At 60.4% G+C, this 69,396-nt stretch overlaps 1 protein-coding gene across 1 annotated transcript; it reads right to left on the bottom strand.

Moving 5' to 3' along the window:
- Positions 1-11,500: 11,500 nt before the first annotated feature.
- On the bottom strand, positions 11,501-65,788 carry PLXNA1 (plexin A1). Its single transcript, XM_016941857.4, has 32 exons — positions 65,577-65,788; positions 59,090-60,359; positions 57,311-57,493; positions 45,412-45,552; positions 44,171-44,271; positions 43,874-43,997; positions 43,639-43,792; positions 42,704-42,803; positions 40,969-41,083; positions 36,725-36,925; positions 34,767-34,863; positions 34,508-34,701; positions 34,254-34,405; positions 34,052-34,172; positions 33,563-33,699; positions 32,199-32,366; positions 31,846-31,939; positions 31,219-31,458; positions 30,991-31,134; positions 30,356-30,590; positions 28,540-28,682; positions 26,544-26,800; positions 26,067-26,133; positions 20,800-20,946; positions 20,546-20,705; positions 19,790-19,893; positions 19,350-19,446; positions 18,822-19,012; positions 18,474-18,643; positions 16,287-16,499; positions 16,050-16,200; positions 11,501-14,968 (listed from the first exon to the last, which is right to left on the bottom strand). The coding sequence occupies exons 2-32, from the start codon at positions 60,338-60,340 to the stop codon at positions 14,873-14,875; spliced, it is 5,748 nt and encodes a 1,915-aa protein (XP_016797346.2). The 5' UTR covers positions 60,341-60,359; positions 65,577-65,788; the 3' UTR covers positions 11,501-14,872.
- Between the last annotated feature and the right edge of the window lie 3,608 nt (positions 65,789-69,396).

Here is a 69,396-nt window from a genome sequence, read left to right as displayed (position 1 = left end):
ATACAATGGGTTGGTATTTAGAATACATATAGGACTATTATAATTCAATAATAAAGAGACAAATAATCAAATTTAAAAGTGGGAAAGGGACTTGAGTAGACATTTCTCCAAAGAAGATATACAAGTGGCCACAAAGAACATGAAATGATGCTCAAAATTCCTAGCCCTCGGGGAAATGCAAATCAAAGCCGCAGCAGGGTCCCCTCACACCTGCTAGGATGGCTAGAATAAAAAACCCATAAGAACAAATGCTGACAAGGAAGCAGAGAAACTGGGACCCTCATTGATTCCATACATGGTGGAATGTAAAATGGCGCAGATGCTTTGGAAAATAGACTGGCAGCTCCTTAGATGATTAAATATGGAGTGACCATGTGACCCAGAAATTCCACTCCTAGCTCTTTACAACAGAGAAATGAATGTTCACCCCAAAATTGTACCTGAATATTCACAGCAGCATTATTCAGTTTAGCAAAAAAGTGGAAATAGCCCAAATGCCTATCAATTGCCGAGTGGATAAACAGTATGTGGTGCACCCTACAGTGCAGTATTACTCAGCTATACAAAGGGAAATACTTACACATACCACAACCCAGGTGAACCTTGGAAACATGCTCAGTGAGAGAAGCCAGTCGGAAAGAACTACTAATTTATGATTCCACTTACATGAAACATCCAGAATGGGCAAATCTGCAGACACAGAATGCAGAACACTGGTTGTCAGGGGCTGGGGGATATGGAGGAAAGGGGACATACATGGTTTTTCTTTGGGGTAATGAAAATGTCCTGGAATTGAATAGCTGTGATGGTTGCACAACTCTGTGAAGATAGAAAAAGCCATTGAGTTACACACCTAAGTGGATGGAATTGGGTGTTATGTGAATTCTGAGTAAAACTGTTGAGAACAAAAAGCAAAGCATGGCCTGGCACGGCAGCTCACACCTGTAATCCCAGCACTTTGGGAGGCCAAGGCCAGCAGATCATCTGAGGTCGGGAGTTTGACACCAGTCAGAACCAGCATGGAGAAACCTTGTCTCTACTAAAAATACAAAATTAGCCGGGCGTGGTGGTGCATGCCTGTAATCTCAGTTTGTCCAGAATTGGTGGGTTCTTGGTCTCACTGACTTCAAGAATGAAGCCGCGGACCCTCGTGGTGAGTGTTACAGCTCTTAAAGTGGCACATCTGGAGCCTGTCCCTTCTGATGTTCAGATGTGTTTGGAGTTTCTTCCTTCTGGTGGGTTCGTGGTCTCGCTGGCTCAGGAGTGAAGCTGCAGACCTTTGCGGTGAGTGTTACAGCTCTTAAGGCAGCACGTCTGGAGTTGTTCGTTCCTCCCGGTGGCCTCGTGGTCTTGCTGGGCTCAGGAGTGAAGCTGCAGATCTTCACGGTGAGTGTTACAGCTCATAAAAACAGCGTGGACCCAAAGAGTGAGCAGTAGCAAGATTTATTGCAAAGAGCAAAAGAACAAAGCTTCCACAGTGTGGAAAGGGACCTGAACGGGTTACCAATGCTGGCTTGGGCAGCCTGCTTTTATTCTCTTATCTGGCCCCACCCACATCCTGCCGATTGGTAGAGCCGAGTGGCCTGTATTGTTAGGGCGCTGATTGGTGCGTTTACAATCCCTGAGCTAGATACAAAGGTTCTCCACCTCCCCATCAGATTAGTTAGATACAGAGTTTCGACACACAGGTTCTCCAAGGCCCCACCAGAGCAGCTAGATAGTGTCAATTGGTGCATTCACAAACCTTGAGCTAAACACAGGGTGCTGATTGGTGTGTTTACAAACCTTGAGCTAGATACAGAGTGCCGATTGGTGTATTTACAATCCTTGAGCTAGACATAAAGGTTCTCCACGTCCTCACCAGAGCAGCTAGATACAGAGTGTCGATTGGTGCACTCACAAACCTTGAGCTAAACACAGGGTGCTGATTGGTGTATTTACAATCCCTGAGCTAGACATAAAGGTTCTCCAAGGCCCCACCAGACTCAGGAGCCCAGCTGGCTTTACCTAGTGGATCCCGCCCCGGGGCTGCAGGTGGAGCTGCCTGCCAGTCCCGTGCCCTGCGCTCGCATTCCTCAGCCCTTGGGTGGTCGATGGGACTGGGCGCCGTGGAGCAGGGGGTGGTGCTCTTCAGGGAGGCTCGGGCCGCACAGGAGCCCATGGAGTGGGTGGGAGGCTCAGGCATGGCGGGCTGCAGGTCCCGAGCCCCGCCCCGCAGGAAGGCAGCTAAGGCGCGGCGAGAAATTGAGCACAGCGCCCGTGGGCTGGCACTGCTGGGGGACCCAGTACACTCTCCGCAGCCACTGGCCCGGGTGCTAAGTCCCTCATTGCCCAGGGCCAGCAGGGCTGGCCGGCTACTCCGAGTGCGGGGCCCGCCAAGCCCATGCCCACCCGGAACTCCAGCTGGCCCGCAAGCGCCGCACGCAGCCCCAGTTCCTGCTCGCGCCTCTCCCTCCACACCTCCCTGCAAGCTGAGGGAGTGGGCTCCAGCCTTGGCCAGCCCAGAAAGGGGCTCCCACAGTGCAGTGGTGGGCTGAAGGGCTCCTCAAGTGCCGCCAAAGTGGGAGCCCAGGCAGAGGAGGTGCCAAGGGCAAGCGAGGGCTCTGAGGACTGCCAGCACGCTGTCACCTCTCACCAGCTACTCTGGAGGCTGAGGCAGAAGAATCCCTTGAACCCAGGAGGCGGAGGTTGCAGTAAGCTGAGATCATACCACTGCACTCCAACCTGGGCGACAGAGCCAGACTCCGTCTCAAAAAATAATAATAATAATAATAAAGAAAAAAAAGAAAAAACAAAAAGGCAAAGCATTTCTTCTCTTCCTCAGTTCTAACCCCAAACTTGCATATGAGATCCATTATCTACTCAGAAAGCAAAGCCCCACTCTGCTTCACAGAAATCATTCTCTTTAGAAGCAGCTGACAACCCCCTCCCCACACAAAATTACAACGTATATTCTTTCATACCCAGAAAATGGGCCTAGCCCTGCCCTGTCCAATGGAAATACAACATGAACCAGGAGCTTAATTTTAAATTTTCTAGTGGCCATATTTTAGAAAGCAAAATAAATAGGTAAAATTAATACCATATTTTATTTAATCCAATATCTCCAAAACATTATAATTTCAAAATGTAACCCATTTAAAGTGTTTAATATTTTACATCTGATGTGTGTTTTGCACATACAGGACATCTCAATTCAGACGAAGCACATTTGAAGTGCTCAACAGCCACAGCAGAGAGCTGCCCTCTGTAAGTCCCAAGTGACAGACTGGCTTAGGCAAAGGGAGAAATGGGACTTGGCAAATGTAACTGAATGCCCCGACAGTTCTAGTCTTTAGACACCACGGATCCAGAAGTTTAAACTTTCTCTCTCTCTTTCCCTTCCCCTCTCTTCCTCTCTATCCACCCTCTCTCTCTGCCTCTGTCCTTTCCTCCCTCCCTCTCCCTCTCGTCCTTTCTCTCTCATTCTCTTCCCTTCCCTCTCCCTATCTCTCTCTCTCTCTCCCCTTTCCCCTTCCCTCCCTCTTCCTCTCTCTCCCTCCTTCCCTCCCTCTCTCCCTTTCTCTCCTTCCCTCCCTCCCTCTCTCCCTTTCTCTCCTTCCCTCCCTCCCTCTCTCCCTCTCTCCCTTTCTCTCCTTCCCTCCCTCCCTCTCTCCCTTTCTCTCCTTCCCTCCCTCCCTCTCTCCCTTTCTGTCCTTCCCTCCCTTTCCTTTCTCCTTCCCTTTCTCCCTCCCCATCGCTCTCTCCTCCTCTGCCTCTTTTTCTCCTTCTCTCTTCCCTTCGCTCCCTCCCTCTCTTCCCATCTCTCGGTTCTGAATTCCTCTGAATTATCTTCTCTCCTTGGCTCATGGAGTGGCCCCCAGCAGTTCTTGGTTTGCCAACTCCCCCCTATGTAAAGGAGGAATCTCTTTTTCAGGGGAAGAAAATGTCCCTATGGAGTGGCATGCTGAGCCCTGACCGGAGGAAGGGATCTTCTGATTGGCCAGTCGGGCCCCATGTGTCTGCTGGGGGTGTGACTTGCTCGCTGCTGGCAGGGCAGAAGGAGCAGCGTCCCCCACCCTCCACCTGCACCTGAGCCAGGACTCTCTAGGGCTGAGAATGTACACAGCTCTGCTCAGGCATTTTGTTAATGGAGCTTCTTAATTGTCTGTAACTTACCTAATTTTGCTCCCAAGCTTCTGTCCTACTGGGAAGCAGGAACAACATTCCAAACTTTGAAAATAGCTTAATCTAGTGCTATTTAAATGATCTCTCTTGTTTTCATAGTCTCTTGTGGGAAAATGGTAAGTTCTGGTCTCAGTTAAACTTCCTATCAGGATCTTTCTCCCTTTTCTTCCTTCTTCCCAAGATGACACTGGGGGCTAATGCAAAGCTCCCAGGTCTTCTTGGCAGTAGGGAAGGGGAGGTCAGCTCTGTGGGCCTGCTGTGGGAGTGCCTTAGCACACTCAGGGCCACCGTGTACAGCTGTGTGGGTTGTGCACTGCACAACTCCATGGGACGACATCAGCATAGACAAGAGTGTATTTGGTACTCCCTGGAGTTGTCTCTCCCCTCTGCTTCTCAGCCCTGAATGCCCCTGGCTTCTAGATGTGTGCTGGCTCTGCAGCCCTGCCCAGCAGCTTCCTCCTGACTCCAGGCCCTGCTGTTCTGGCAGGCTTCTCAGCACTTCTCTACCCCTTGAGGGGCCATAGGCAACTTCTGGGTCACTCACCCCTCCACAGGAGACAAGGGGTGCTGTCTCTTAGGGGAGAAAGCAGGTCTCTTCTTCACACCTGCCTTTCTCAGTCCCATCAGGAGAGCCGGGGCCTCCCTCACCGTGACTCTTGACCCTGCCAGATGTAGAGGGTTAACTGAGTTTCTTCCCATCAAAGCTTTGCTTTTGACAGATGAGGCAGCAGAAGGGTTGGGCGACCCCCATTCCCTCTGTCTCAATGGCCTGTGGCCAGGAAGAATGAGGGCTTCTTTGTCCCAGGTGGCATCCACCCTCCAGGAAACATGGGTTTAGAGGGCACGAAATCATCACACAGTTCCACCCCACCCTGCAGGGGAGGGCACTGGCCATTACAATTGTTCCTTCATTTTACAATGGATAAACCGAGGCTGAGAAAGAGACAGAGACTTGCTCCAAATCACAGGAGGCACAGGCCACAAGACAAGGATCCCTGGCCAGGCCTGCTCCTTCTGTTCTCATGGACTGATCATTTAAAAAGGAATTTGTGTCTTGAAAACTACTTTTTAAGGAATTTGTTTCACTAAGAGACAAGAGGACTTCTGGCTCTCTTTCTTGGACTTAAAACTGTTTTTGCACCCTCCCTCCAGCCTTTCAGGCTGGCAAATGCGCAAAGAATGACAGGAATGTCGCACACCTGCAGATGCCAAGTTGTCTGAGAAACCAGGCCCAGAGGAGGTGAGCCCCACTCAGAGCCCCACTGGGAGGGGTGGAAGCCACTGGGCAGGCTCAGCCACGTGGAACAAAGGAGAAAAAGTGCTGGGGAGGGCATGGCAGGGGAAAGCGAATGCACAGGGCAGGCTGGGCCCAGCTCCGCTCACACCAGGCAGCGTCTGGGTGGTTGGTGAGAGCCTCAGGTAGGACCCCCCACCGCAGGCAGCATCTGGGGGAAGGAAGGCTGATCTGCAGAGGGAAATGCGTCAGGGTTCTCAGTAGCTGCAGATAGACAGACAGGTGATCGTTCTGAGTTGGCCTGTGGTTTCATGGAGGGTAAGTCCCGGGGCCTCCAGGGCGAGCGTGAGTGGAGCCGGGAGGCTGGCCGGCTTGGGACTCAGGAAGAGTCCACGTTTCAGTTTGAGTCTGACCCGTGTCTCAGCCCAAAAGCTGTCAGGCGGAAGGAATTCTCTTCCTCTGAGGAGGGTCAAGCTTTTGTTCTCTCCAGGCCCTCACCTGATGTAGGAGGCGTACCTGCGCTGGGGAGGGTGGTCTGGTTCACTCAGTCTCCACCCAAACGCTCATCGCATCCAGAAACGACCTCACAAGCACTAGGACAAGGCCTGGCCACGTATCTGGGCACCCAAGGCCCAGGCAAGTTGACACATCCAGTCACCAACACAGGGCACCCCAAAGGGATGGGGCAGCGGGAAGCCATACTCACCCAGGCCAGAGGGGCAGGGGGACGAGGGGCTGTCACCGGCACAGGCCAGCACAAAGGAGGATGCCCACCCCAAGGGAGGGCCAGGGGAGCCGAGAACGGCTCCTCTCTCCCACCCAACCTCACTCCAGGCAGCCAGTGGAGGGGGCTGGGAAGTGGACTTTGCAAGGTCACATGTCCGCAGAGAGAGAAGGGTAGACCAGAGAAAGACCCCTGAGCCGGCAGGTAGAATGTAGCCCAGAGATCCGCGCACCAAGAACAGAGCCCCACCAGGGTCTTCAGCATCTCACTAGCACCTCGCCATTGATCAGAGGAAAGCCTTTACGTGAGCAACAGCTTTTTGCTAGAATTTAAGATTATTTTTACCTCTATTGTAGTTATTTGTACAGACCTCTTCTATTAGGAATGGTTCTGTCCCATTCACAGTAACCACTTAGTGCCATCAAGTTTTCCATTTGAATAATTTCTTCTGATCGAAAAATGAAGAGTGTTTTCAGAGAAAAAGTCCAGGTAGACGGAAGACCTGGGTGCATGGAGTGAGAGATACCAAGGCGAGGGCATGCCAAGGCTGTGCCCCGAACTCCTGATCAGCCTGACTTCACCAGGGCCTCCTGGCAGGTGTGGCAGGGAGCACTGCCTGCTGGGAGATTGAACCTGCAACCCAGCAAGCAGGGATGGAGCCACTTGTCAAACACCACCCAAGCCCGCCGTGTCCAAGTCTTCAGACACATAACCTGGCTCTGCAATTAAAACGGCTGGAAAACAGAAGGGGAGCGCGGGGGATCCAAAGAGGAGAGACAGAAAACCAAGCGTAACAGGGGAACTTGTCCAAATCCAAGCAACCCCTCTGTGAAAATTCAGGTTGGAGATAGTTAAGGACATTGGAATATGCAAACATTCATTTTGTTAGTGTGATAATGACACAGTGGTTATGTAAGGAGAAAATGTCTATCCATTAGAAAAAATACAAACAGTCTCATAAACAAAGGAAAGAGGTATTTGTCAAAGCTGGGCTTCAGGAACGTTCACCTGGGAGCAATGAGTTGTAAGATGGAAACTGGAACCTGAGATTCTGAGCAGAGGCACAGATTCGGAGAGAGTTGGGGACATCCCTGGGCAGGGGCACAGCCGACAGGACCCGTGCTGTCTGGGATTCTGAACGTCCTGAGCTCCTTCTCCGTCCTGGCCCTGCCTGGGGTGGAGGCCATGGTGCTGGTCCTGGGGTAGCCCTGCTGCCTGTGACTGCAGCCCAGCGAGGGACAGGCCTGCCATAGACAGCATGTAGCAGGTCACCCAGGCGGGGCTGCTTGGTGGGGCAGGAGCTTCTGCGGGGTTGGGAGGGTTCCATATGGAGGTGGCTTTGCCAAGATGGGGAGCCCGTGATGGGGCATGGCAGGGAGATGAGAGGCTCTGCCCTGGACATTGTGAGCAGCAGCCAGAGATGCCAGCGTCCCTAGGGCAGTGAGCAAGGAGAGGCCGGGGCTGCAGGGAGTCTGGGGCACCAGCATCGCTGCAGCTGATGATGCGTGTCTCCTGCTTGAGGACAGTCTGTGGCATTCGCGTCCACACAGTGAAACTCAAACTCTTTTTTAAAAACTTTATTATTGATTTTAAATGTGGGAAAACACACGTAACATAAAATATAACATCTTAACTATTTGTAAGTGCGCAGCTCAGCGGCACTAGGAGCATTCCCATTGCTCTGCAGCTATCACCACCATCCGTCTTAGAACGTTCATCTTCTCCACTGAAGCTCTGTCCCCGTCCAACTCTTAACTCCCATCTCTCCTCCTGCAGCCTCTGGCGCCCACCATTCTATCTTCATCTCTATGACTGTGACTACCTAGGGACCTCTAGGGACCTCACAAAAGTGGAATCATACAGTATTTGCCTTTTTGTGCTTGGCTTGTTTCAAGTTCACCCATGTCATTGCATGCGTGAGAATTTCCTTCCTTTCAAAGGCTGAATGGGATTCCATTGTTTGGATGCACCACTTTTTGTCCATTCACCTGTCAATGGATGCTTGGGGTGCCTCCACCTTCTGGCTCTGTGAATAGTGCTGCTGTGAACGTGGGTGTGGAAGTGTCTCTGAGGCACTGCTCTCCATTCTTTTGTGTGTTCACCCAGAGGCGGGGTTGCTGGGTCACATGGTGATTCTATACTTAACTTTTCAGGAGCTGCCACACCTCGTCCACAGGAACTGTATGATTTTCCTTCCCCACCAGCAGTGGGGAGACCCTCCCCTCCACCTGCGCACTTCTCCACAATCTGCAAAACCCTGCTGTTCAAATGGACTAATCCCTCCTCTGGCATGTGGCCTGGGTCTACCAATCAGAGTACCTCATCCTTTAGGCCAGAATGACTGGTTCAAATAGCAAATCAAGACATTGCCCCAAACATTGGCCAATGAAATCCCTACCTGGATGTGCGTGATGACCAAGCGTGTCCTGTTTTCACCAGGACTGCTCAGCTGGTAGACCTAGAGCCTCTGGTGGTCATCGCTGCCCCCCACTTGGGAAGAGCTGGCCTGAGAATGAAGCCCTTACAGAGGACAGAGAAGGAGGACAGACTTCTCATGACCTCCAGGAGCCCCTGGATCCAGCCATGCCTGAGGTAGATGCACCCTTGGACTTTTTGATTTCAAGAGCCTGCTAGTTCCCTTTCTTGCTTCAGCCAGCTTAAGTTTCTATCATTTCTAATGCAGGGGGGCACCCAGCAGGGAACATGTGCTCAGGTGCTTCTCAGGGTGGTTTTAGCCGGATGCAGCAACGATGGCTGGAACGTCCATCTCTCAAACAGACCCCACGCTGGGGAGAGTGCGTGAGTCTCCCAGCCATGGGGGCAGACTCAAGGGGCTGACGGCATCTACAAGGCGGCTACAGGGGAAATGCTCCTGAGAACATGCTTTCCTCAAAGTTCCCGAGGCCCCAGGGCATCGCTCACTGCCAGCTGCTCACGCCCCTCTGCTCTGTGTCCAGACTCTGGGCATCAGGCCCTGGTGTTGTCCTCAAGGAGTCTCCAGCATGGAGACCACTAGAGGAGTGCTGCAGCATGAAGTAGAGAGTCTGAGTTTGAATCCTGGTCCCACCATGGGTAACTGTGTGTCCTTGAGGGTAGTGACTTTACCTCTCTGCTCCCAGGTTCTCCCCTCTACAATGGGGCTGGTCCTGGTACTGACTTGCAGCCCGGCAGCCTTGTATGCTGCAGAAACCACTCCCCAGCATCCGTGTCCCATTCCCCAAAGGTCTGTGGTGCACCTGCCTATGTGCCCAGTGCAGGCTGGCTGGAGGCTCTGCTCTAGGACTAGAGGCTCAGCCTGGATATGACCCAAGTCACTTCCACCGACAACTCCATGACTGTTGTCCTCAGAAAGAACACATCTGCCCCCAAAGCTCCACCATCAGGGCTGATGGCTCTCCAGGAAGGCCCCAAAGGGGTGCCACGGGCCACGGGCCCTGGGGATACCTGCAGGAGCCTCTTGGTCTCCAGCCTCCTCTGGCCTCGTCCCACGACTGCCAGACGCGCGAATCAGAGCCCACCCTCCTCGCTCCCCAAGGCACAGCACCTCCTGCACCTCCCTGCACAGAGCTGACCTGGCCTCTTCCATTGCTCTGGACACAGGGAATGCTCTCTCCGATGTCACCTCAGCTGGCTCCTTGTTTCTCAAGCCTCGATTCCTCCATCCCTCCTCAGGCCTTCCCTGCCCACTTGGCCAGGTGGGCACCCTCCCATGCCACCAGTTTTCTTCAGGGCAAGACACCATCTATAGTCACTGTATCAGGTTTTAGCCTGGCCTGTTATTTTTTATTTCTGCTCAGAGCCTGTGTTTGTTCTTGAGCTGTGGCTGCTCTGGGATCCAGGTGGGAAGTCCGAAGTCACCTCTGGATCTGCTCTGGGTGGAGGGTGCCTCCATCCCACCCAGGCCCACAGGCTGGCCTCGCCCTTGCTCTGCAGCGAGCCCATCCAGGTGCCCTGCTCAGAGCCACCAGCATTAATAGCTGATGGTTTAATACCCTCAGGAGCCAGCGCACTCAAGCAGCAATCAGAAGGCCCCATCACCGCTGCTGTGTAATTGCGCCCGATCACTCGCACAGCGAGCGCTGATTGCGGCTCAGAGATGGCTCAGCTTCCAGGCTGATGGGCTGGAGCCCTTGGAGGCCTAATGAGGGTAATTGAGGATGGGCTGATTGTGCCGGAAAAAAGCTGAAGGGGACTGAGCCATGAGAACAGGCTGCGTCACACCCTAAACGGGACCACATTTGCTAAATTTGTTTCCGACACAATTTCGTGGTGATTACACTGATTTCTCTTGAGTTACTGAGCCTGGCACAGAGCTTGTGCTTGCAGCCCCACTGTCAAGATGCGCCTGTTTGAGAGTGGGAGGTATTGTTGATGACTTATGGGCCACTGTCAGCCCTGGGAACGAGTTCATGGAGAGGCTGGTGGGAGACAGGTGGGAGCTTGGGGGCGGTGGGGAGGGCCTGGGGTCCCAAGGGCCTATGTTTGGGCGGGCTGCTGCTTACCACCATGTGGCTGGGACACATTGTGCAACCTCTGTGTGCCTCAATTCCTCAGCTGCAGGTGCAGCTGCCCCTAACCTCCCAGGGTTGCCGGGAAGTCCCAGTGAGTTCACTTACAGGCAGTGCTCAGACGGTCCAGGTTGGGGTCTGCCTGGAGGCGCAGCTGCAGAGCAGGTGCCCAGGGCCCTTGGGGATGTGTCACACCTGACCCTGCACCCACCCTCTGCGGCAGGAGCAGCCACCCCTGTTGAGCCATGGATGAAATGAGCCCAGGGACGGGGCCACTGACCAAAGCCATGCACTGGCAGAAGCTGCATCCACACCTCCATCATTAGTATCTGTACACATTTTCATGAGATGAAGCAGCATAGCCTGTCTCTGCTGGAAAGACCAACATTTCTCAAACCCGGTTCCTTGGCTGCGAGTCTGGGAAACACAATTCCAGCCTTGGCTACTGAAGGCAGGGGGCCCAGGACTGCAGCCTCAGCTCCCCCAGGCTGTCGCTCATGGGCCCCTCGGGGTCAGAATCTGATTTTAGTTAACAAGGCACCCAGGAATTCCTGCCTCACGGCATGGGCTGGAAGCCACTGCTCTGAGCTAGGGGTCACGGGAGAATCGCCTGGGAAGCATCTAAAAGTGACCACCGCTCAGACCCCTGAAGCTCCAAGGCTCCAGTGGGGGTCAGGCATTGGTGTTTTAGTCTCCGCCAAGGGCTCCAATGTGTCACCTGGGCTGAGCGCACCCAACTCACAGAGCGTGGCCATCTGTCCTGGGTGTGGCTGAGTCTCCCAGGGAGATATGCTTCCGCGTTTGGGATGTGGCTGCACTCCTGCGGCCGCCCCTGCTTCCCAGCAAGGAAAACCTGGAGCCAAGAGCTTTTAGCAAAAATGTTTAATCTCTCCTTAATGTGTGTGTTTATTTACAAGTACTAAATCTGAAGAACAGTAAAATAGGAAATAGCCGTATATGTACACATCTGAGGGCCGGGCCCACAGTCAGCGGTGCTGCTTCTGCAAAGAGCCCGGCTGAGGGTGCCCGCCCGGACCGTCCGAGGGATCGCTCTTCTTCTGGGAGGGGGTTCTGCGGTGTTAAAGGACAGCTAATTGTGGGCTTTGTCTTAAAAATATCTCTCTCTCTAAATATATCTATTCTAGCTGTGTAGCACCAACGTGAGCCACTGAATCCAGACAGGGAGAAAGCCAGAGCGGAGGCTCTCGGCAAGGCCGAGCCGGGATGGCATGCCGCTCCGGGCTCTCTCCCGGACTCGACGCTGCAGGTCGTGGGGCCCCCAGCCCCTCAGGCCAAGGGGCCGGTGGTCCTGGGGCTGGGGAGCACAGGGGAAGCTCGAGGTATATCAAGAGGCCAGGCTCCCAGGCCGAGGCGTGAGCTTTTCCAGCACTCCTGAGCCAGGCGCGGGGAGAGGGAGGACACGGAGCAGGGTAGGAGGTGCTGCAGGAAGCAAGTGGCGGCAGCAGCACGCCAGGTGGGTGCCAGTTTCACAGCACATGTGCCACAGCCCTGGCTCCCTGAAGACACAGGGCCCATGGGAGCCGCTCACCGCTGCTGGGCACAGAACGGCCTCCAACTGCAGCTCCTACCAGGGCCTCCAGCCCCAGGCCAGAGCTCCCGGGTGCTGCACAGTTAGGAGCACAGTGGGAACCAGTGACAAGTAGGGACTGGGGCCTAACTCCAAGACCTGGCAGAGGGAGGTACGGAGTAGCTCGGAGACTGCTGTCCCAGTAGACAGCACAGGTAGTCGGCTTGATCCTTGCGCATGTAAACAGATACTGCTAAAGTGCTTGCGCATAGACACAGCCATGTGCTCTGTGGTGGCCACGCCCCAGCCACACGCCCATGTGGGAACTGCTTCATGAGGCCTGTGGTGCACCCCCTTCATCACCACTGCCGTCCCCACCACCCGCCCATGCTACTCACATGGACAAGGGCAGCCTGGCAGGGCAGAGCAGGGCACAAGGCCTAAGGAGAGTGGGGGTTGGAACTGGATTCTGAAGGTGATGCAGGAGCCCCTACCTAACCCGTGAGGAACTGGAAGAACCAGGGACTTCAACCTGAAGCCAGCATCCAGGGAAGACTTTGGGGGAAACTGAGGTTCCCACCCCACCATAGCCAGGAAGCATCGGAAGGGAGGTGGAGGCGCACCCAGGAACAGGAATCCCAGCCAATGCTAGGGTCTACTGAAAAAAACAGCCCAGCCACTGTAATATGGACTGGCCTCAGCTCTGGCCCCCAAGACTGCCCAGGGAGTAAGCCCACCCCCTCAGTGGGCTGGGGGCAGGGGCTGGCCCAGGCCTGAGCTGGGTGTGGCAGCAGCAGAAGGCCCCAGCCCTGGCACAGTGCCCACGGGGCCAAGGAGCTCCCTGAGTCAGCAGTCACTGACTCCACACCGACCCGCGTTCAGGAAAGAGGCGGGTCTCTGCGCCGTCATCTGGCTTACGCTGCTCAGGTGGGGCGGACTGCAAGACTGGCACACCCCATGGGGCCGAGTGCTCTCCTTGGGCCTGGCCGAGGACATGGGGCTGAGTCTGGCCACAGTTAGCTGTCCCTTAATGTCCATGGGATCTTCGGTACCATCAAAAAAGTGACCTTGAAAAGGGGATGGACCGCTTGTTTGCTTTTACAAGTGACTGATTAATTAAAAAACATAAAAAAGGGTCTAACAACCTCTAGTATTCAACACTTGCAGTTTTAAAAAGATCAACTCAGACTAAACGCTAGCACAATCATGCATGCCCCGTGGTGCCGCGGCACCCCAGAGGCTCTCAGGGTCGGCAGGAAGTTCTTTCCTTGTCATGTCAAACCAAAACAGCGGCCCGCAGGTCGGGGGGCACAGGCTTCAGGGCTGCTCCACTCCAGGGAGGCTCCGGCCACTTTCTCCACAACCATTTGGCATTGCTTTCCCACTGCCTTCATTTTCTTGTTCAAATCGTCTTTAAAATTCTTCTTCAGTTAACTGTACAGTACCCCACTGGGGCTGGAGCCTGAGGCTAGAGCCACATATATATATATGCATATATATACATGTACAGCTTTCTTTTAAGAATGCATTCTCTCTTGCTGAGGGCAAGGGTGGACACCGCTGGCCTCCAGTCCCTCTGGTCACTGCCCGTCACTCATGGCCCAGATAGATCCAGGCCACTGCGGGCCAGAGGAGCCCTGCCACAGACCTCAAGGCCCAAGCAGAGTGCAGCAGAATTTTTTCCCCTAAAAACAAAAACAGTCCCCAGATGTCCCACTGCTCTGGAGGGGCCAGGACACTGCTGAGATGCCACACTGGAAGCCGCTGGGGCAGGGACAGAGAGAGTGGAGAGAGAGGAGTGCTCAGGGGCCGCCCTCAGGGGCTCCAGGGCGGGGAGCTCAGCCTACCCTTGAAGACAGCTGCCAGGGCAGCCTGTGTAGGACGCGGAGGGGAATAAATAACGGGAACGTGCTCTCTGTGACCCGGGGCCCCTGGCCCAGTGGCTCCCAGAGGCACAGCCCTGAGGACGGAGAGGGGCTGCCCGGTCCGTCTGGAAGCCACCCAGGAGTCTGAGCAGCCTGGCCCACAGCCCCTCCATAGGAGGGAGCAGGGCCTCTCTGGGGCGAGGTGGATGTGGTGCTCCGGCCTCGGCCGCGCAGAGCACGCGGTGAATCTGAGGATGGCAGCGGTGCAGCGGGCATGGGTGCTGGAGGTGGGAGTCGGTGGCAACGGGCCCAGACCGACTTGAGCTCCTCTTGCCCGGCTACGGGCTTTTTGCCTCTTTCTCCAGCTGCCAACCGGGCCCTGGGACCCTCAGACTCTGCCGCCTGGGGGCAGCTTGGAAAGCCGGGAATGCTGACACCCCCAGCCTCTTGTCCTGGTCTCAAGGGGACAGCCCAAGCTGGCTACCCCTCCCCCTGGAGGGCCCTGGCCTCACCCCTCAGCCCCTCAGAGGTCAGCCCTTCTCCCATGAAGGCCACTGGGCAGCTCTTGCCAGGCAATGAAGGTCCTTGGCCAGCCTGAGCACCCAGTGCTGTCCCAGCCCCTGAGCAAGCAGCTGTGTGCGCAGCTGTGGTGTGGCAGGTACCATCACCTCCACATAGGAAGAGCCGGGACCCGACCGGGCGAGGCAGGGGAGGGAGGGCCGGGCAGTCGCTGCACTGCGGCGGCCCGAGCACCACCGGACACTCCACACGCATGCGGCGAGGGCTGTCCCGGTCCCTGCTCGGCCGTCCTCACGCTGCATCATGCTGGATGATCACAGCTGGGGCTCAGCTGCTCAGGGCCATCGTGTCCACCACCTGCTCCAGCTTGCTCCGCAGCCGCTGCCGCCGCGCCTGCTCGTCCTTCTCCAGGGCTGCCAGGATCTGCAGGGCCAGGAGAACTGTCAGCATGCCGGGCCACCAGCCTCCATGCACTCAGCAGGCCCAGGGCGGATGCCTCCAGAGTAGGTGCCAGAGGTTCAACCCCATCTATCCCTGGCCAAAGGACCTTGGTTGTGAGCCTGGACCCTCCAGGACCCCAATATGGAGAATGCTGCCCCTGTCATCATCCTACCCTCACCCCCTAAAACAGCAGGCTCTGATCCCTTGGCTGCCTGGCCATGCTGCTGACATGTCCCCACCCAGTCCTCACACCCTGGGGTTTCTGTGCCCCTTTAAAGCAGAGCTCCCCAGAGAGCCTCAGCTCCCCTTTCCCTGGTGAGCCCCAGGACCCCAGGCTTTTGTCCCCACTCCCTACCCTAATACATGCAGTCTCTGGCTGCTCCTCTGCTCCCCTGGGGCACCTGCCTGAGGACAGCCCTCTGCCTCCTGTCTGCCTCCTGTGGCACCCTGGGGAAGGTTCCTTGCCTCTGCTGCACCTGCCCTGGCCTCCCCAGGGTGGCTCTGGTTCACTCCCGGGGCCTTCTTAGCCCTCAGAGCCTTGGCACAGGCCGAGACTGTCCTGCCCTCTGGCCCCGTGCTCCCATCCTGTGCGGCCCAGGAGCCAGTTCTCCTTCCTGGATACCTCCTGGACCCCGTCCCCAGGTCCATGTACGTGGCCTCACTCCAAGTCAGCAGAAAAGATAGTGAAAGGAAAGCTCTGCCAAGAGCCTATGCCCAGCCCTGGAGATGCTGGCCCAGACTAGAAAACCCTGAAATGAGCCCCTCAGGGAAGTTGCTCACCACCCACACACCCTCTGCCTCAGGAAGAAGCTGCCATCCCATCTTCCCCACCCCTGACCCCACATGGCTGCACACAGTGACTCCACCACGGCCTTCTCTGCTCGGCCTGGCAGGCTCCCTCCTGGCCCCAAGGAACCAGGTGGCCAGAGGGTGCAAAGGAGTGAAGGTGGTCAGTGGCAGCCCAGAGATTCAGGGAGGAGTGGCAGGGCGGGGCAGAGCAGGTGGCTCTGGCAGGGGCCGGCAAGCCCTCCTAGCCCAGCCTGTGGGCTCCCATGGTGTTCACCTCATCCTTGTACTTGGTGATGTAGGAGTAGATCTCGTGCAAGGCGCTCATGCTGTTGAACTGGCTCAGGTGCAGGCGGGACTGCTCAGCCAGATACGCACTCATGTCCTGGTCGCTGATGGCTGGCATCTTGGCGATGTCCGCATAGTACCTGCAGGTGAGTGGCCAGGTGGGCACATGAGCAGAGTCCAGGCTGCCCCCAGGCCCCTGCCCCCGACCCCTGCCCCCTCCACCCACCTCTCCACCCAGCTCTTGTAGTTGGGGATGTCCTTGGCGTAGAGCAGCTTGTTGGAGGGTGAGTCCTTGCCCAGCTTGTGCTCAGAGGTGGAGCAGGAGTCCATGAAGGTCTGGGCCACCACCGACAAGCAGGCGTCCGTGATGCTGTTCTTGTGAATGTCGAACACAAACTGTGGGTTCTTGATCACGTTCACCCAGAAGCGCAGGGGCAGGCTGCAGGCGAGAGTCCAGGCGCTGCTCAGATAGGCCTCTGCTCCCTCCTGAGCAGCGACCTTGTGGCCCTCCCAGCTCCGAATCCAAAGTGGGCATGGCTTTCCATGCAGACGGGGAAACGAGGCCCACAGAGGTGCAGGGCCCATGGTTAAGTGAAGGCCGTCCCCTGCCACCCAACCAGAGATGTGCTGCCCCCACCACCTGCATCTCACACAGAGCATCATGAGATAGGCGTGCTCAAACGCACTCGTTTGCACAAGGGCAAGATGTGACCAGGCCCTCAGGGGCCCACTCCACACAGCCACCACCCTCCTAGGCCTGCATGCTGGCTTGCACTCATGGCTCCTGCACTGAGACCTGCAGCTCAGCTCTGGCCCAGGGGACCCATTCCTGCAGAGACCAGCCCTCTGTGCCCCAAACACCACCTCAGGGACTGCCATTAGCTGGGCTGCCTGGCAGCACTGGCCACATGTGGCTGCTTAACTTAAATGAAGTGAAGAACCCAGTCACTCAGCCACACCAGTGCCATTTCAAAGGCTCAGGAGCCACCACCCTGGACAGCACGGGTCTAGAATGTTCCACTATGACAGAACATTCTCCGAGAACATGCTGACCTGGAGACACTGCGTCCCTGGAGGCCCCACCTCCTGCTGTGCCCAATCAGCATGGCCCAGGAGAGGGGCTTCGTGACACTTCATTTAAACCCTAGACTCCGCGAGCAGTGGGCGGAGCTGGGACAGGTTGGGGTGGCTGCATCCCAGGTTTGGGAAGCAACACATGGGCTGGACAAGACCAAGTCGGGGGTGGCTGCTGGCCCGGGAGCCAGCAGAAGTGGCAGGGACAGTCCAGGAGAGTGGGGAGCTAAGACGGTGGAGAGTGTGCACAGAACTGGGGGGAGACCCCAGCAGGATGCAGGGTGAGGAGGGGCACTTCCTGGTGAAGCAGGGTCCAGCCATACAGGCAAGGGCATCCACCTGACCCCAGGTGTGGGGGAGCAGTCCTACCCCAGAAGCCCTCGGCCATGCAGGTAGAGGGGCCTGGTGCACAGAGAGGGGCTCCCCTGTAGCAGGCAATGGTGGGGTTGTCTGCTGGGGTGGGGGCCACACACACAGCAGGGACCCGCTCCAGGGGCTAGGGTGTGGCTAGAGTGTGCCAACCGGAGCAGGGGGCCACAGACCAGAGCTTGGGGGTCCTGAGTAAGGAGTGAGGCTAAGGGCTGGCCTGCTTGTGTGGCAGAGAGGAAGCCAACATTGCTGAGTTGGGCAGTCCATGACCAGGGAAGAAGCAGGTCACTGTCCCAGGGGTGGGCCAGGCCGGAGGAAAGCAAGGGACTGGCTGGCCAGGGAGGCAGATACTCTGGAGGGAGGCCACTCAGAGGCTGGGTGCCTCTTCATAACGAAACCCAGCCTCATAGAGCCCCAGCTCACATTGGTGTAGCTGTGCACGGTGCAGGCTGGGCAGGCCCTGCTCCGTACTCCAGCTGCTCCATGAGACCGTGGCAAGTGGCTCGGCCTCTGCGCCTCAGTAAGCAGGCTCTGGCCTGGCCCCACACTGCAATGGGGAGGCTGTAAATTCCTCGCACTAAAGACTACCAGGAGTACCTGCAGTCCCTGTTGCCCTCATCACTGCAACCAGCCGGCTTGGGGCTGGTCCACTGTGCCCTGTTTCTCACGCTGCAGCCCACACTCATGTCCGCACAGCTGTGCACACCCAGGGCCACTCACACCTGCACACAGTTCCTACAGCAGTGGGAGGGGCTCAGCGGCTGGAGCAGAGGGCGAGCCGTGGGTCAAGGGGCACAGGCAGATAGGGAAGGCCAGTTAGCACAGGGCTGGCCCGCCATGCCCCTGCTGGGTTGTGTCCCCACACCAGGGAGCCCCAAGTGGGGGCTCCGGATCAGAACGGGGCGAGGGCCCTGGGAACACATCTGGCCTGGCCCTGGGGGATGCCCCTCCTCCCCCTGCCCTGCATTACCAGTTGCTCTTCCAGGTGTGGCGCACGTCAGCATCGTGGATCTGGTGCTTGTCGGCCTGCTCATCCAGGAAGTCGAACATGTACTTGATGGCCAGCGGCAGGGCTGAGCCCCGGTGTGCCGTGCTGAAGATGGTCTCAAACAGGTCGTCCACAAACTTCTGCAGTGTGCCCTGCGGGGGGCAGGCAGGGACACTGAGCTCCAGGGCTCTGCCTGGCTGCCTACACCTCCTGGGTGACTGGGCAAGTGGCCATGGGAGCATGGGGGTGAGGCCCTTGCTCTGGGCTTGGCACTTTCTCTGAGCTCAGTTGGCCCAGCGTCCCCTGCCCCCATCTGCCAGCCAGGCCCACCTTGGTGGCCAGTAGCCGTGTCAGGTAGATCTCCGAGACCATCTTGCTGCCGCGGTCACCCTCACGCTGGTCCAGGTGGTCGTGGTTCTTCACCAGGTGCCACAGCTTGGTGCCGCTCTCCAGGTCGGGCGTGATCATAGGCGTGCGCGAGCGCAGGCTGTCGGGGCTGCTGGCCGTGCGCAGCATGCTCTCTGCAGCACCAGGCTGTCAGCGCCCGCGTTGGCTGGCACCCCGCACCCCCCGCCCGAGCCTGTTTCCCCATCTGAAAGCTGAGGATGGCACTCCCACCCATGTGGGATTTTGGGGCAGCCGATGACACCACAGAGGTGGCATAATTGTGTACGGACACACAGTCGCGAGGAGGCGCAGCCTCCAGAGCTGGAGGGTAAGGCCAAGAGTGCGAGTGACAGGCTTGACACCTGCCCCTGGGTCCTCCCGTCCAGCTGCTGCAGCGTGGGAGCCCGGGGGACATCCTGCCCAGGCCAGGGACCCATGCGCTGCCCTCTCGCCCGCTGCCTGGCCCCTCACCGTATCTGCTGAGGGACTTGGTGAAGGTGGAGGAGTTGGAGATATTGTAGGCGGACGTCTGCTTGGGCACCAGTGCCACCGAGGACCCGTCTGTCACCTGTGTGCAGAGGGCCAGGGACCCTGTGACCCACCAGGGTGCCCCTGCACCACCAGGCTCCCACTCCCCAGCTGGGGACCCCGGTGACACCCTAGTGCTGTGCCTGGAGGCAGCCACCTCACTCAGTCTGGGACTCTATATCAGGACAGCCCAGGGATGCTAGGCAATCCCACAAGCCCAGCTCGGGTCCTGGGACGGTCCACACACATAAGTGACCACCTCCCCTCCTCTCCCTGACAGATCCAGCTGCTGTCCAGCCCACATGCTGCAAACATTGGCGGCTGTGCTGTGGAAGCCCCAAGGGGAGGGAGGCCTGTGCTAGGGTCGGAGGGCCGGGAGCCACCTGGTAGTGAGCCAGTGTGTTCAGCCTCTTCCAATCGTTGTCAATCTTGGTAGTGACGTCCTCGTCCTGCAGGATGATGCGCGCCATGCGGCCCTGGCGCCACTCTGGGGGAGGAGGGAGCTGGAGGGTGGGGCCGCTGGGGCCCTCTTTCCCTCCTCCATCACAGCAGTGTAGTGGGACGGGGCCTGCCTGCAGCTCTCAGCACCAGCACAGGGCAGGGACATACCTCCGCACCTGCTGCAGCACACTTAACCTGCCATAGTCCCCTGCAATGTGCCACAGCCCTCCCAATCTGCCACAGCAGCCCCAGCCTAAGGGGGTCTGCCCTGCCTTCCCCAAGCCTTAGGGCCCCAACTCCTCAGCCTGGCACCGAGGCTTCTGTGGGGACCCAGCCTCTCCAGTCACATCTGCAGCAGGACTCCGGGCCCCACCCCAAACCCGTCCCATCCCCTCTGGCCCTCAATGGCTCCACCTGCCCCTCTCATGAGCCTGAGTATCCCCCTCAGGGCTCCAAGAGCCCACTGCCTCCCAGAGTGCACTGGAACCCACCACCTCCCAGAGTCTCTGCCCAGGGCAGGGCAGCCACCCTCTATACCCAACCTGGGACTGGACAGCCCACTCGCCATTCCACTGCCTTCCAGACCAGCCTGGTGTGGAGGACTGGCCTGGCCTTCCCCGCCAAGCTCAGTACTAGGCCATGGCCCTGCCCCTCTGCTCCAGCACACACCCCGGGCAGCCGTGGCCCCGCCCGCTCACCCAGGTCCATGTCCGCGGCCTTGGGCCGCTGGGAGTAGGGCACGCCCTTGTAGGCAGCGTCCAGCAGCTTCTCCTTGGCCTGGGTGACCGTGTCACAGTCCAGCCCCTTCACCGGCACCTCAGGTGCATTCTCATTCTCAGGGTTCACACAGTTCAGGGTCTGCGGGCGGGGTGGAGCAGGGCGGCAGCGTCAGCCCCACAACTGGGGGGTGGGGGGCACCAGGGCACCCAGGACAGAGGGCAGCCACTCTCACCAGCGTCTTGTAGTCAATCTGCTGCCGGATGAGCTTGTCCTCACTCAGGGAGTAGCGTGCCTCACCCGTGATGGCGTCAATGGGGCCCTTCTCCATCTGCTGCTTGATGGCGCAGTACAGCATGAACAGCGGCTCCCCAGCGCACTCCTGCGGGGGTGGCGGCATGAGGCTGCAGCCAGGACCCCCGGGCCTACCCCCCACCTGCCCCTCCACCCGTCGAGTGCCAGCCATGGTGTTCCCGGCAAGGAGAAATGAGCAGCACTTCCCAACTCTTTGGGAGGCAAGTACAGCCTTAGTCCCAAAGCCCAGCAGAGACTGCAAGAAAATCAGGAAACAAAACATACCCACCATCCCACAAATATCACATGAAAACCCTAAATTACACATGAGCCAGGAGGTGCAGTAGTGTATCGAGGAACATGGCGTGGCACGTGGGACCTGCATCAGGGAGGGCCGAGGCCTATTTCACCCAGAAGTCTCCCCTGGTCTCAGCAGGATTCCCGCCTAGCTCCAGCCTCCCAGGGGCCTGCTCCCCAGCTGGAGGTGCTCAGGACAAAGTTCCCCATGGCCTGCCGCCCGTGGCACAAGCGGACCCCATACTACGCAACTCCAAGTGTGACTGTGATCCACTGGCCTCCTAGGGACCACCCAGCTGGGCCCCCATATTACTCTGGGACACAACTATGGTGTGTCATGGATACTGACATACCTACCTGAGGAGGCTTGCCCACCCAGGGAGGTTCACCAGCACCCAAGCACACAGCACAGGGCCAGCAGCACAGCCCCGGGCCCTCAGCGGGCACCTGACTCCTCACCCTCCGGCTCCCCACGCTGTAGCATGAGAACCGCCTCCTGTCCCACCTCAGGGCCTTTGCAACTGCTGCCTCTACAACCAGAAATTTCCCCTGGCATCTTCATGGGCCCTTGTGGACCCAACCCAATGTGCCCTTTTCAGAAAGGCTCCTGGGGAGCGCCCAGCACACGTACCCCCGACCACTGCCTCGCTGAGTCTCCCCGCCATCTGTCGTTCTCTGAAGGATCCTGCACACCCCTGCCAACCCCTCTGGAGTGGGAGCTGCCTGGCCTGCTCACTATACCCTACTGCTAGCACTGGCTGAGCCTGTGCATGGGGCATCACAGACACTTGCTGGATGAATTGAGTGAATGGAGAGCTGTCCCTGGGAAACGTTCACGTCTGGGCTGGGTGAGTTGGCCACACAGGCGAGGCCCCCCCAGAGCCTGGGCATGGGGTCCACTGTAGGTCCTGCCTGCCCAAGGGCCTTCAGGTGTGTGTACACCTCAATGGAGGGGCAGGTTTGGCAGCCCTGCCTCCTACCCGGCCCTGGCAAACAAACAGCAGCTCTGCTCCTGTAACCAGAGGCTCCAGGCACCTCGTTAGCATCTGCGGTAATTAGAGAGACAGCTGTTAAGACCATCCCAGACCTTCCAACAACATGTCTGTCTATGAAATTATGTTTCATTTGCAAACTTGGTTTCATTAAGTTAGCCACGAAGGAGGAGGAAAAGGGGTGCAGATCCGGATGGAGAGCCATTAATGTGACAGGAAGCCTTTGAGGGTTTCCCAAAGTCAGACACCTGTCTGAGGGTTCCCAGGCCTGGCCTCAGAGAGTGAAAGGACCGCAGCTAGTCTCTGAAGGTCAGGGGAGTGCAGATATTGGCCCAAGGTCACACAGCAAGAAACTGGAGAAGCCAAGATCTGAACCCAGATCCAGCTGACCCCAAAGCACCTGCCCCATACAAGCCAGGTACCCAGAGAAGGCTCAGGCTGAGCCGGGCATTCACACTCAACCCAGGCAGCAGGCCCCGCCCCACTCCACCCACTTCTTCAGCCAGGCCAGCCTAGAGGCTGCAAAGGAGGTTCCAAGAGCTCAGAGGCCAGGGAAGAGGAAGGCCCAGTCCTTTTCTTGTCGCAGCCTCAATCTCTCGTGCAGTGACGGGGAAAAGGAAGACCTCAGACTCCTCCCAGCCCCAGTCAGGAATGTACAAAAACTGCCCAACAAAAAGTGCCACTTTTCAAATAGAAGGATAATATGGGCAGTTCAATAAATGACATTATGACAAGCACTTCTCCATCCTCCCTTCCAGGTTGTTTACATGTGCTAAAATGGCATGGGTTCCTTTTCTAGTTAAAGTTTTTGTTTCTAAAGACAGCAAGGAATGAAAAGGATTTGGGTTGTTTAAAAAGAGTTTGTGTTCTCAAAGTGCATCCATGTTGCAGCATGTCAGAATTTCCTTCCTTTCTAAGGCAGACTACTATCTCATTGTATGCACAGACCACATTTTGCTTATTCATTCATCTGTCGATGGACACCTGGATTGCTTCCCCATTAAGCTGATGAAATTAAGCCAGCCACGAAAGGACAAACAATGCATGATTCCACTCATATGAGGTCCCTAGAGCTGTCAGATTCACAGAGACAGAGAGTAGAATGGTTCCAGGGGCTGGGGAGGAAGGAACAAGGAGTGGGTGTTCAATGGGGACAGAGTTTCAGTTTCACAAGATGAAGAGTCATGGAGCAGGTGGCCATGGCCAACACCGCTGTAAATGCATCCAATACCACTCAACTGTGCACTTAAAAATGGTTAAGATGGTAAATTTTATGTCATGTGTATTTCACCATAACAAATTTTTTTAAGTTTGTGGCACACTACAAAGAAATGAGCAACAAGCTATGAAAATAAATAAAGGAACCTTCAAAGTAGATTACGAAGTGAAGGGAGCCAGTTTGAAAAGGCTACAGTAACAGTGCACGATTCCACTACATGACATCTGGAAAAGGCACAACTTATGGAGACAATGAGATCAACGGGTGCCAAGGGCTCAGGGGGAGGGAGAGATGACAAGTGAGCTCAGGGGATTTTTAGGGCAGCGACACTATTCTGTGTGACACTATAACGGTGGATACATGGCATCGTACATTCATCCAAACTCACAGAATGCAGAGCACCAAGAGTGAGCCCGCACGGAAACGAGGGGCACTGGGTGGTGAAGATGTCTCCTGGCAGGTTCACTGACTGGACCAAATGCACCCCTCTCCTAGGGATGCTGACAGTGGGGAGACTGTGCATGTGTGGGAGCAGCGGGCGCATGGGAAACCTCTGTACCTTCTGTTCAATTTTACTATGAATCTGGAACTGCTCTAAACAATAACATCTATCTTAAAAAAGGCAAAAACAAAAAAACCCCAGATATGGTGGCAAAAAAAAAAAAGTCACTGGCCAGTTATGTGGATGGAAACAGCCCTGGGCCCATCTCAGTCCCATCCAGGGGGCGCCCAGCTCCAGCATGTCTGTCTGCGCCTCTCAGCCTCAGGCCATGTCCTTGCACCCAGTACGTGTCCTCCCTTGCATATATAGGGGTCCTCCTAGAACTGGAGGAGGGCAGTGATGACCTAAGGAGATCTAACAGCTCCTGGCCCCTGCCTGCCCCCGACACTGGTACCCCACTAACAACGAGGGTGGGCTGGGGTCATGGGCATGGGCTGTGAAGCCCCCAACACACAGCCCGCACCCCTTGTACCTGCACCACTCCCACCCAAATGGTCACCCCTGCCTCCCTCCTCCCTGTGTCCCCTTCCTATGGCTCCCTTGGCCAAGACTGGCCTCCCTCTCCCTCCCTCCACTGCCCACACATCCCTCAGCGCCTGTCCCAAATGTCCCCGGCTCTCCATGGAATGTCTGATCCGGCCTAAAGACAACCCCTCCACAGTGCCCCACTGCCACCCTCTCTGCTTATAATACCCTGTGGGGCCACACTCTGCGCTGGCTGAGGCTGGCCCCCTATATCCTGGCATGAAAGAGAATCCACACCCAACGTCGGTGCTTATAGGCATTTGCTGCCCTGAGCCCTGTCTCTGTGGGTGTGAAGAATCGGGATCAGACAGGGACTCAGGTTAGCGGTGCCCTCTCCACCTCACCCAGGACGCCTGCTGCTTTAGGCTCACAGAGCCCAGCTTACCCAGCATGCACACATACTATGCAGTCTTCATAGAACCGTACTTTCTACAGGACACGCACGACTTTGTGTTACCTGCTTCCAGTTCTGCCTAAGGATGTTATCATCTACTGGGCACTTACTAGGTGCCAGGGACTGCTATATACACATAAATGTCCCACCTCCACAGACGACCAAGGACAGACAAGCCCAGCCCCTGCCTATCCCACCTGGGGCCTTCTCCCCAGTGGCCTCTTCTGCCTGGGACTCTCTTCCCTCCCCCCGCCTGGTCTTCAGACCTCTGCTCGAATCCCACCCTCCCTGCTCGGCCCTGCCCCATTGCCTGTCTGCTGTATTTCCCGTCCAGTGTCTCTCCCGGCAGCGAGGATGTCCGGCCAGGACTCCGCTCTGTGCAGGCATCTGTGCGCTGATCACCTGAGCTCAGCAGCATCTGGCTGCAGGAGGCCTGAAAGCCCCACGGCCCAGAGACAGAGGTGCCATCCCTGGATTCCATAAGGAGACCAGGAGAATCGAACCCAGGCAGTCAGTGCCAGCTCCCACCCTCGATCACTGGGCTACACTGTCAGTCACCCTCACCCACAGAGCAGCGACAGGGACCACTGAAGCCAGGCGAGGAGCATGCACTTCACCATGCACACACCGGGCTCCTCCCACCTCTCAGGAGTGGGCTAACCAGGCCTTCAGATTTCCAAGAGAAGCCAGATGCCTGAGTCTGTAAAAGTCCCAACATCGAAAGTGCAGACAGCAATTCAACTGCTTACTGCCCAGATAAAGCCCACCCAGATCCCCATCCAGCCTGGGCCCTGGCCTGCAGTCTCTGGCCTACACCCTGTTCCTGTTCTGAGGATGGCAGCATCCCTCTGCTGGGGGGTGGGAGGGGCTTGAATGGACAGCACAGGGGAAGCCCAGTGCGGTCACCTGTCCCCATGACAGGTGGTGGACTGGAGCCTTCAGGCACCCCCAGGCTGGCCCCTCAGAGGCCCCTGCCCAGGGTGCCCCCACCCTCCTGAGCCCAGGCCAGCTGTGGGCACTGAGAGCCTGTATCCGAACTCCCACACCTACCTTGGTGGGCTGTGTGAGGGCCTGACAGCCTCAGAAGGAGGGAGGAGGGAGCTGGGAGCCAGGAGCTGAGAGCGGCTGCATGCCCAGGGGCCTTGGCCCAAGCCAGAACTCGACCAAGACCCCACCAGCTGTCATTCTCCAGCACCTCCCACTAATCCCCACCTCTCTCCGTTTTCCCCTCCCGCTGTTCACCTGCCTCTGACACCTGCTTCCTCCCGCCTCTGCTTACCTTGAGGAACTTATACAAGAGGAAGGTGAACCAGTTAGTTAGCATCTTCTCTGCCACCGACTCAGTCCTGGGGAGCACAGAATATGGGCAGAGTGGTGTCATTCCAGCTGTCCAGCAGGCACAGGGCCCCTGCAGGCCTCACTCACTGATCCCACCCCACCCTGCCCCCCTTCCTACAGCACCGAAGGTCAGGTCTCGAAAGGCACCCACATGAGTGGGCAGCAGGCGCTTCAGGGGCTGCCATGGAGACCCCAGCCCTTCGCCCAGAGCCCAGGCCTGTGTGTATGGAGACTCCAGCCTGGGTCCTCACTATCAGTACCTAGGGAGGTGGCAGCTGAGCCTCAGAGGCCAGGTGAGTCCTCCCACCCCTGCCTGGTGGGAACTGCCACAGCAACGTCTCTGGGCCTGCTAGCCCAGCCTGTCCAAAGCTGGAGGCATGGGCCTGCCTCCCCCAACCCCAGTGGCCCCCAGGCTCACCGGCGCAGTAGCAGCTTGGGGTGGTTCTTGCTCTCCAGGTTCTTCTCGATGAGGTCGGAAAGCAGCTGCTTGAGCACGCCTGTGGCGTATTCCATCTCGCCCTGCAGGGCCGTCATGATGAGCGAGGCCACGTTCCCGCGGTCGCGCATGGAGAAGCTGCGCTGTGCCTCCAGCGTGCGGATGAAGGTCAGCAGGAAGTGCTTCTTGGTCAGCAGCTGCCCGAACAGTGTCAGCGACTTCTCCACATTGGCCTGCACCTGAGGGAGCACACAGAGCTCAGACCACAGAGAAGCACCTAGCCCCAGCCCCCAAGCTGACCAGTGAGGGGCTGTCCAGGCCTGGCTGGTGAGGCAGGGCCCCATCAGAGGACAGGCCTGGAAGGCAAGTGACAAGTTGCCCTGACTCCTCAGCTCGGCGGGTCATTCCCAAGCTTCACCTGTCCTTAGCAAAACGGACACGACCTGGGTGCTGCCACCACTGCCTGTTGCCATCAGGGCAGCCTTGGCCACAGAGTCCCTGTGGCAGCCTGAGAAGCCACTGCAAGCCGACATGACAAAGGTGTTACCAGTGCGGCTGGGTGCAGAATGAGAGGGGCTGCTCACGCCACCCTCTCCGTGACTGGGCCCTTTGAACAGCAACCCCTGCAGCGGGCCTGCAGCAGCTCAAAGGAAGTCCAACTCAATGCCCCCATCCACTGGGTACCAGGAGTGCATGTCTACCATCTCCCTCCGCCTTGACAATGATAACCAATGCACGACCAGTCTCTGCATCTCATGGATGAGGACACAAGGTTGGAGACAGGAAGAGGTTTGATTAGGGCCACACTGCAGGTAGGAAAAAGGAGTGGAGTAGAGGCATAGCTGGCTCCAGGGTCCCTACTCTCTCTCTCTTGTTCATACTAAGGTTTATCAGGGCAATATGTTCCCTATTAGGCAGAGCCCAGAGGCCACCAGTGATACCAGGCTCCCAGTCAAGGCCAACAGGTATCAGGCAGACAGGTAATGGCCCAGGCAGAACACACACAGTCACAGCTGAGAGAGACAGTGTGACAGACACAGCAAATGGAGGCACTGAAAGAGAGATACAACCTGGGGAGGCTGTGTAGCCCCGTGTGGCAGCAAGCCCAGGAACAGGATGGCAGCACTCAGCCACAGGCAGCCCAGGGCCCAAGGCGGGAAGGTCTGCTCAGTATCAGCTCAAAAGGGACTTCCCACCAACAGAGTCACCACAAGGGACATGGGCTCCCCAACATCCAAGGCACACGGTGGGGGGTGCCCTCAGCTGGAGAGTGTGACTGAGCTAACCTGCCGAGCCCCTGGCCGTGGCTCGCCAAGGACTGGCTCCTAGCCTGCCTGCCGCTGGGGGCCTTTTGGGGGTGTGGGAGCCAGCCCTCTTTTCCCTCGCCAGGCTCGCTGCCAAGGTCTACGGGGCAAAGCCCTACTCTCTGAGACCCTGGTGCTATGCCAGCCACATGCTCCCCTCCCAAACCGCCATAGCAGACTTCATCAGGCACCCGCACCTCCCAGCACACGGCCCCTGCCCAGCGAGGCTTCGCATCCAGAGCCACCCAGGAGACCAGGCCAGTGGAGCCGCAGGCGGGACCCCCAACAGAGGCAGGGCCCAAGGGGCAGCCACCGGGGAGGTGCCAGAAGCCCAGGCTGACAAGTGGTTTGCTGGGATGAGGCCTGGCATCCCACAGAGGCCCTGGGGCCAGAGCCTCCTCCTGCCCTCTGGAGGTACTTTATGGAGCAGAGCCGCGCTGGCCATTCCCCTGCCCCAACCCCAGGGCTCAGGGCTCCACTGTGCTTGCCTGGTCTTGGTTCTGCCTCCCAGCACCTGCTCCCCACTTGGCTGAGCCCAGAGCCCTGCAGGCCTGGACCCTCCCCCAGGCCGCACAGGCTGCCCCATACCATCCATCAGCACCCAAGGAGCCTCAAAGGCAGAAGATAGCAGCTGCCTCTGAGTTCCTGTGACCCCCCGGAGCCAGTGGTCCTACCTCCATCTCCTTGAGCACAGGGTGGTCCTCGATCCCAGGAAAGAGCACCCGCATGGCATATGTCCGGTAGTCAAGGAAGGGGATGCCGGCACCGTCCAGGTCATTGGTCAGCTCGTGGATGTCTGTCTGCAGCTCTGCAAAGGCTGTGGCCAGATGCAGCGTCAGGGGCAGCATGCCCTGGTGGCCCCACTCCATGCCCCAACCCTCCCACTCTTGGGGCCTACATCAAATCCTGGCTCTGACACTTACTGGTTTCATGATCTTAAGGAAACTACTGTGCCTCTTCGTCCCCCAGCTACTACAGCCCTAGCACAGGGATAGTAACTCTCCTCTGCAAAGTTCCCACAGGATCAAGCAAGACAAGGGCAGAGAAAGCATCAACACCAGGGGCAGGCTGGGCAGGGCCTCCTGCATCTCAGACACTGGCAGTTAAGCGTAGAGCAGCTTTGGAGTTTGGGCTCCTTCCACCCGCTGTGAGGCGGTGGAGTGCGGCCAGGGGTGAGGTCCCAGGGCTGCAGGCTGTCCCCAAGCCCCCACACCATTGCATGCACATCTCGGGCCTGGTGCACCCTCAACATGGCCCACCCTGCTCAGGGCCAGCTCTGCCTCTGTCAGGAACAAAGGCAGGCAGGCCCTGACAGAACATTCCAGAGCTGTGAGGTGTCAGTCCTGCGGCAGCCCGAGGATCAGGCTATCTGATCAGAAGCCAGAGGAGTGTCAGGCAGGCTCTGGGGGACATCTGACAGGTTTAATTAAGAGCTGGAGTCTTCGTCTCCTGGGCACCGCTGCCAGGCGTCTAGTTATCTGCACCTGGCTGGCCTGGAGCAGCCGCCAGCCACTGCATCCACACACGCCAGCCTCGCCAGACAGCCAGCCTCAGCAGGCGGGAGCACAAGGGAGGTCCAGGCCACCTGCCTCCCACCTGGCCCCAACACACACCTGCCTCCAGTCCCACCAGGGCTGCCCAAGAGGTAGGGTGACCCTCAGCCCACCACAGGGCCACTTAGGTTTGTCTGGGACTGAGAGGGCTCCCAGGATGCAGAACTTTGCATTTTAAGACTGGCTGAGTCCTGTGCAAACAAAACACCCCATCCCAGTTGAGTCCCAGTGGAATTCATGACAACCCCATGCTGGACCACATGGCTAAGGTCCTACACTGCAGCAGGAACACTCCTAGTATCTGCCCCCTAGAGCCCTGAACATGTGTGAGTTACTATCTGCAAATGCTCAAAGTCTCGCCCAGCATGGAACAGATTTCTGCCACTCACACCTGCCCTGATCAGGAGCATGGTGTGGCATGACTCCCCCTATAGACATCTCAAGGACAAAGGTCAGCTCAGGCCAAGATCTCTATGTGCCCAGGGACTGCCAAAGCGTAAGGGCTCCCCATTGCTGCATGGTGGAAGCACCCCTCTCTGCTGCTCCGCTGGCACCAGCCAACCCACCATGACTCCCAGCACCCAGGGAAAGTAGGCACTGTCATTGTGCCCACTCTAGACATGACAAGACTGAGGCACAGAAGGGTAAGTAGCCACCTTCAGCCTTATAGCCCAGCTGGGATACAAATGCAAACAGTCTGGCTTTGGGTTCTGTGTCGCAAGCAGCACCCCAAGGAGGTGGTACCTGCTGCAGGGCCAGGCCCTGGTCAGGCACCCGCCCACTGCCCTGGGACCAGCTCTGGCACAGCAAGGCTATCAGGAACATTGTAAACTGAGCTGAAGCAGGGTGGGGGCGGCGGTGGGAAGTAGGTGTGGGGACAGGCCAGGGCCTGGCTGGGAGGTGGCAGTTGCCCCAGTGAGCCCTGGCCCCAACAGACCTTCCTTGCATTCGAGGGCCACGCGGGACTCCAGGTTGTCCATCTGGAGCTGCAGCCGCTTGAGTGTGCGGTCAGCATCTCGTGACTTGCGCTTGTAGGCGATGAGCACAGCCACGATGACCAGCAGCAGGAGACCCCCGCCTCCGCCAATGCCCACAATGGCAGGCAGCGTCAGCAGGCTGTCCGAGTACACCTGCAGTGTCCCTGGCGAGAACTCGAAGCCACCTGCCCGCACCTGCCAGTGGGTGGAGGCCACTCAGGAGCTTCCCATGCTTTCCACAAAGCTCGGGAGCCCCTCCCGATGGGCAAGACCCACCCCCAACACCTGCCTGTGGGAAAGGTCCCACCGACAGGGGCACAGAGTGGTCACCAGGGTGGAGACACTGGGACCCAGGGCAGGCGCCTGGCCAGCCAGGGCACCACTGGCATGGCAAGGGCTCAGGGTGGGTAGGCAGTCTGGGGGGCTCAAGGAGGTGGCAGGCTGAAGGCTACGGCAGGGCCTGCACTGGAGCTGGGCACCCTCTGAGCTAGGGGTGAGTCTCGGGCAAGGTCAGAGCTGGGGCTGTGCTAGTGGGGCAGGGTCCACAGGTGGGGCATGGCTCTCCCAGCTCCGCACCCCCGGTGGACAGACGCACCGTGACCTTGTGCTGCCCAGTGAGGTTGGGCGCCTCGCACAGCAGTTGCGTCTCCGACACGGTGAGGGTACAGGGTGTGGAGCCGATGAGCACCGTGTAGTTGAGTCGGGAGTTGCCAGGTGCAGGTGGCAAGAGGTTCCGGCCCTGTAGGAGATGGGGGTGAGCCAGAGCCCAGGACGAGGGGCCTCTTCCCTGGCTTGGCCCAGCCTACGGGCAATGGTGACCCACCTTGAGGATGAGTGGGGAGCTGGGCTTCAGCTCCAGCAGGCCAGTGGGGCTGAGCGGCTCCAGTACAGGGTCAGGGTAGTAGAGGAAGGAGGTGGAGTTGAGCACAAGCAGGGAGCGCACATTGTCCATGACGAAGCCCAGCTCATCCGGCCGCTCCCCCAGCTCTGGTGGGCTGCGCACAGGGTTGGCCACAGACGGGGCGCGGCATACCATGGTGGTGTCATTGTACACCAGGCAGCCCTGGAGACACAGGGTGGGGATGCTGGGCGGGACCTCCGCGAGTGGCCCGGCAGCTCCCAGTGACAGAGCCCCTGGCCTGGGGGCTGCCTGCTCCCTGCACAGATGATGCCAGGCACCAGCAGGGCAGGTCCTGGGCCACCCACCCCACGTGGACCAGGGACATGTGGCCTGAAGGAGAGGTGTGTGCAGCCAGCAACCCAGAGCCAGACCTTCTACCCGCCAGGCAGGACAGGTGCCTCCCCAGGGGTCTCTAGGCACAGCCAAGGTTGGCATAAGCTGGGAAGGGGCAGGGGTAGGGGCAGGGGCAGGGACACGGGTATTCCTAGCAGGAGCCCCATCCCAGGTGAAGGCCTGGACCGAGGTGGGCAGCTGAGGGCAGGGACTCACGTTCTCCCTCTCAATGCCTCCATACTTGGCCCGGATTCGGGGTTCATGGACAGTGGCCAGGTTGGTGCCTGTGACCGTCAGGAGGGTCCCACCGCTGGAACAGGACAGGGGTGGGGGGGTCACCAAATGATGCTGGGGCCCAGTGAGCTGGAAACTCGGGCCACAGCTCAGCCAGGCAAAGCCTGCCTTCCCCAAAGACAGGAAACAGGTAAAAGCTCTTGGCAAGGGGTGCTTCCCGGCAGGATAGTACCCCGCATGCAGGAGGGCCACCGCCAAGTGCCCAGTGGAAGAGCTCCTGGCTCGGCGCTGCTCTCAATAGCTGGGGATAGGGAATGGGTGTTGCTGGGCCCCACCTGTTGATGCTCCACTCGGGGTCGATCCTCAGGATGGTGGGGTCCTCGGTGTAGTTGTACTTCACCTCAGGGTTGGTGAGCTGGGCGCGGTTGATGTTGATGATGATGGGAGCGCTGCCAGGGCTCTGCCCGGGGGGTGTCAGGCACCGGATCTCACGGGAGTTCCTCCTGGAGGTGCCCAAGTGGGACAGTGAGGAGCACACGGGTGGAACCCAGGCAGGTGGAATGCAGATGCATTGAGGGACGGTGGGAACAGCGCCATCTGTCACAGGTACTGCCTTGGGTGGCTGCATACTATCACCGCTACTTTCCCTCCCGGGGCTGTGCATGTCTGTCCTACCCTCGCCCTGGCTCCCAGCCCCTTCAGGCCCCCACTGTTGCCCAGCCTGGCATTTGTGACCCGGCCTGCTGCCTCTCCAGGTCTGCTTTCATCACAGCCTCCCTGTCGCCCACACCCACTCCTGGTGACCCTGGCCAGGGCCCCACACCCACCAGGCCTCTGCCTCCCCAGAGGCAGTAGGCAACAGGACCGTCCCACGCACGCCAGGCTGGGAGGTAGGCTCATGCTGCCCTCCCTCTGTCCCTGGGGAGGGCTGGCGAGACTAAGCCCTGGCCCAACCTTCCCTGCCTGTCTCAGGGCCAGCCTCACTCAGCCTGGGCTCCGAGTGCTGGGAGCCCAGCACCCACTCCTACTACCCTGGGCCAGGCAGACACCTTCCCTCTCGGCACCTGTCCCAGTGGGAATACCTCGCCCTATCCCCGCATCCCAGGGGGCTGTGAGGAGACTAGATGAGCTGGCCTGGGTGGGGGTCATGGGGACACCCCACTGGGCAGGCAGCCAGGCATAGCCCGCACCTGGGTCCGGACCCTCAGTTCTTCCACCACTGCCAGGAGCCCCACAGCCACCAGGCCCCCTCAGCTGCAGACACCAATGATTAGTCTGATAACGGGTAATTACCATAGGAAAATATTTAAAGGGACGTTCCATTATCATCCCTAATCTAAAATTATCCACTTCAAGCCTCAGGGCTTTTGTTAAGATTTCTGTTTTCTCTCTTAAAAATTTTTAAAAAATACTTCTTATTTTGTACCCAAGGGATTCCCCCCTTCCCCACAGGGAAGAACCAGGGCAGAGGCAGCCAAGTTGCCCCGCCCCACAAAGGCAGGCCCCACGCCCATCACCGCCCAGTCCTACCACTCTGGAGGTAGCCTGTTTCCATGGTAACCTCCGCCTCTGGGTTTCACAGTGATCACCCCAGCCAGGCTCTCCATAGCCCCGTTGCCCAGGCAACAAGAAGGGGCATGCAACCATCTGAAACAGGAGGAGGGGCAGCCAGGCCCCCACCCCCACCTGCACCCCGTACCAGGAGAAGGAGCAGGGCCGGCCACCGACCGACACAGCCACATCACTGCCTGCGTTCAGGTGGCTTCCCTCGATGCCAATCCAGGTGCCCCCTGACAGAGGCCCACGGGAGGGGCTCACACGGTAGAAGGTTGGTGTCTGCAGGAAGAGGGAACTTGCTGAAACTCTCAGGAAAGTCCCCCTCGGGCCACATGGGGACAGGCCCCACTTGGCCTGCTTACCCCCCCAGACAGTTCCCCAGACTAGGAGCCCGCATGCCCGGGAGCTGCACTTCAGAGCCAGTACTTCCAGGTTTCTCAGGCACAGCCCAAGGTGAGCCAGGGAGCCCTGGAGCTGGCCTAGGCACAGGAGGGGAGGGGCAGCACCCAGGCCGTGGAAAAGCAGTGGCAGAGCATGGCCAGACAAGGGGCCCTGAAGAGGCACAGAAGCCCTGAGCGGCACCCTCTCAGAGCAGCAGAGAATAGGGAGAGAGGGAGGGCAGCAGACTCACCACGAAGGTGAAGCGCTTGGGTGACAGGGCGCGGTAGTGTGGTGAGCAGTCCCGCACGCACACCTCCACCAGGGCGTCATGGGCACGCACGGAGCTGGCGTCCCCGATCTCACAGACGATCCTGTGGGCAGGCGGGCCTCAGGGGCTGCAGGAGCCCCGCCCCGTCCCGTCCCGCCCCGCACACACCCAGGGCTGCACTCACTGCTCCGCACTGATGTACTCGCTCTCCACAGGGCTGCACAGCACCTTGCCCACGCGCACGCCCAGACGCACGTCTTCGAATCGCAGGCCCAGGTTCTCGCCTGTGATAGTGAGCCGCGTGCCGCCCTGCCTCGGGCCCGTCTCGGGGGACAGCTGAGGGAGGCAGAGGCTGGGGTACAGGCATCCCACAGGGCGTAGGGTGTGCGGTGGTGCAGGGCGGGGCATGGGGTGTGGGGGCAGGGCTGGGGGCCCTACCTTGAGGATCTTGGGGTCGGCGCAGCGACTGCTGCCGTGACGCGCGTGCATCCACGATGCAGGTGTGTCGGCAGCGCAGTGGTGTCGCAGGGAGCAGCGGCGCTCGGCCACGCACCATCCGCACTCGAAGCGCGGGTCGGCCTTGAGGCAGAGGCCGCAGCTCTCGCGCAGGGCCGGGCACTTGTAGAGGTGCGCTGTGGGGAGGGGTGCGGTCAGCTCGGGCCCGCCCACTGCCCACCCCGCCGGGGCGCCCACTCACCCTGGATGTTCTGTGGGTTGTCAATGACAAAGTTGCCGTTCCACACGACTGACAGGTTCACTGGCAGGTCGCTGACATCGTTCCCCTCGTAGGAGTACTGTTGGGTGATGGCACCGTCAGGCTTCCCAGCTAAGCGGCCTCCAGGCCTCCCGAGCCTCACGCCCACAAAGCCACCAGGGCGCCAGCTTAGGGGGAAGTTTCTGCAGCCACAACCGCTCCCTCTCCACCCTCATCCTACACAGGACTTCCTTCCTGGCTCCAGAGCCCCCTCTCTCCAGGCTAGCAACCATATGAGGTGCCCTTCCAAGGGAACCTCTGTGCTTCCCACAGTCACCTCTGTGGCACCCCCTTGGAGACCACCTCCAACCACAGGCAGCCTCTGACCACTCCCTACAGTCAGCCAGGCTGGGAAACCAAGACTCCCAGCTGGCCCTAGAATACGCATCAGCATGCTCTGTGAACCTCAGTATCTTTGCTGAATGGGCCAGGACTGCCCTGCCTTGAGGTGGGAGATCTGTGTCCCCGGACTGGGGCAGAGACAGGCAAAATCACTGTCAGGTGCAGCTCTGCTCCCCGTCCCCTCCTCAACAAGGCTGGGCCGGGCCCAGGGGAACTGCCCCTCCCCGGGAGCCTGGCTAGGACTCCAGCTGTGCCCCACTTTCTGCCACAGATGACCTCAACTCTGTTCCCGTGCTGGGACGGTGCAGGGAGCCCAGCATCTCCAAGGGGCGGCCCGGCAATTCATCATTATTTTATCTGCAGGAATTTAATTGGATCCTATCAAATTCCCCGATACTCCCTCTTCCCTTTAAACACAGCTGAAGGGAAGATTAATGTGGGCCTGGTGAGAAGGGAGGGTGGGGAGGGAGACGCAGGTGGAAAGTGCAGGGCAGGCGAAGAGTTGGTGATAGAGCAGAAATGTCTGGAAAGACTGGACGGCAGAGAGAACTCCAGATAGCTGTGGTGGCCAGGAGTGATCCTCATGGCTGACCTGCAACCCAACCTGCCCCAGGAAGCCTGTTGTGACCCTCCAGACCCTACCCCACACTGCTGGGACAGACCAGGGGTCAGCCAAGGGGCTCCAGACCTCTGACCCCATCAAGGCCCTCCCCAGGGCTTCCAGGGGATGGGGTCCAGCCAAGGCCTTGTCGACAGCCCAGTGCCCCACACAACAGCCCAGCCACCTGCCCCTGCAGTGAGTTCCAGGAAGCCCACTGCTCCCTGGATCACACCCGTCCTGAGCAGAAGGGGAGACAGAGGCCTACTGGGAGCGCAGGACTTCAGCCCAGGCCTCCAACTGCTGGGCAACTGGGCCCCACTCCCCCACCACTCAGGAAATGGCTGGTTCTATAGAGATCCCGTCACTGAACGCACTGCACCTGACAGTAGAGCTTTTCAAACACTATTGTGTCAGATCTGAAGGTCTACGCATGCTCGGACCACAGGCAACAACCATCTGCTAGTGTGCAAGTGCGGGCCAATGGGAGTGTTTTCTGCATTTGGCCAGGGATGGACGGAGCCATGCGCTCTGGCACCCAGACCTCTGCCCTCCGGGAGCCACAGTGATGAAGGCTGGCAGCCACCTGGCTATTCCTGCACACACTCAGACCTGATGATCAGCCCATGCCTGGGACCCACGGATGCTGCAATGTGCGAGTTCCATGAGACTGGCTGCTGTCCACTCCCACATTCAGGCTGCTCCCACCACACATCTGGGTGCTCTCAGCAGCTACCAGGACAGCATGGGCCCCCTGCAGCCCACTTGCCCACATGACCCAGGCACATCTGAAGGGCCTGGCAATGGCCTGGGGAAGCCAGGAGTGGCTTCTGACTCATCAGAGATACACGTGAGCACGTGCACTGCCCTTTATGAACAAGCACACGCCAGGACCCAGGGCCATGAGGATAACCGGCCCATTCCAGCTCACAGCCCCCAGCCCCTGCCCTGGCCACCTCACCGAGGAATTCTGGCACTGCAGGCTGGAGCTGTTGAAGCGCAGGGCGGTGACACGGGCCGGGCTGCCCGGGATGTGGAAGAGGCACTCATATCCACGCTGGCCTGACTGTGGCTGTGGCAGGTTCCGTGCGGCCAGGGTGATGGGTTTTACCACTCCCACTGGCACGTAGATCTGCGTGGAGGGCAGGATCTGTGGGCAGTCCTGGGGATAAGAAGAGTTTGGCTGAGCCCCGGGGCGGAGACCAGTGAGCAAGGTGCACCCCACTACGCTCCAGATGTGCACTGGGCCTGTGGTGCTCCCAGCCAAGCACCAATGTGCCCATTTTATGCACTGGCAAACTGAGGACCGCTGGCTGGGACAGTGACTGCATACTGTGACCCAGACAGGCTCTATTACCTCTGGCCCCTGAATGCCCTGCCCCATGTTCTAGGACCCCCACCATTCCAGAGACCAAAGGAGCCCCATCTGGCCAGCAGCTGAAAAGGCCCCAGAGGCAGAAGAGATTGGGGCTCTGGGGCTGCAGGCTCTGCGCTGGGGGCCCAGGGAGTGTATAAAAATAGCCAGAGCCCAGCAGAAAAACAGGCCTGGCCTCTGGGGCCAGCATTTCGGCAACAATAACTGATGCAATGGCCTGGCTTCCTTGCAGCATGGCTGCTGCTGGCCTCAGGAGATGGCCCCTCGGGAACACTGAGAAGCTGGGCTTTAAATAGGGATGCTGAAAACAGGCTGTAATCCCCAAGCCCTGCAACAGCCCCCAAGGCAGGCAGGAAGGCCCAGGCCCAGCTCTGCAGAGATTTTCCAGGACCCAAGAGGGGGCCTGGACTCTGGCCTGGCCCCTCAGGAGCTCCAGGGAAGCAGAGTTAACAAGGCCCAGCTGGGCAAGATGACCACTAATCTCTGGGTCTGCAGGGATGCTCCTGTGTCCACTGGGGAGAGGCAGGTGGTGGCACCTTGCAGCTAGGGCCACTGGCCCCAACTTAGGGGCTGCACTTGCAACTCTGTGTTCCCAGAACAGCTGCAGCCGGAAGGCACAGGCACGCACAGTGGCCATACCTATGCTGTACCTCCCTGGCAGTCTGAGGCGCGCCCAGTGACTCTGCATGCTGAGGCTCAGGCTGGAGTCTCATCGTGACACGGGCCACCGTGGGCCTTGTCACCTTAGGGCCCCAGCCATGAAAACGGGTGGCTCAGGGCACTGAGACTCCTTTCAGTCCAAGCTAGGCTGCCCGTGAGCGCCCGAGAATGGTCAGTCTGAGACCAGCTGAGCTGCCCCCACCATCCAACCAACTGAAAAATGCCCAGAGGAGCCCAGGCAGCTCAGCCTGCAGCAAGCCAGAAGGTGACTATGGTGAGGGACGGGCTTTGTTGGTGCCTGTAAGTTCAGGAAACCTCTTGGCCGGTAGCACGAGACATGAAGCTGGCTCACCTGGTGTGAGGTCTCAGTCATGGCCCACCCCCAGAACCCAGGTCCCAGCCAGGAAAAAGCACCACCCACCCCAACACCAGTGTGAGCGTGTGGGCCCAGCACGCATCAAGGCCAATGTGGCTGGCCCCTACCTGCCTGCCCCATCACCCTGAAGCTGGCCTGTCCCCTCGCCACCCCTGCCCTCTGCCAGGGGCAGGAAGCTGACTGGCTGCCTGGGCCACACCCGGTCCTCTCAGGTGCTCCCCATACCCCCACCCCATCTCCTCCCCAACACCCAGCTGAGTGAGAACCCAGGAAGCTCGGCACCCATGCGGCCCACTGAGTCAGGCCTAGGCTGAAACTCCAGGGATCACCTGACTCGACCTGGCCTGACTCTGACTCTGACAGGAGGCCTGCAGTGGCGTGGGTCTCCTGGGATCAATGACAGCTCAGAGCCAGGTCCAGTTGTCCCCAAAGGCTCTGATTACAGCCTCTTCCCCAGTGCATAGTCTCCCCGGTAAAATGCTGGAGGTCCTTCTTCAGAGCCAGGTCCGGTTGTCCTCAAAGGCTCCGATTACAACCTTCTCCCCAGTGCATAGTCTCCCTGGTAAAAGGCTGGAGGTCCCTCTGGGAAACGCTGGGGTAAGATTAACAGGGTGCATTTTGCCAGCGCACAAGGCTCCTTCCTCAAGGGACCCCAGCCTCTCCTTCAAGCAAGGAGTCTATAGACTTGCTCAGATCTGGGAGCTGACTGGCGGGGCATGCAACTGTTATGCGAAGACACGAACCACACCCCTCCCTTTCTGCAGAGTCCAGAAACAGGCATTTCTAAGAGAAAGTCCCGACTTCTCAGCGTGTCTCATGAGCTCAGCTTCGGTGGGGGCTCCACGTGGGAGCCCTTAGGCCCTGGCACACAGCACCAGCTGCCTCCATGGCCCCAGTCTGGCGGCCCTTCCCATCAACATGCACAGGCCACTCCGCCTTCAGACAAAACACACAGACCCCAGCATGCAGGCAGGCACAAGAAGAGGCCACAGAGACCCCCTCCCAGCATGGGGGCAGGGGGCGGGTGGTGGCCTTGGGGGTTAGGCCCGGCTGTCTCAGCAGGAAGCTGAATGTAGTACACTCCTGTCTCAGGGGGTGGCCCGAGGAACCCACCAGAAACAGAGACGGAAAGAGGGCTTGTGGGGGGGTTGGGGGGGACTGCCACTGGCCATTGTTCCCTGAGTCCGGGAGGACTCACGTCACACCCCTTAGGAACGGCTCCATAAAAATCTGGGACTCAAGCTAAAAAAAAGAGTAAGTATTTGTGGAGAGAATCCACTCCCCACATAGTCCTGCGACCCCACACGTGCCCCCAGCCCAGCCCTGCCTGCTCTGCCTCCCCAACCCTGAGGCCCAGGGCCACTACTCCAGGGGCCACTTCCTCCACTCCCCAAGGGTGCCTCGAAGTTCATGGCATGGATGGGGAGGGCTCAGGGAAGGCTGCCACTGAGGAATTGGGCTATCTCAGCCCCAAAACCATCCCAAGCTGTCCAGGGCCCTGCTACCACCCCTGACGACCACTGTGCTGCCCCCCACTGCTCGAACCCTGGGCTGCGCACAGCGCCAGAGCCACTGCATCTGCACATCATCCCCACAGTGACTTCACGCCCAGCTCTCCCTGGCCCGAGAGGCCCCCAGGACCAGCTCTCGCCTCAGATTCCACCGTGGGCTCTGCCCACACCCCAGGACACCTTGGCCTGGCTCTTCAGGCAGGCCGCACCCCCAGAGAAGCGCCCCACTGTGTCCCTGGCTCCTGCACACCCACTGTTATAGGCAGTCACCCTGACACAGGCACTGTGGTCCCTGCTGCCCCGGGCTACCCTCCACCGCTGTCCTGTGCCCTGATGTCATGCCAGGGAGCAGAAAAGTCCAGTCCAGAGGGTGACGCTGGGGGCCAGGGGACCTCTGTGAGAAGGGACCCAGAGGAGAGAGGGCCACCATGCAACTTCCTCAGCCCCCAGCCCCCAGCCTGGCAGGGAAGTGCAGCCCGCTGCAGCCTCCAAGGTCTCCCTGGCAAGCAGAACCTGCCCCCTCCAGCCAACAGGCAGAGTGTCCACAGCAAAGGAAAGGGACCTGGCTGCAAGTCCCGGCTCCACACCCACAGCCGGACCCGGTGGGGATGGGGGTGGGGGCTGCCACAGCTCCGGCCTCAGCTTTGCCACTCAGCACCTGTGGGCCCTGGGTCCTGCCCTGTCCTGCTACTAAGCGCCTCAGGTTCCAGAAGGCACAGCCCGCTGTTCATAAAGCTAGTGCCTTGCCCAGCCCGGAATAATTACTACCTAATTACTAGCAATTACCACTCAGCGCCTGGCGACTCCAGAACCCACCAGCCTTCAGGCACGCTAGGCCGGCAAGCTCCCCTGCCCAACATAGAGGCCTCTGTGCCTGCCCAGCCAGGCACCCGCACTCCAGGCTCTGCCCGCACCTGCTTTGCAGCCTGACAGTGCCCCCAATTGCACCCAGTAGCCCGTGTCTGCAGCCCCCACACAGAGGCCCAGGGACAGAACTCATCTGAGGCTTTTCCCCCTCCCTGAGTGTCACGAAGGACACCCAGGGGTCACCAACAAATACCACAGGCCTGACTTCAGGCCAAGACAGTGACCCCACAGGCCTCCCAGCTGGCATCCAGGGTCACCTCGCTGACCCAGCCTGGTGGTGCGTGCACCACACGGTGACATCCCAGACATCCACAGGTGCTCCCTGGGCCAGGCCTCAGGCAACACCCAGATGGGATGTCTCAACCCAGTTCTGCTCCACCTCTGAAAACCTGACCCTCACCCTTGCCCGGCCTTACCTCAGACACGTTGACACGGCCCTCCAGGAAGGCGCAGTCAGCCACGTTGTGTGTGCACACGTGGCGGTATTTGCACCAGTGGCAGGGAAAGGAGCCGTTGACACAGGACAGGCAGCTGCAGGGAGAGGGTGGGTGCTGAAGCCTGGGGACCCGCAACCACGTGGAGTCACCCATGATCAGAAGGACACTGTGCCGCCCCTGCTGGTATTCATAGTGCCACCTCAGGGTCTTGGCACTGACTGCTCCTGGCCTGGAAAGTTCTTCCCCCAAACCTGAATGTGGCTGCCTCTCTGCCTCCTCACACCTCCCCGACAGCTGGAGGTGTCTTGCCTCCCCACCTTCTTGCCTGCCCACCCTCCTGACCCCAGGCTCCCTATCCTCTTTGCCGCTTTTTCCTCCAGAGCCTTGATCACCACCTGACTGCCAGCCAGGCATGGATACTCGCATCAGAAATGTGTTAGTGCAACTAAGGAACTTCATTTTAAGTCTTGACTCCTTTTGGCAAACTTAGATTTAAACTGAAGCAGCACGTGCTGCCACAGAACTGGACAGGGCCATGCACATCACCTCCCTGCAGAAAGCAGGATCGCTGGGGCAGGAGCTTGTCTGTTTCCCTGTGACGCACCCCAGGGTCTGCCAGGCTGGCCACTGTAGGCGCTCTGCCCACAACTCAGCCTTGCACAGGGCTGGCACCTTGCCATCTCAACAGCCTCCAGGAAGACACCACCTCCATCTCCTCTCCAGGATCTCCTGACCCGCCAGCTCCCCCACCGCCCTGCTTCTCCTGTAGCCCTCGGCCCCCTCCAGGCCTCTGCCCCAGAGATCCCCCACCCCACCTGGGACAGGAGATGCTGCATCCTGGAAATAAAAAGCCTGCTTGGCTCACGGCAGTTGCTCCACAAAGAGCTGTGACAGAGTCCATCTGTGAGTCAGTCAACGAACAAAAGCATACCTGAAAAGCCACGCACCTCCTGTCTCTGAGGCCAAACCCTACTGCCTCAGCCTGGGTCCTCTGGTTCAGGGAAGGAGTGAGGGCTCTCCTCTGGGCTCACAGTGGGACTCACAGGAGGCCCCCAGATCCTCCCATCCTTCCTCTGAGGCTGGGGGTGCTCACAGCCAAAATGGGCAGCAGGCATAGCAGCTGCCTCCTAGACACACTCCCTGCCCAAGCAGGGGGCCTGCACAGGGGCCAGCGCCAACCAGAGGGGACCTGGACGCTGCATCGTCCAACAGTAGCCTGCCACAACCAGAAGCAGCAGGTACCCAGGGGCCGTGTCTGGGCCCCTGCTCAGGCCCCCAAACCAGCCCGCAGCTCCTCCCTGAGCACCTCCCCTCCACGCCAGTGCCCATGGGCCACTGTCCATATCACGGTGGCAACATTGCACAATGTGCCCTTGCAGCCATACACAGCCACCTAGGGCCCTACAAGATCCCTGTGGGGCAGGCACTGCCGCCCACTCTGACTGCTGCTTCCTGGTACGCCTGCCCCAGCCTCAGGCACCCTCTGCACTCATGGCCTTGCCCTGGCTGGCTCCTCTACCTGCAAGCTGCTCTCACAGTGGCCTCTCCTCCCTCCCTGACCGCCCAGCCTCAGGAGCCCCAATCATGGAATCACCATCTGCTGCCTGGCCACATGAGGACAGGTCTGCAGACAGCGAGCACAGTGGGACCACAGGGACGGGAGTGGGGCAAGTAGCCCAGGCCCAGGCGGGCGGAGGGGCCTAGAGACACTCACGACTGGTGGACGCTGCAGTTGTAGAAGACGAAGTCCACAGACGCAAACTTCTTCCCTGTCTCCTTGGACTTTAGGTAGAGTTTCACCACCCGCTGGTCTCCTGCACGAGCAGCATGGCTGAGTCACCAGGACTGCTTGCCCAGGACTCCCGCACAGGGCAAGTCCAGACAGGGGAACAACTTGCCCGGAGACCCTCCTAGCTGCCACCATCAGTCGCATCAAACACGCATCCAACCCCCTCAGCCCCCAGGTGACCAGGGCCTGGGATCTGCCCTGCTTGCCTCCTGCTCAGTGTGAGGGGTTGAGAACCGCGAGACTCTCCCCAGGCCCCCAGGCTGCCTGCTCCTGTGGAAGGGCCTGCAGAGCGACTGTCCAACGGGCTGTGGCAGCCAGAGGGGTCCTGCACCCCAAGTCCCCATGAGACTGTCCCCCACCCAACCTGCGCCCCACATAGCCCACCCCTCACCCACTCCCACCTCCAGCCTGCAGCCCCCCACAAGACCCCAGGTCTCCGCCATGTGGTCCCTTCATCCCACCTACCCTGCCCTGCTCTTCCACCCTCTGGGTCACCATGGGACACCTAAAGACCTTAATGCCAGTAGGGATGGCAATAATTATGGTAGCGGAGGTGAAGTATGCTCATGTGTCTATGTCTATTCCTACTGTAAATGTATGGTGAGCCCATAAGATAAATCCTAAGAAGGATGTATCCGCTGTCCACCTCCCTGGCAGGAAGGCTCTCACTCTGGCTACATGCCTGGAGGGTTTTCTCCACTCCCAGACCAGCAGGTGGTGAGACCCCCACCCATATCAGCTGTCAGAGTGTCACCAACATGCCCTTGGAACTGAACAAGGGAGGCACTAAACAGGCGGCAACTGGATTGCAGCCCTGGACCTGGCCAGGCAGCGGGCACCATTGTGTTGGGGCCACTCACCCTGGCCCCGCGTGATGGGCGCCACCTCCCGGGCGGAGGGCGAGCGGCAGTGGATCCGGCCATCCTCCAGGACGCTCTCAGATTCCGTGAAGTCCTCGAAGGAGCAGTTGACGCCAGCTGAGAGGTCAGGCACGTTCCAGGCCTGCAGCACAAGCTGGGCAGGCAGCAGGAGGCATGGTGAGCAGGGTCCCCATGGCTGTCCCCCACCCCTTACCACCTGGGGTGCCACACTTACTGGGACCTGGGACATGGTGACAGACACATTGCGGGGCTGCACAGTCAGCTGCACACACTGCAGCAGGTCCGCAGCAAAGCGCTGGGGCTCGTCTGCTCGCTCACAGGCGTCCCGACGCGAGCAGCTGCAGGCAGACGGGTTGAGGCTGGGTGGATGGGGAGACCTACGGGGCCCGCCTGCCAGGCGGGACCTGGGCAGAGAACTCGGGGTGGCTTGCCCTGCACCAGGCTCCCCCTCCCCCACTGTGAGACCACCATGGCCCTCCCCGCCTGCCCCTGCCCACCTGCCCAGACTCACATGCTGTGCAGGACACACCAGCCACAGTGGGGGTCCCGTGACCCCAGACACAGCTCACAGGACGTGTACTGCACACAGCTCTCCACAGGCACCCGCGTCACCTGGTGTGGGGGAGGTGTCAGGCCCCTCCAGTACCACCCCAGGGGTCCTTGACCATCCTCACCTCTGACTCCCTACTCTGCTCTCCTTAGGCCCGGGGAGGCCCTGCACTTGTTCTCAGTCTATTCAAAGGCAGATCTGGTGACCCTGCCCTGGCCAAGCCAGGTCGCACAGGTCAGGCCTCTGCCCTGGAAACCCAGGGGGCAGCAGCCAGAGAGAACAGTCCATATGGGGTGAGACAATCAAAGAAGCACCTGCAGCTTCAACCAGAGTTCCTCTCCATCTGTCTGGACTCCCTCCCAGCTCTGAGCTTCCCCAGCGATCAATGGGCTTGGCAGGTCCCAATCCTAAGCTCCAATGCAGGCCCAGACAATGCTCAGAGGGGCAGGCTGGGCCCCAGCTCACTCTGGCTCCTTGGCTCAGCCCAGCATCCCAGTGCCCACGGAGGCACGTCCCTGAGGTCCCCAGGAAGGCAGAACCCCACTGCGCCCAGGAGGGGCAGAGGAAAAACGAGCCAGCCAGAAGGGGAGGGAGGCTTGGCCTCAGCTGGTGTGCCCAACCTGGCCCCACCTGCCCCATCTGCCCACCCTCCAGCTGCCACGAGGTTACCAGGTTGGGCCATAGGGCAGGGGTGGACTCCAGGCAGGCCAGGCCAGGGACTCAACTCCATGGCCTTACAGAGCTGGGCCAGGCACCAGGTTGGGTAGACCAGGCCAGCCACAGGCCCCGTGGGCAGACCCACTGGACAGAGACCCAGCCCTAGGCCTGAGGACTCAGTGGCCCAGTACACAGCCCAAACCCTCCAGTGACACCTGCCTCTGAAATTGCTCTCCTTCATACATCTGTTTCTGTGGTCAGGAAGTCAACAGGGGAGGGGTGGGAATGCCAAACCCAGCCCAGGAGAACATGGAGGCAGCAATGAGGCTGTGGGGCCCCTGGTGACCAGACCGGTTCCCCTGCAGACCCAGCCGAGCCCACAAGTCTGCAGGAAGGCAGAGCACAGACCAGCTTGAAACTACTTTCACCAGGAGCCATGGACGCCCAACTTGTGATGTGGCCCCACCTCTACTGCTCTGTGACTGGGGTTCCTGGTAGGAGGGCCCCCACCTTCAGCCACACCGTCTGACTGGTGCAGCACCCACCTGCTTCTCGGTCATGGCGTAGAGGTACTGGTGGTTGGGGCTGAGGACGAGGTCTCGCAGGATGGGGCTGCCCTCCTGGGCCACGACGCTCTCGTAGGCCAGGGCAGGCCGGCCACCGGGGTTTGAGAGGTCCACCAGGATCTGCGGCAGCAAGGGGCCCTAACTGGAGCTGTGCTGATACCTCCCTGACCCAGCCCCACCCCCCACAGAAGGTCAGGGGTCTAAAGCCCCTCCCTGAGCTGCCCAGACAGGCATGAGCAGAGAGGACCAGCGCCAGCCATACTCACTCTCCACATCCCCAGCCCCAGCCCCAGCCCCAGCCCCAGTGCAGGGCAAACTCAGACCCCAACAGGCCAGTCTGTGATTCAGCCCCTTTAACAGTCAGCAGAGGCCAGAAGGTATTGGGGCCTGGAGACAACCACAGCCCAGCACCCACCACGGAGCAGCATGGCCACACCCAGGGTGAAGGCTACAGGAGTCCCACGGGTGCCTAGCCATCCCTGGGGCCAGGCTGGGCTTTTGAAGGAGGGATGTTGGTTGTGGGGGGCAGAGGCCAGGGCTCACAGGAAGTCTAGGGCAGTGGACCAGTAGACTCCAGAATGGGGTGTCCTAGGGGTGGGGGCATCCTGGCAAGGCAGTGGAGGAGGGTGGGCGTCTCATCGGCATGGAAATGTATTCCAGATCCCAAACAAACCAGGCGTTAATTAGCCAGCTCTTCTCCGCAGCTCGCGATGCTGCAAGTATTTTTAGTTGCTTTTACCAAACAAATGTATTTAATTAACAGAGAGACCCACGGGGCTTTCCAGAGATGGGACTCTTGGGGCGTGTCTGCCCAGCTCTGAGTCCAGGGTAGGCTCTCAGGCTGCGGGCTGTGGCCTGCTTCCCCCAGCCTGACCCACTCCTGCTCCCGCTCTACCTCTCCACTTCCACCTCAGGGCAGGGGCCTAGGCCCAGACTCAGTACCCCTCTTCTGTGTCCTCACTCCTCACGGTTACAGAGCAGGGCAGGTCCAGGGCAGCAGGGCCCAGCGAAAGCCCTGGTTGGAGTCCGATCCATCAGGCCTGGGCTGAGGGCGGCCGGCCAGGGTGGGGCGCTGTGTTTCTGAGCCAAAGAGGCTGTCGGCTGGGAGAGGGGGAGGGCCGCATTCCTGAGCGCCGCCGGCCACCCCCCACATCCGCTCAGCTGCCTCGCCACCAAGCAGGCTTAAGTCAAACCAGACCCGGAAGAGTGGAGCCCAAAGCTGGGCAGGGGAAGAGGCGGCCAGGATGGGCCCAGCTGCACTGGCTGCAGGGCCATGGCCCACGGCCTCTGGGAGGAGAGATGCAGGGACAGTGGGAGGCCCAGGAGCAACCAGGCCACAGCCGCCCAGCACCCCTGCCGGTGGGGCCTGGACTGCACCCACACCCGCACCAAGTGCACCCGTGCCTGCCTGCCCTGCAGCCACAGCAGGAGTGGGAGTCCTTGTTTAAGATGACCACTGGCCCAAGGCCTGCCCGACAGACGCTTAGGATGCCAGCACCACAAACCCCCTGCTTTGCTCTGGGTCAGTGGCCAGAGGCAGGTACTCAGACCCAGGCGGATGCCAGCCAGGACCAGCCTCTGGGCCACAGTGCCTGGGTCCAAACCTCTCTCTGCCTCCCTCAGACAGAGTTGTTCTGAGGATTATATGAGAACCAGGCCAGGTGTGCCAGGCGGGAGCAGGGAGGACCCAGGGTGGCCAGGCCCACAGCAATCACCGCACCTGAGCAGCCAACCACACATCCAAGCCAGCGGCTTAAGACAGCCACCAGGGAGTGGGGGAAGGAAGGCGAGGAGGGCAGGACACAGACTGGGTGGAGGCTGGGGCAGGTATGCCCAGTGCGCAGACCTGCGGCTCCAACCTGGAAGACCCCGGTTAGGGACCGCGATTCCTCTCATCTCCTCCATCCTCACAGCCCTGTGGATATCCCCAGCGGCTTCCCACTGTGAAGCCCAGCCCCAGCTCCCCCTCCCCTACCAGCACCAGGGGATATGGCCCCTGGCCCCTCTTGCCCCTGGTAGCAGAGCCCCTTCAGCCTGAGCTGATGGACCCTGGCCCGGCATGCAGGGAGCACTTGAGAGGTGTCTCAACAAGGACATGACCCACCTCCCTAACAGCCAGGGCCACATGATGCCGGAGCCTGACCCTGGCCCGGCCTGCAAGGCAACCACCCACTCAGGGTTGGGGGCACAAATGTCACACCAAGGGGTGAAGAAACGGGTCAGAGAAGGGCAGGTCCAGGGGGCACACCAGCTCCAAGAAAAGGAACGGTGGGTGAGGGGTGCAAGGAGGGGTCCCAGGAAGGGAAGAAGCCATAGGAGCTTCTTCTGAAGCTGGGCCCCAGGCTCCAGAACGCCCCGCTCCACCCAGCAGCATGCCGACTGGACAGTTGGCTCTGACAGCTGCAGCCGGGAGCACACGCGTCCAGCTGTCCATCCGCCATGTACCCATCTGTCCACCCACCTGCCACCCCCACCCCTTCACACACACAGGCTGGGCCCAGGGAGACAGAGCCCCAGGAGAGGCCATGGCATGGCCAGTGTGAGCGGGGCACTGGGGAGGCCACTACGGCACAGCACACCAGACCAGAGGATGGATGTGACGCAGGTGCAGGCCCCACACTGTTCACTGAGGCGCCACGGTCCAGACTCAGCAGGGCCCCTGTGCACCCACACATGTTCTACAGGGCATCCAGCTAGGACAATGGTCCCCAGGACATGTGTCTGTGTCCTAGCCAGAGTTCAGGGTGAAGGGCCTGTGCAGCCAAGCCAGCTTTATCAAACCACACAGACAGGAGGTAAGCTGAGACTCACACAGCACCTGCCAGAGGAACCTTGGGCCCTGGACCCGCAACTGCACCTGGGAGGAGTACAGAGGCTGCTCGTAAAGTGGGAAGGGGGAGCCAGTACCCAGCAGGAGGGTATTCCAGGAGAACCAGAGCACAGGGGCACAGACGGCAGGTGGACCTGGGGCCAGAGCGGGTGGCAGGACAGAAGGGCACACGCCGGCCGGGAGCCCACGTGCCGACGCCCACACCCTGGCCACAGCTGTCCACTTTCGGGCCACCCGCCTGGAGGCAGCCCACCCTCGAGGTGGCTGGGCCCAGAAGCCCCTCCCACAGCAGCTGCGCAGCTGGCAGAGCAAATGAGAGGCTTGACGTGTCCCGGGCATGGGAACGGGCCACAGGCATGCCCTGGAATCTTCCCCCAGCTGTCACCTCCTTGCTCTGCAAATCTTTCCCCAAAGACCACCAGAACCTTCCACGACTGGCCCCAACAGCCCACCCTCCCACCTCCCAGCACAAACCAGGAGCTGGCGCTGCCCATGCATGCCGCCCCCTGCTTGAGAGGACCCTCCCCTTGACCCAAGGGGCTTCAGCAGAGCCAGCAGCCTCCCTGGATATGCCCCTTGGCTGCACCAGGCCCCCACCCATCCCTGGCTGGCGGAACACGGGATGCCCCCACCTGCTTCTGCCTGGACCATCTAACCCTGGGGTACCTGTCCTACATGCACACGGGCAAGTCGACCCTGGGCTTGGAGCCGAGACCGAAGTGCAGTCCCGAGGCCTCTCAGTGCCCAGGCCACGCCAGGCATGGCCCTCACTCCTGGACTGAGCACCTCCCACCACCACAGGGCTCACCTGACCCTCCCCACAGATAGGCCAGGGAGCAGGTTCACCCCTTTGCCCCCAGGACACAGCAGGCAGGGCTCAATGCAGGCCCCAGGCTGGCCCTGCTGGCTGTACCCACTCCCATCACCGCCACAGCCCTGGCCAACTGCTGCCGGCGGGTAGCTGAGGGCCCGGCCAGGTCAGCTGTCCATCCCGCCCAGAGCCAACAAAGGGCCCATTCTCCGGGCTGAGGGCAGGCGGGGGTGCCGGGAGGATGTCTGGGCCACCCAGGCTATGTGCCAGGACCGGCACGCGCCCCAGCCGCCGGGAGGCAGGGGGCTGCCCGGCTTGGCCCTGACCTGGCAAGGGGAGTTGCCCAGCTCTGCCTGACCCATGATGGCAGCCAGGGGCCTGGCCCTCCCTCTTCCTGTGAGGCGGGGATGCACCTGTGGAGCTGCCTCCTGGCCCCAGGGCTGGGAGGACAGGACAAGGTGGGGACAGGCAAAGACCAGGGGCAGCAGCTAAGGAGGTGCCCACACATGGAGGCCTCACACACTTCTCAGCCTTTCTGCAGAGGCAGCTGCCAAACCCGTCCCCAGCCTGAGGTGGCCCCAGGAAGGGCTGCCCGAGGGGCAGGAGCCTCTGCTGCCCTCTCTTCTCAGGACCCCCACAGGGTGCAGAGCCCACCTGCCCCTCCCCTTCCCACCCAGAACTGCACAGCTGAGGTAGGCCCCAGCGGACCCACTCCCAGACCCTCCTCACCCCTCACAGGACTGCCCCCTCCTCCAGCTGTGGACAGGTTCTAGGCCTCCTTCCTGGGTCCCCACCATTCTCAGAAAGGCCAGGAGGAACTTGATACTGGAAAAGCAATTAGCAATTTCCTCTTGGCAGTAATTGGGTAATTAAAACAGGATTTGCAGGAAGCCCGAGGGCTGGAATCAGGCCAGACACACCTGTCGGGGGAGAGAGTGTCCTAGGAATCCCATCTCTTCCACCCCCAACCCCCAGCACACAGGGGAGAGCAGAGACTGAAGTCAGGGTCCTGGCAGGTGAAGGACAGCCAGGGCTGCCTTAGACAGGCTCCAGCCTGCCCCAGCAGCAACCCCTCAGCAAGGAGTGGACCTCCCCAACCCCTGGTCTCATCTGCCAACATCCACCTCATAGAGCTGTGTGAGAATTCAGGAGTTCATGGTTCCAAAGGGGAAGGGAGGCATGTGTGCTTGGCCCTGCTGTGGGGCAGATGTGCACAGCTGCCTGGGGAACCTAGCACCCAGCTGGTGAGGCCACACCTGGTGGGGCCACCGTGAACCACCGTAGACCGCACCACCTCAGTCACATACCACTGCCTGGGCTCCGGGCTAACCTGGGGCTTGGCCAGAGTCTCCGCCACAGCCAGGCTGTCACCAGCACGGGTCCTGTGGGGACACAGGCAGCAGGGACCATCTGCCCCAGTGTCTTCCCTCAAACCCACCAGCTGCCTGGTGCCCTCTCTCCTCCATCCTGTTGTGACCTCAGTGCCACCTCCAGCTCTGACCCTAGTGCCACCCCATGGCCCTGGGCCCTCAAAGACCCACATCAGCACCTACCCCCCATCCAGCTGGTCCTGCCACCTTCTCTGGTGAAGTGACCCACCACACAAGCATAGTGTGCCCGAGGCAGCCCCTGAAACCCCAAAAGGCACAGTGCGCTTCCCAGCATCCACGGGGGCACCTCTGAGCTTTGGCCCTCCTGTTCCTTGTCCCCAGAACACCCTTCCAGCAGACCACCCAGTCCCCTGGGTTGTTCCAGCCTCCATACCCACTGCACGCTGCCAGCGCCTCCTACATCGTGGTCTCTGCTGTGGTTGGGACCACAGGCCCCATGTGCCTGTGGGGGAAGGCGACTGCCCGGTGTGGAAACTCACAAGGCCGCCCCTGCCAGGCTGGCCATGAGCCCGAGCACACACAGGACGGCATGGGGAAGCCACTGCTGCCTCCACCTTATCAATGGTGTTGCGGGGCCCGTGCCCTGGCTTAATCCTGACTGGCTTAGGGCTCTCCGTGAGTGCCCCATGGGTGGCCCTGCCAGCCACTGGGAAGCAGAAGCGATGCTTATGCACCCTCGCACACCACCAGCTCTGGGACGGCACTCATTATGCCCACAGGGCAAACAGCAGGTCGCTCCCTGCATCCTCATGGCTCGGCCCACAGTGGCCAACTACATCCAGGAGAGGCGGAAAGGGGGCGGGCACACGCTCACCAGGAAGCACAGGTGTTGGCAGATTACCGTGCAGGGCCCCGTGAAGGGGACTGGGACTGCTGGCAGTGGCAGCACACACTCAGGCCCCACAGAGAGCAGCCATGACAGGCAGCTGGCTCTGCCCCATCCCACCAAGACTACCAGTGGGGGCACAGCAAAGACGGACCCGGTGGCCTGCCCCAGAGCACCTGCTTCATGCCCATTGACCCCACATGCTGCCGGGCACTGCCACAGGCCGCCACCAAGTCCTTCAGCAGCAGCAGAGGCGGTCCCAGAGAGTTAAGGCAGAACAACAACAGAGGCTCCACAGCCTTGCTCCCAGGCTGAAACCCAAAAGAAATCCATCCTTCTGCCACAGGAATCCACACACAGCCATGCTTACAACAGGCCTGCAAGGACTGGCAACACCATGGCCATCCAGAGTGGGCAGGATGCACAGGCATGTGTGCTTGAAACACGCAACATGAGGACATGGCATGCACCACAGCTGCCCACAGTAAGGAAGAGTCTTGCCAAGCAAAAGATGATGACTCAACCCCAGAGCCCACATAGCAGCACACGGCGTCAAAGGAGCCGGCCAGGGCGGTCACCCTGGGAAGGGAAGGACCAGGAGGGGCTGCCAGGGATGGTAGGTGCCTATGCTCTCCCGTGACACACCCCCAATGCACGCTTCCATGTGTGTCACTTCCATGTGGCGTCTGTCACAGGCTGACCATGCAGGGCACAGGACCCTCCTGCAGGCTCGGGAGTGGGCTGCATGCTGCAGGTGCAAGGGGCACATTCCCAAAGAACGCCAACAGTGCAGCACAGGCTGTATCTGGGAATGACTGTAGGCTTCAAGGGCAAGTCATTGAAATCAACTCCCCTTGTCCCTCCCTCAACAACACACGAGATGAAACTCAATGGTGGGGGACAGCAGCCTCTCCACGGCTAAGGGGCTGGGGGCTCAGTCCTGCCCTGCACCTCCCTTGGGTCGGGGCTGCCTGTGGCCAGCACACTTCTTGCCCCCCCAGCTCCAGCTCTTTCAGGACGGTCTCCTACCACATCCCTGGCACAGACCCTGGACAGGGAGGCTCACTACAGACCTGAAGAGGCTCAAGCTGCCAACCCCACAGTGGGCACCTGCCACCAACTGCCTTGCACTTGCGTGGGCTGTGAGATGCCACTCAACTTCCAGAACTTACAAATTCCAAAATCCTGCCTGGGGTCCGGGGGTATGAGGGGAGTGCAAAGAGGCCTCTAAAGCATGCTGGAAGCTTCTAGAGCAGTGGGGCCTCTAGGGGGCAGGTGTTCCTTGTCCCCAGGCAGCCCAGGCACACAGCAGGTGCCCAGCTGTCTGCAGAGAGGAAGATGGCCGGGCAGAGGACACCTCCCACGCTGCGCAGGGCTCCAGAGGCTTCGCTCCAGCTCCAGGCCCCGCAGGCCACCATTCCCGAAGCTCAGGGATGGCAACTAATGCCACAGGCCTCCTAAGCACTTCAGAGACCCAGCTGCTGCAGGTCCCGCCACTGGGAACCCCTAGGAGTGCTGAAGAATGGTGGGGACCAGGAAAGCTGCAGGAGGTGCTGCAGCATGAGTCCTGAGGGCCCATGAGCACAGGGACAGGGGCCAGCCAGGCCAGGACGCACACAGGGAACTGCAGCTGCAGCCTCTGTGCAGGGACCGCCGCAGGGAGATGCTGTGATGGCTCATCAGGGGTCAGCTCCAGAAGGAACTTCAAGCCCCAAGACTCCCTGGGGTATGCCCAGATGCACCCAACATCCAGGGAAGGAAACCAAGGCCCCAGAGGATGGGGCTTCACCAGGGCCATGCCTCAGAGCCCAGGTGGGTGGCTTCCCTAAGCTACTCAAGGCCACAGTGCAGGTCCCTGGGCCACAAACTGGTGGCCAAAGGGATGCTTGAGTTGGTCCTGTTATACTCTCTTACAACGTGGATTTAATAACCAAGAGATCTCACACAAAATACAGGTTTCCAGAATCTTGAAAAACCGGGTGCTCAGGCAGTCAGGCCTACATTCCCTGAATGGGCAGGCTGGGCCTCAGCCAGGGGCTGGCTCCTTTTGCCCCGCAGCAGCAGCAGGACCAGAGCAGGGCTGGCCTCGGGTGCCCGTCAGCCGGCCCACAGGGCAAGGCTCTCCCCAGCTTCCTCTGTAGGGGGACGGCACCCGCTCTGCAGGCCGGGGCCTGTGCTCTCCCCTCCCATGGGGGTACTTGGGCTGATGCTACAGGACCCAAAACAGGGGCTGCTCCTGTGAGCTCCTGACATGGCCCGGGGTCCCCAGCGGCCACGGGAGGAGCTGGGAGCAGGGCCCAGGAAGTTCGCTGAGAGAGGCACCCCAGGGGGAGAGGCTGCCTCTGTGGCGGCAGAGCAGGTGCCAGGCAAGGCTCTGGTGAAAGGAGGGGGGACAGGGGCACCCCCAGTCAGCCCCATAGCCGAAGTTGGCAGGTCTTAAATTAATCAGCTACAATTTTACACCACAACAGTTTGACAGGAACTGGCCCGGGGCCAGCCAAGTCCCTGGAGCTCCCCAGACACTTTTTAAAGCCCGGAAAGGACTGGCCTGGGAAAGACAGGGAGTGGTCAGCCTGGCAGGCCTGCCCCTGGGTCAAGCGTGGGCTGGGGGTCCCCAGGGCCCAGCTCCAGGAGACCAAGTGAAGAAGGCAGGAGGCGGGGCCCTGTGCTCTGAGAGCACAGCCAGGCCAGCTGCCTCAGGGAAGGAGAAGCCCTATGTGAACAGGCAGGAGGGAGCCCCGGGGCCCGGCCCCTCCCAAGGCCCTGAGAGCAAGAAGGAGGCAGGGCAGCCCAGGGGCCGGGCTCAGCATGGCCCTCCTTACCCTGGCTCTGGACCCTGGACCACAGCCAGCCCCACACACAGGTTGGGTCAGCATGACAAGGAGAGACGAGGAGAAGTGAAGTTCTGCTGCCCCCGGGCCAGGCCAAGTAGAGGCCTGTGTGGCCAGCGGGGAGCAAGCATCCTTCACAGTGGAGCAAGGCCAGAGGCCTCGCACTGGAGTCTGCAGGACATAACAGAGCCGAGGCAAGCAGAGTAGGACTCGAACCCAGGCCCCAGAACAAGTGAGGGTAGATCTCCTCCTCCTGGCCCCTCACCCCAAACCCAGGGAACCCTCTGCCCATGTGGCCTGTGGTGGGAAGTTAGGCTTTGAAGGTCCCACGGTAACTAGGGAACAAGGGAGGCAGAGCGGATGGAACAGGCAGCCACCCCAAAATGCACCCACAGCAGCAGGACCCCCAGCCAGGTCGGAGGGCAGGAGCTAGCCAGACAGCCAGGGTCTTGGACTGTAACACAGGTGGGAGTGGGTGGCAAGGGGCTCCTCAGAGAGGGGGTCACTGAGGAAGGGGCCTAGCTCTCAAGGCTAGCAGAGAACTCTGCCCAGCCTCCTCCAAGGAACCGCAGAAAGGGAGGGAAGAGCCAGCAGCCCTGAGCACCTGCCTTGAGCACTCAGTTTCCCCACCTGTCAAACAGATGACAGGCTGCTATGAGGCCTCTGTAGGGTGCTGGCGCACGGTCAACACTCATCACACACCCCAGGCCACACGAGCATGCCAGGTCCGCATGGTACGAGGAGACACCAAGGCTCAGAGAGGCTGGACGGCTTGCTCAAGGCCACACAGTGGGCAGGAGAGGGCTGGGACCCACACTGACATGCAGCCATTTGCATGACATTGAGGTTCAAAAACCCTGCACGGGACATGCCCAGCTGCTGGACAGTTTGAGAGCAGGTGGATTTGGGTGAAAGAGTACAGGTGGCAGGTTCTTCACCAACATGACCGTGTCTGCATCCAGGGGGACAAAGCAGAGGCATGCCTTGCCTGGGGGGGCCTCCGAACAAAACTCAGACCCAAGTCCCCGACTGCAGACTCTGCCAGGCCAGCAACCCCTGGGCACAGCTGACCCCAGATGCTCCCAAAGGGTGCCACTCACACGTGGCCCACGGCACCCAGCCCAGACTTGTTTGGGGGTGGAGGGAGGCGGTACCCAGGATGGGTGCTGGGAGGCAGGTATGGGCACCTAGAGCCTCTGAGGAGAACTTGGGGCTCTGAGGGGTGGGGGCCCGGCCAGGGTCACCAGGAAGGAACTAGCCATGTCAGGCCATGAGGACGCAGCCTCCACCTTCCCAGCTGCACCATCCAGCAGCTGCCCACAAAGCCAGGCTCAAGGAGGCGCCTGGCCCAGGGAGCAGAGGACAGGCTCCACCCATGCCTGCCTCCCTGAGAATGGTCCTCCTTGGGACTAGGGCTGGGAAGGGGAAAATTGGGAGAAGGAATGGGGGCAGGAAGAAGGGGAAGAGTTGGTAGAATCTCAACCCAGAAGCAGCCTCTTCCCATAGATGGGCCCAAGCCCAACTCTGCAGTTCCCTGTTCTGTACCTCAGTTTCCCTCTGTGGAACTGGGGTGAGGAGGCAGGGGAGACAGGCCAACTGGCACCCAGAGGAACAGCTGTGTCCTGCTGCTCCCTCAGCAAAGCTCTGACCCAAACGGTGCCCCTGGGGCACAAGAGGGTGAGTGCCGGGCAGCAGGAACAGGGTAGGGCTAGAGGAACCTGGTCACTGGCTGGGTAACAGGCTCTGGGGCGCCCCACAAAATGTCTCTAAGCTGCTGCACTGGGCTTCCACACAAGCACAGTCCTCTGTCTGGCAAAACCCACTCCAACACCCACCCCATGCGCTCGAGAGCCCTGTGTGCCTTCCAGTGTGAGGAGAGGGAGTGCAGGCTGAGAGGACGGGAGGGGCCTCGCACCAGAGCCACAGGGTGGTACCCCACATGGGGGCCAAAAGGGAAGTCACAGCAGAGGACCCAACTCAGGGGTCAGAGGACTTTCCCCATCAGCTTCAGCCTCATAGCCACTATGAGCAGAACCAGCAGGACCCCAGGGCACCCCCACCCTGGGGGGCCTACAATCAGCAGCTGGGCCCCCACGGGCCCCAAGACCACCAGCACCCCCCGCCCCCAGCCCAGAGCCTGAACATCTGGCTTATTTCACAGAGGGAAGCTGAGGCTGCAGGGGATCCCCTCCCAGAGATCACAGAGCCAGGGAGGGGCAGGACTCCCCACCACTCCCAGGGCAACTACCATGGCAGAGATGGAAGGCCCCCTTCCTAACACTGGGCACCGGGCTGAGAGCTGCAAGCCCTGGCCAGCCCCCGGCCCAGCCCCACTCGCGGGCACACATGGGCTCAGGGGAGCTGCATCAGCACCAGCCTCTGGTGCCGGTTATGCACCCCAGGGCCCACCACTGCCCACTGGGCCTCTGGGGTGTCCAAGTATCCCCACCCTTCAGTCTCTCCGGGAGCTTCCTCCACACCAGGCCAGCCTGGTGCCCACCCCAGCCCAGGCAGCTCCCCTCCACCTACACCCTCCAGGAAGCTCTGCACTGCCTCTGTCCAGCCCACTGTTCTGGGGAAGGAAAGGAGAACCCTGAAGACCAGACAGCCATGCCTGTAGCACCTAGCCCTCCCCCTGCCACCGTGGGGCCAGCCCAGGGCTGTGTGCTGGAGCTCCTCAAGCACCAGCCAAAGACAGGCGGGGGCACTACCCTTGCCCTGCCCTTGGCCCAGTAGAGGGGCTGGGGAGAGGCAGGGCCAAGGCCTCTGGCCCGGCAGAGTGCTGAGGCAGCAGACACTGGATCTCCTAGCTGGGGAGCAGGGCCCAGAGGGGAGGGGGCCGCGCAGGCCTGCCCTCACCACCCACACACAGCAGCCTCCCCAGGAGGTCAAGTGCCCTTGGAGAGCCAGCCCCCGCCTCAGCATCCCTGGGCCCCTGCACAGGCTCCTGCGTGGTCTCAAAGTGTCCTTGCTTAGTGGGCCTGGGGCCAGTCATGGGCAGAGGCACAGAGGGGAGTGGGGCCCTTCAAGGTCACCGGGCCTAGTGTAGGGCAACATTCCCCCTGCCCCCTGTACGCCAGATCTAGCCTCCCACAGCATACAGCAGCACTGGGCCTGCCACCTGGGACGGCCTCAAGCCTTTGTTCCTGCCCCAAGCCCCCTCCTCACCCCACCCCACCCAGGCCTGACCTTGCGGATGCGGCCACTTCGCGTGCCGGCGAATACCACAGTGCGGCCCCGATAGTCATAGGCAGCCACGGCAGTCAGGCCATCATCCTTGTCCACGAACAGGGGCGTCCCCTCAATGGTGACTGTGCCCCCCAGGGGCTGGTTGAAGTCCTGCCCGCAGAAGTCGTCGTCGATCTGCAGGGGCTGTGGGAAGGGGCAGGGTGAGAGCCACTCCCCGGGCACCTTCTCCCGGAGGACTGGGCCTCCCTGGGCAGGGCTGGGAGTGCAGTTGTCTTTCTAGAGAAGTTGGGGGTAGCCCCCAGAGAAGATGTGCAGACAGAGAGGGTTTAAGACAGGAGGGAGCAGGTCACACCTGAAAGGCAGAGGGCGGGCTCCCAGCTAAGAGCACAAGAAAGCAATCAATAGCTTGAGGTTCCGGAGCAGCTGGGGGCCAGTGTAGAGGGGGCGCTGCTCCACCACCAGGCCTAAGGAGAGGGCAGGGCAGGCAGGGAAGGGATGTGGGGAGAAGTGGGGCAGATGGTCCTTGTCTGCAGCGGGTTCATTGGCGGGTGCCAGGCTGCTCAGGAGGAAGGAGCAGGGGAGGCTGGGCCAGGGCTAGGCCACATGGAATGAACAGGTGGGAGGGGGCAGTGGGGACTGTCCCCAGGGAGGAAAGAGCAGGCCCCAGCCTTGGGGCAGGGCACAAAGAGAGAGTGTGGTGGGGCTTCACCCAGGCTCTGCCCCTACAAGCCTCAGTGTCTCCATCTGTATGGTGCAGAGAAAACACGTTCCTTGAAAAGCCAAGGGGAGGGTGGACAACTGCATCTGCCAAGCACACATGGGCCCTGCCTCACACAGGCAGTGAGCGTGAGACGGAAGGGCTGAGGGGCCCTTGCAGTCCCACTCTGCCCTGAGGACAAAACCAGCATCACCCTCAGGTCAGACATGGGAGACTACAGCCAGAGAGGGCGAGGCCTTCCCCTGCGATGGCCAGCGACCCCCAGCAGCAAGCCCAGAAGGCCTGGCCTCGGGGGTCCCAGGTCTGGGCCGAGTCCCAGCCCCTTCACTTTCCACCCTAAGCAAGGCCCGTGCCCTCTGAGCCTGCCCAGGAGTGTGAACAAGATACTCCCTGAAAGGCAGCAAGATAGAGGCCCCACCCCAGCTGTGCCTTCTGATGGGTGCTGGTGGCTGTGGCTCCCTGCAGTCAGGGTCACTTTCTCTGCAAGTTATTAACTGTGGCCTGCACCATGGCACCATCAGCTCCCATTGCTGGGCAAAAGTAGAGGCCCAGCGGGCAGGTGCCACCAGGGTCATGTGGGGGACACAAGCGCTCCATGGAAATGGTGTCTGGGCTCACCTGATAGGCTCTGGCCCCAGCCTCTCACTTGCTGTGTGACCCAGGGCAAGTTACCCCACCTCTCTGATCCTGTAACCTCATTTGTAGGATGGGGACAAGATGGAGCAGGCAAGCACCAGGTGTAGGACCAGGCATGTGGCTGGCACTCTGTCCAGTGTCCCACAGGGGCTGTGGACTATGCCAGCAGGGCCTCGTCACCCCATCTTCTGAGGCACAAGACAGCATCATGGCTGGCAGCAGCCTTTGGGGCTAGCACCCTGGGTCCAAACCCACTCTCTGGGGGATGGAAAAGGGCAGCCCCACCTAGCTAAGCCTTGGGGATGGCCAAGCCAAAAGCCAGGCCAGGCACACAGCAGGCACCACTGGGCGTGCATCTGACACTGATGCCGTCGTCCCTGGAGGGGATGGGGCCGCGGGAGGAGGGGCGCCCCTGCCGCACTCACCGAGTTGATGCAGCCCAGCTCCTTGTTGAGCAGCCACGGCAGGGAGAGCTTGCCCTCACCGCGGTAGCAGGACTGGATGCGCTCCTTAATCTTCTCCTTGATGGCCCTGAGCGTGAACAGGCACAGTGCTGACTCCTTGGGTGGCTTCACACGGTTCTTCTGGCCCTGGGCAAACACGGTGAACAGCACGTCCTCGTCCTCAGCCAGGCCCAGCTGGTGGGCCAGGGCACGGCCGGGCCGGCTCAGGTAGGCATCCTGCACCAGGCGGTACTCCACACCCGCCTGCTCGCAGCCAATGGGGAACTCGACGTAGGAGTAGAATTTGGGGTCGTCCACACAGAGCCGCACGATCTTGGACGTGAAGAAGTGCTCGCCGGCGGCATCAGGCGAGGTCAGCTGTGTGTCCAGCTGCAGCGTGAGGTAGTAGACAAACTGCTCGCTGCGGAAGCTGTACACATAGTAGATGTCAAAGGCCGGGAACTTGGACAGCGTGTCCGAAGGGATCTTGAGCTGTGATGACACAAACTCATCCTGGTACACGAAGCCAAACATGTCGGCATCCTCCTCGTTGGCCATGAGCCGACGGCTGGACAGTGTGGGGAAGTACTCGGACTTGCCATCGATGGGTGTGCCCACGAAGAGCTTGGCCTGGCCCTGGCCCGGTGGCCCGGCAATGAGCACGCCCGCCATGCTGCCTGCCTCCCGCACGCTGGACAGGTAGTGCTCCTTACGGTGGTGTGGCTCGCCCAGTTTGAAGAGATCGTCCAGACGCAGGAACTGGCAGATGCCCTGGGAGGCGCTGCCACAGGCCAGCAGGCGGTTAGCGGCATAGTCCAGCAGCAGCAGCTTGTTGACGTTGTCAGTACTGCCCAGGCCGTGGGGGCAGGACTGCACGCTGGGCGGCGGGTAGCACTTCTCGTTGTCCTCCACGGGGCCCGTGACGTGGGCCCGCAGCAGTGTCAGGTTCCCCGACAGCTTATAGATGCGGTTCACTGCGCCCACATACACCTCGCCTGTCTGCTCATGCACCACTAGGTGGGTGAGGCCCCAGTCGCTGGCCGAGAAGGTGCGGAAGGGGGGCTGTGAACCCCCGCCTGCCCTGGGCAAGCCTGCCTCAGCCCACATGCCCGGCAGCAGCAGCAGCAACAGCAGCAGCAGCAGCAGGAGCACCTGCAGGCTCCGCGGTGGCAGCGGCATGGCAGGCTGGGGACTTGGGCCTTGGTGCTCTGGTCCTGCTGGGGTGAGCATCATGGTGCCGGGAGCTTCAGCCCTGGGGAAGGGGCAGAAGAGGGCATGTGAATGCAGGCATGGCCCATCCCATGATATTATGATCTCCCAGTGTGAGCCCTTCCAGTGCTGGGCATGCCCACTGCACATCCAGGAGGCAGGACCTGACCCACCAGGAGGAGCCAGGGGCAAACTGGGCACCTCCCTGGCCTGAGGCCCTATAAGCTGTGGGGTACACCAGGTATCCCCAGGACACCTGGCAAGAGGTCACTCCGTTGGCACCTGTGCCCTGCCATCACTGGCGGAGGCCAGGAACAGGAAGGCAGGTGACAAGGGCCTGAGGTGTGGAATGGGACCCCAGCTGACACCAACATCTGACACCAACCTGGAGAGCAGCCTTCACCCAGAGCCTCCCTATGCACTGGGGAGCAGGACCCTCCCCACAGCTCTGTACTCCCAGGGTGGGCACCAGCTCCCTGCCTGAGGCTGGTGGGGACATACTCCACCACCGTCCCCTACAGAAGCTTGACATAGATGGGCTTTAGTGCTCACTCCCACCTCCACAGCCCTGCCTCTCCCCCGAACACGCCCTGACAGCCCACAGCACAGGAACCACAGAGGACATGGAGGCCCAGGCCACACAGGCAGCAGTTCTCACTGTGGATAGGTGGCAGCCTGGGCTGCTCTCCGTGGGACCCCAAGCCCCATGCTGGATAAACCTTGAGACCTGCAGTCCAGAAGCCAGGCAATGTGTCCCACCCACATCCCCACCCCAGCCGACGGGTGCCCCGCCACACGGCCCCTTCCCAGGCTCCCTGGCCCACCAGCCCTGACTCTCAGCACTCTATCCAAGCCACCAGTCCTGCTCCCAGCCTCACACCCAACTCCAAGGAAAGAGGAATTCCTCCACAGGGAAGGCTGGCAGGTGCTCCCTGCACTCCACCCCTCCACAGTGACCCCTTCCCAGCCTCAGCACCCCATACCCATCCAGACCTGCGTGGCCCCCTCCTGCCTTGCTCCACATTGGGCCCTCACTTCCTGGTCACACTCACTACCAAGGTCCATTGACTCCACCCCAAACTCCACAAAATGCACACCCCTCCTTCCTGGATTGCCAGGGTACTCGGCTCCCTCCACCCACAACCACCTACAGCCAGGTCCCTATGCGGAGGCTAAGGCCACTCTTCTGACCTGCACACGAGGTCAGCGCTGCCCAGATCCTGGCGGGAGTCCCCATATCCTGTCCTGGCCTCCACTGCCTCTGGAAAAGTCTCACCACACCCTGCCTAGCAACTGGCAGCCAAGCACTGGGCTAAATCTAGACCCTGTTACTCTGTAGGCAGATGACTCTGATGGGGACACTCTCTTTTCCTAGCCTCAGTTTCCCCATTTGCAAAAGGGGCATGAAAGCTCTTTTCTCATGGATGAAAGAGGAAAGGGCACACCTGCCCACAAGGCATAGTCAGCAGTGCCACCCCCTTGGTTGTCAGTAGGGCCTGCTGCCCTGGATGTGCCTGATGTGCTGGGGCCTCTCACCCACTCCTGGCTGGAGCCGGCTACAGCAAGGCTGAGTCCTGAGTCTTGAGTTCAAGCCTCAGCCAGCCAGTTTGCACAGACCATCCCAGACACCCCTTGTATGGTCTGGCCCCATTTTACAGATGGGGAAGCTGAGGCCTGAAGATGGATGCCTTCTCCAAGTCTACCAGGGAGCTGGGCACAGTCCCATCAGCCTCTGTGCCTGGTGCCCACATGCAGTGTGGGGCTGCCTGCCCCTCCCCCAGGCCTCTGTGCCCCTGTCTCCACTCCCCGCCCTGCTCAGTCACCCTGTTCTCATCTGCAGCACAAGACTCGTGAAGGGTCTCTATTACTTATTGCTCCCATTCTCCCGGCCAGAATGGCTGCCCTGTGAGAGCAGGGCCTGGCTCTGGGTGGTTGCCACTGCATCCCCAAGCCAAGCCAGGGACCCAGGAAGACTCAATAAATCCCCGTGAGTGAGCGGATGAATGAAGGGTATGCGGAGGGCCAGCCAGGTCTGGGTGCGGCAGCCCCCCATGCTTCTTCACTCCTGCTTCACTCCCCACACACTCCCTGCCCAGCGTGTGCACAGCACACACCCACTGCTCAGGTGGGGAAACCGAGGCTCTCAGAAGCAAAGAGCTTTGGCTAGAATCCCAGAGCAGGAACTGCAGGGTGCTCCTAGCAGGCTGCCAGCTGCCTTTGCCGGACAGCGCCCCAAGAACAGCAGGGGAGGAGTCCCCACTCCCGCCCCCGCCTCAGAGCTCAAGGAAGACCCGGGAGCCAGAAAACAGGCTCCTCACAGTGGCAGTGGGGCCGGGGCTGGGAGCTGAGCACATGTGAACTCCAATGAAAACATGAATCACTCACCGTTTATCAGTTCAAAGCAGGCCTGCAATTACCAGGGGCTGGGCTCTCCCCTCCTCTGGGATAATTATACACGTCTTAATGCAATTATGGGCCCTACTTTTTGTATTTAACAGGAGGGACCAGGCTAAGAAGCCACCATCCAAACTCCAGCCTGGCCCTGGGCCCACCGCCCCAAACTCCACCCTCACCCCACTGCCCCAACAAAGTCTGCTGGGAAGGGACTTGCCTGGGGTCACAGGGTTGCCGGCCAAGAAAGGGGGAGCCCCGAGCCTAGGGCTGGGTCCCTCATGGCCAGCATCTAATAAAGGCCAGTGACAATGCTTGGGCCACTTCTTCCACCTTAGGGGTATAAGACTTGGGGCTCAGATTCAAGGTCACCCAACTAGTCCCAGCAGGGCAGGGCCCAAATTTCGAGCTTCCAGAGACTGGACCAGCCAGCCAGCCTGCAGGGCTCAACTCTCATAGGCTTGGGTCTGCCTAGGAAAAAATGTATTCATTCCAAAGCTGGGCCCAGGTGCCAGGGTGCCAGGGGCCCATGCCAGGGCTAGGAGGGGAGCATGGGCAGATGCTGCACTCTACCGAGGAGCAGAGCTGGCCACTGTGGCTGGGGAAAGGCCTCAAGAGAGGACCAGGTAGCCTGGGAGCTGGTGCAGGAGGGTGGGCATTTGTGGTGGGGGTGGGGGGCAGAATAGGAGGAGCAAAGGCCTGGGGTGGGAAACACTGGCTGTGCAGAGGGCAGTAGGAACAGCTGTGGCTCTCCGGCATGGCCAGAGCTGTTCTAGGCTGAGGCAGAGCCAGAGCCAGGGCAGGGGAGGCTAGACTGGCCTTGGGATGCCGATGGGGCTAGCCAGGGAGAGAGAGGCGGAGAGAGACCCCGCGGTCTGCGTGCAGGAGCCCCGGCCCAGGGGCTCCTCTCCTGGACAGGAGGGGATCGCCGCCTGGTGGAACGCCAAGCCAGCAGTGTCCCCTTCCCTTTCCTGGCCTGAGTGACACCAAAGCTCCTTCTCACCCTGAGAAACAAAGGCCCCCAAAGCCCTCCCCACAAGGAAGAGTCCAATCCCCCCAAGTCCTCCTGCGCCAGATCCTGCTATGGCTCAGGCAGGTTGGGGTGTGGGGCTGCCATCCTGCCCAGTGGCTCACAACAGCAGCCGGGGGGGAAGAGAGCTGCTCCTGGCACTCCGCCTCCCCCACAACGGGGGTCATGGGAGGTGGTCCCAGTGGTCCTGCTCCCGACCAGTCCTAGGGGATCCGGCTCTGAAGGCCTTGGAGTCCTGCTCCTGAGAAAAAGTGCCTACCTTTGCGGGCCTTCCCCTGGGGTACCCGCTCCTCCCGGCCAGCTGCTCTAAGCTGCTCTGTGCACGGGGGCCTTCCTGGGGGCTCAAAACAGGCAGGCAACGACGTTGGGGGGTCAGGAGTCCAGCAAAGGGCTGTCTGCTTTGTCCACAGGTACCTCATGTGTCCCCCACCCCCAGAGCACACACTGAGGCCACAAACCCAGGCCTCCGCCCATGCTGTCCTCTCTGCCCAAAACGCCCTTCCTGGGCCCCACCGGCACCCCCCAGGAATGGAAGCCTGGCCCTGCAGCGAATCACTGGTTCACATGCCTGCCTCTGGCAGGGGGCTGGGTGCTCCTCAAGGGCCGGGCAGCATCTTGGTGCCCCTGGTGCAGCACCTGGCCTCTGCCGCACACCCCAAGCCGCAGGAAGCCGAGGGGACCTGAGGCAAGCTCCTCAAGGGCCCGGGGAGCAGAAACTGCGCCCCATCCCTGCACCGACCCCCAAACCGGCTACGTGTGAAAGGAGATGGGGCAGCACGGAGCAGCCTGAGCCACAGAAGCCGCGCTGAGGGGACAGAGGCTCGACCACGTCCCCTCCCCCGCACACACACCCCTTTCTTTCAAGGGGCGTGGCCCCAGAACCCCACACAGAAGCCTGGGGCAGATCGCCGCCCGGGGCCGCCCCTCGGAGCCCCTCCCCTCCTTTCCAGGGCTGCACCTGGGACCTCACGCCGACTGATGGGCCTCCCTGGAGTCCCCACTCCCCATTCCCCTGGCAGCCCGGGATCGGCCCGCTGCCTCCAGCTTCGCCGCACATCAGGCCCGGGACTATCCAGGAAGCAATCGGAAGCCTCCGGGGGAAGCGGCTGACCCTGGAGAGGCCCCGAGAGGGGGAGGCCGAGGAGGCCCGAGCGGGGCGGCCTCCTGGGCGGCACCCAGAGCCCACCTCCCCGCACTCCGGGCCAGTGGGAGCGGTGGCAGCTGTGGTCGGGAAGCCGCTCCAACTTCCACCCCGCGCCCCAGAGCCGGCCGGGGACTTAGCCTGCACGACCTCCTCCGGCCCCCGCGGCCCTGCTGGGAGGCTCCGATCCCTATCCGGGCCTGGCCATCCCGTCCTCGCCCGCGGCCAGAGGTCTGAGCCGAGGTCCAGCGGCCGGGCCGGGCCTGGACACCGCAGGGGCCTCCCCGCGGGGCCGCCGCAAACTTTCTCCCCAGCCTCCGTGGAGGGGCAGCGCCCGCCCCCCGCCACCCCGGAGCTGCCGCGGGGCTCGGCGGGCCCGGCCTGGGGGCGGGGGAGGCCGCGGCGCTGGATACCGGGCCGCGGTCCCAGCCCCGCCGCACGGGGGTGCGGTCTCTCCGCGTCGGCGCCGCGACCGCGCCCGGACACACGCGGACGCCTGGGCCGGAGCCGCAGGGACACGCGGGCCGCGGACACGCGCGCCGCAGTCCCCGCGCACACCCCCTGCCTGCCGCCTCACGAGAGGGCCGCCGCCGGAGGCCGCCCCGCGCCCACCCACGGGCCGCCCGGCCCCGGACCCCAGCCCGGCCCGGCCCCCGCCCACCGTCCCGCGCCGCGGGGAAAGTTGCGCCCCGACTCACCCGCCGCCCCGGGGCGCGCCCCGCCGCCGGCCATCGCCGCGCCCAGCCGCCCGCGCCGCCGCCGCCGTCCGCCCCGCCGCGGGGCCGCCGAAGCCGCGCAGGCCGCCCAGGCCGAGGCCGCCGCCGCGCCGGGGCTCCGCTGCGTGGCCGCGCAGCCGATGCCCAGCATGAATGGGGCGCCGAGCGCCGCGCGGCTGCGGACCGGCCTCGCTCTCGCCGCCCGCGGAGCCCCGCGCCGCGCGCATGCGCCGCCCAGAGCCCGGGGGCGGGGCGGGGGCGGGGCCGGCGGCGGCCTCCAGAGGGCGCTCTGCCCCGCGCCGCGCGCCTGCAGGGGCCCACCGCGCGTCTTCAAAGGGCGATACGGCTGCCCGCCTCAACTCTCTGGGCACCGGGGCCGCGCGGGCAGTTCCGGGAGCCCCCCGCTCTCGAGCGGGCTAGCCCGCGACCCCGGGAACAGGGCCTGGCTCAGTGTGCCCAGGCTAGGAGCATGGCCTCCTTTCACGGGAGGGGAAACTGAGGCTGAAGGAGGCAATCGCAGTTCCCAGACCTTGCGGGGCCGGGTGTTCCCAGCTCTCGGCCTCGCGCGTTCCGCTCTGTCAGATGGGCGGGCACCTGCGCGGGGAGCCCGGGCGCCCCCTGCAGGCCCCAGGCTGGTGGCGCATTCCCAGCTGGGGATGCAGCCCAGGGAGGAAAGTCCCGCGGCAGAGGCGTGGCGAGACGCGAACTCCGGGTGTAGCGTGGGGCAGCGGATCTGCACGGTGCGAGGTATGGGGCTGCAGAATCCAGGGTGACGGGCCAGAGCTGTCCAGGCAATACCCCCAGCCTGCATGGCAAGGCTGAGGGGCAGACACCCAGCACTCAGTTACTGTATTCACAACCGCCACTCCCAGGCAGGAGGCATCCGGGAGGGCCTCCCGGTGGACGCAACCAGGCCAAGGAAGGGGAAGCCGGCAACAGGAGCATCGATAACAGAGCAGATGGGCCAGGAAAACCCCGTCGTGGGAGGGCTGAGTCCCGGCTGGGGACTTGGCCCCCATCTGTAGCCTGAGGGGTGCGGTTTTTGCTGTGTGAATCACGTCACCCCTACAGAAGAGGAACTCTCTACGGTTCACATGGTTAACAGGGAAAGGGAAGGGACTCATACCGGGCCCAGGTGTCCCTCCGCGTCTCACCCCGCTCCTCCCTCCCCAGGAGCAGCCACAACCCTCATTTTTGTGTTCATCTTTAAGTGCTTTTCTTTGGGTGTGACCTCTTATATTTGCATCCCAGAATGGGACGCTGTTTGGGGTGGCTTGTTCTGGGCATTATAGAAACGGGGTCACTCAGCCTGTGCTGTTTGCTCTGTCTGCTCTGTGTGGTGAGGGCACAGGGTGGCTGCTCGCAGGCATCGTCTTCGCAGCCTGTTTTGTTGGGCTCCTGCTCGCCCATTCTCCTGCTGATGGACATGGGATTGTCGCCTATCTGGAGCCATGATGAGCAAAGCTGTGATAAGCATCCTGTGTGTGCCTCTCGGTGGGCACCTTTAGATCCAGGGACTGTCTGCAGGGTCACGGGGTAGGATTTGTCTAGCTTTAGGAGATACAGCAAAACCGTCTTCCCAAGTGACAGCCCCAGTTTACACTCCCAGCAGCTTAGCAGGAGTGTGGAAGGGTCTGGCTGTCCCACATCCTCACCAATATTTGGCACTCTTTAGTTTTGCAAATCTAGTGGCATGAACTGGTTTTTCAACTAGGTGGTTTTGCTTGTCTGCTTTTTTTTTTTTTTAGAGACAGACAGGGTCTTGCTCTGTCACCCAAGCTGGGATGTTGTGGTGCAATCAGAGCTCACTGTAACCTCAAGCTCCTAGGCTCAAACCATCCTCCTGCCTCAGCCTCCTGAGTAGCTGGCACTACAGATGGGCACCACCATGCCTGGCTAATTATTTTTTTTCAAGAGATGAGGTCTCTATGTTACCCAAGCTGGTCTCAAACTCCTGGGTTCAAGTGATGCTCCCACCACAGCCTCTCAAAGTGTTGTGATTAAAGGCATGAGACACGGCACCCAGCCTCATTGAGTCTTACTCTGTCACCCAGGCTGGAGTGCAGTGGCTCGATCTCAGCTCACTGCAACCTCCACCTCCTGGGTTCCAGTGATCCTCCCACCTCAGCTTCCCGAGTAGCTGGCATTACAGGCGTGTGCCACCATGCCCAGCTAATTTTTGTTTTGCCATGTTGGCAAGGCCGGTCTCAAACTCCTGACCTCAAGTGATCTGCCCGCCTTGGCCTCCCAAAGTGCTGGGATTACAGGTGTGAGCCACCATGCCCAGCCTCATTGTGGTTTTAACTTACATGTTCCTGAATGAGGCAGAACATCTTCCTCAAAAGTTATATTTATTATTTTATTTCCCAAGCACTAATACAGTGCTGGCTCTGCTACCTTCTACAGATGGGTGGGCTGAGGCTGGAGACGTGCTCAAGTTCCCCAGTGGATAGGAGGCCGGGCTGGGAGGCTAATCCCAGGAGTCTGGCTTCTCCAGTCTGTGGTCCTGACCCAGCCACTGGGCTGTACTTCCCCTCCCTTCCCTGGCAAACAAGACTGGCGCACTTTCTTTCCTCACGGACTACCGAGGCACACATGTGGGCGCAAATCCATCCTCATGGCTGGTGAAGGCAGAGCAAGTCCTGACTGCTCTCCGAGCCTCGATTTCCTCATCTGTGAAATGGACGTGAGAGCTTGCAGAGCTGTGGTGAGGGACACAGTGAGTGTGGACACCATGGCTGACCTCGGGGAATGTTCACCAGCTCTTGTCTGCGCCACCTGTCACCAGCACCAGGGGCTGTCCCTGCTGTCTGCCTGTTCCCGCCCTTTTGCCCCAAGGCAGACACTCCTCAAGGAGCTTCCTGCTCTGTGCTCACGGTGCCCGGGAGAGCCTAGGCCTCTCCTCTGAGGTAGAGCCCCCTGTCTCCAGCTGCGTCTTGGGAAGGTCCAGGGCCGCTGGAGTCTAGGTGTCCAGGACCAAGCTCCTGGTTAACCAGGTGCCTCCCTCATTTTCCCCGTCTCTGCGAAACATGCCACATCCCCCAGGTTGCCCTACTGGGAACCTCCATGCTCCCCATGTCCCCTGCATCCCTCAGCCTGGTGGATTCTTCCCAAAAATATATTCCAGAACTTTCCACTTCCCTCCATCCCCACTCTGGGCTCCTCAGGAAGGAGCACCTCCTCTCTGCTCTGCCTGCTGTACTTGGTAACACCTTTCTGTCCAGTCCCCAGACAGCAGCAGCAAAAGCCATCACAGTGAGAATCTGCTCATGTGACCCTCTCATTATGCCCTGGAATTCCTTCTCCCATCATGAGCAACTGTGGATTCCAGGTGGCCTAGGTCTCAGCGCCACACAGAAAATTCTAAGGTTTTTAGGAAACCAGAGAGCAGATTCGCTTCCTGTCCCTCGGCTAGGGGAGGATTTCATAAACAAGATACTAAAAAAATAAAGAAAGGAAAATATGAGTCAATTTGACTACATTAAAATTAGTTACTTTTGCTCATTAAAAGTTATAAATAATGAAATAATGAGACAAGTCAGGATCTAGAAAGAGATGGCTTATAACACATCTAATTGTCAAAGGATGTGTATCCTGAATATATAAAGAACTCCCAAGAGTCAATAAGGAAAAGGCTGTGCCGCCACAGGAAGGTGGGGAGAAGACTGCACAGGCAGTTTGTGGGGACAGAGGCAAGTGCCTCTTGCTATGGATGGGCTGTGTAAGGCAGGCTCTAGAGCCCCTGCGGCTCTTGTCTGGCCCCGGCAGCAGCTGCCCTCTGTTTAGCTCTGAGCTCCTGGTG

This window comes from Pan troglodytes, chromosome 2, assembly GCF_028858775.2.
Source record: "Pan troglodytes isolate AG18354 chromosome 2, NHGRI_mPanTro3-v2.0_pri, whole genome shotgun sequence".
NCBI classification, from domain to species: domain Eukaryota; kingdom Metazoa; phylum Chordata; class Mammalia; order Primates; family Hominidae; genus Pan; species Pan troglodytes.
The sequence above is the reverse complement of the archived record's forward strand: the minus strand, read 5'-3'. Positions and strand labels throughout refer to the sequence as shown.

Bases quoted from the DNA above. Each gene is read 5' to 3' on its own strand.
- PLXNA1 (XM_016941857.4), bottom strand. From the start codon at position 60,340: ATGATGCTCACCCCAGCAGGACCAGAGCACCAAGGCCCAAGTCCCCAG. The intron at 28,683-30,355 runs GTCTGTTGGGGC...ATCTGGCCACAG, and splicing joins GGCCCTCGAATGCAAGGAAG to CCTTTGCAGAGCTGCAGACA. The intron at 18,644-18,821 runs GTGGGCCTGGCT...TGCCCCCCGCAG, and splicing joins CACGGCTACTGGCCACCAAG to GGCACACTGCAGAAGTTTGT.